Source organism: Cornus florida, unplaced genomic scaffold (assembly GCF_030987335.1).
Source record: "Cornus florida cultivar Cherokee Brave unplaced genomic scaffold, ASM3098733v1 CherokeeBrave_3.0.0_Hap2_Chr05, whole genome shotgun sequence".
Lineage (NCBI taxonomy): Eukaryota > Viridiplantae > Streptophyta > Magnoliopsida > Cornales > Cornaceae > Cornus > Cornus florida.
In genome coordinates, this window is record NW_026775575.1 from 66,911,935 (window position 1) to 66,984,023 (window position 72,089).

Consider the following 72,089-nt stretch of genomic DNA (forward strand, 5'->3'; position numbering starts at 1 on the left):
AGGAAAGAAAATATTTTATATTTTTTCTACCAGTATTCCTTCGTTATATAAGGTAAATACAAAGTAATTTGGTAAATAATTGTAAAACAGTTTTTGTTTCTTTCCCTTATGAAGAAAAGAAAAAATGTGAATAGGAAGGATGCTTTATTCCTCTCTTTTCTTTCTTTTAATTAAATGATGTAATCTTTCTTCTTTTATTTATTTCTTTTATTTTTCTTTTCAACCAAACAAAACATAAATATACCATTCAAAAAAAAAAAACAAAAACAAAACATAAATATAAAATCTACCAATTTTTTATTATTTTTTTAAAAAATAATAATATCAAGCAATTTTTTCTCTTCAAATTTCGGCAATAGCCTAATCTTTTTGACATTTCACCACTTTATTTTAGTGCAAAAAAAGAAAAAAAAAATAAAAATAAAAACACAATTGATTTACCCTTTTTTATTCAGAGTGGCACAATTAGTAAATTGGTGCAAATGAGCGGTAAATTTCGAACTGCTCCAGTGATGCATCATCCTCATATATCATCTCCTCCGTCAATTTAGCAAAAGCTTTCCAACCAATCTCTCTCTCTACATTGCTCTCTCTCTACACTCTCTGTCTCACTGCTCTGCCAACACATCCACTAAATCAAACACATTTCATCCGAATTTTGCAACTCAATCTGCCAAATATATAGCAGATCTGATCCACACTCCTCCAGATCCAAACACGCGAACCCTAATTCAGCAATGGAGGAGGCATTGGAGATGGTTCGTGCCAAGGACACGAAGGAGAGAATGGCGGGAGTGGAACATCTCCACCAACTTCTAGAGGCTTCCAGGAAGAGCCTGTCGTCTTCGGAGGTCACTTCGCTGGTCGATTGTTGCTTGGATCTCCTCAAAGACAACAATTTTAGGGTTTCTCAGGGGGCACTGCAAGCTCTTGCCTCCGCTGCTGTTCTCTCTGGTGAGCACTTGAAGCTTCACTTCAATGCCCTAGTTCCAGCAGTTGTTGAGCGCTTGGGTGATGCCAAACAGCCTGTTCGTGACGCTGCGAGGCGCCTTTTGCTCACTCTCATGGAGGTAAACACTCCCCTCTTTTCGCGTCTATGTAACATGTATATATATATCCAAAATGTTGATTGTTTGTGATCCAATTATGGCTGTGTTGATTAAATTGGTATGATGTGTGGTCGGGGTGCGTTGAAGTTGATCATAGACGGATTAGTTTCCTTCGAATTTGCGTTAGTTTTTGTCTAATATAACATTTTTGTCTCTCAATTCATGTCATTGAATGTTTCTGTTATATAATTGATACATGCCTGTTGATTAAGTTCGTAATATTTGGGGTTTGAGTAGTATTAGTTCTATATTGATTCATATTTTCTGGGCTGTGGTTGGTTGAATAAATATGGATTATTGATTCCGTAGTATCAGAAAAAGTTTCCCTGGCTGTAAAATTGTGTTTTTCCTCTATTTTCGTGTTAATGAAATAGATTTTAGTTTAAACTCCTATGATTGTTTTGAAGAGCAACACTTTTAGATTTGAATGAGTGTACTCAAATTTTAAATTCATTTTCTTGCATATATGGGCTTTTAGTTTCCTTTTATTTACTTATTCACATTAATGGATGTTGACTGTGTTTCATGTACTCATTTTTGTTTAATTGCATTTATGGTCCAAAATATTTATAGTTAGTAAATATATATTTTTTATACAAATAAAAATTCAAGAGAATGCAACTTTTCTTGCCTATAGATAAGGCATGGCATATGCTCATGGAAATTGAAAGATTCTAAAAGTTAGGATACTGATGTTCTGTTTGTTTATCACGATACATACGTACGTACATACATACATACATATATATACATATTTGATAAGTAAGCAACACACACACTGACTTTGCCCACTTGGGCTTGAACTCTTGACCTCTCTTTCGGGGAGTTGAAGGTCATACCACCTAGGCCGAGGGTCCGATGGTGATATATACTCATTGCATTCGTTCTAAAGAGTTTGATATTCTGAATCCACAAGAAAATATGCTACATGCAGCTCAACTCTGCTATTGTCCCTATTACATCACATTTACTAGTATCAGGCGCTAGGCAATATGAAATGAGAGCACTTGTTATGCATATTTAAAGATTGAGAAACTTTTATTCCTCCTTCTTAACAATAAATTTGATAATGGCTACCTTTAATACTTAGGGTTTGATACACAATAAATTGCCATTTTCTACACACATATAGGTGGATTCGGTAATCAATATTCTCTTTTCATCAAGTGATTGACAAGGGTGAGCAATTCACTTACAATATTTACTTGACATTAATAAAAAAGTATATAATGAATTATGAGTTGCTCATCCACATCTACTTCAGCAAAATCAGGTGACAAGAGGATTGGTAATGGTGTTCTCATTGGGCCAAACTGGGGGAACATTCTTGGTCACCGCCTAGGTTGTGCCTTTTTCCCACTTGGAAAGGAAAATGGAGTGGTGACTCATCTTCTCTTTCTGAGGCCATGCACGAAACCTATGTCGCATGGATTTGGTTGTGTTTATCGATCGTGGATATGTGCTAAAAAGTCAGATTCATCAAACCGCCTAGGATGTGCTAAATATTCATATTAATTAATAATTTACTTTTATTTCTTTAGGTATTATTATTATTATTATTTTTATGTAAAACATAGGTACTTATTGAATTTTGAAGTAATAATGTAGCACTGGAACATAATATCAGAAATTCACATACAAATATGTATAGGAAACCTGAATTATAGGATAAGATTGTTTTCTGCATGTCTAACTAGACATGTGGGATAAGTTATACACAATTATACCCAGGGCGGTGCGTCTGGTACAAGTACTTCATTTTAGAAGAGTCCACATATGTTGATACACCACCTATGGCTTCCAACAATTGTATAAATATGGTTAATCCTAGAAGGAGCGAGGGATGGTGGTTGGCTTTTGGCCACCAATTTAGTGAACCTGGCTGCTTGATGAGTTGATGTTGATGTTGATGATGAAGGGGGACGCCTAGAGCAGTGTGGCAGTCAAAGAAGATAGAGACAGTGAGAGGGACAACACCACCATTGCAAACATTACTCTATTATGCTATTCCCATCAAATCTTCTCTCTTCAATTCTTTGAACACCAACTACGTAATTTATAACATATAACATTGGAAGTCATATGAGAAACCAAGGGCTATGTCTCATTAAAACACTCTTCGTTACGTCAAAGGGAACTCAAATAAGTTTAACTTAAAAGTCTCACAATGGAATAAAATTCAACACTGATTTACCCTCATTATATCCTAATTCTAATTTTCAAAGAAATAGTAGTAGTATTTGGAATCTTTTATATGCTTGACCTTACAAATTATATTCTAACGGTATACTAGAGATGTTGTACCTGAATGTTCAAGATATGTCGAGCATGTGTCTTGAGGTAACCAAGATGCATAGGACGTATGTTCAAAACAGAAGGAAGTCATTTTTAACTTATGAATACATTTAGGAAGTATATGGACATGTCCTTGTAGGTTTTTAAGGAGTATCAGTAATTGTTTATAGAATTATCCATGGTTACACATTCATGCCTTAAATAGGAAAATGTCTTACATAATAAATGTGCTACGTTGCACTTTGACAGCACATGTAATCAGGCATGACGACTTCCAGTAAGAATATGAGGATTTTGTGCTTGATGTGTTTGAAGTTAAACAAGTTTATTGTACTTGGAGTTCTTGATGAAGAGCATTTTATCACTCAGTTTCTTACATTACCTCACCTCTCAAAGGTGCATCTCCATAAGCTAATGCTTGAGGTTGTCTTGTGTGGATACTTGAGGATATAGTTGTGGCTCTCTCAGTTGTATATGGGACCCGTTCCTCTTTTTGAGCCTTTTTCTTATTTATAAAATCAATCTTATAAAAAAATAAATAAGAAATCATACACCCCCCCCCAACCCCCCCCAACCCCCCCCCCCCCTGAGGGAGCCAAAATGCAAGTGCTATTCATTCCCTAATGTTCTTGGAGGCTGGATGATCTCATAATGTTTAAGTTGATTGGAACTAAATTCATGAACCTTAGTGGAATATAATCAAACAATGTTCACTGACATTCCAAAGTTTGTAACCAATTGTGGATCTTTGTGGAACATGATACCATAATCTGGGGCTTCCTTTGGGGCGGAACTACATGGAGACATTGCGCTCACAAAATTTTGGAGAGCTTTAAACTGGTAAAAGGATTTAACATGTGGCTCCCACAAAACTTATAAAGTAACCTTAATTTTGAGTCATTTTAGGTCTTGTTGATGGAAGTCCACTTTTTTAAGGAAAAGTAAAAAATTCCACATATAACCCCTATCTTCTCATTTTATGCACTTAATGGGTTGGTTTTTACTCAATAAATAATCTACTTAGATCCATTGTCTAACAATTCTATTTTAAAGAAAAATATTATAGTTTGTACTACCACATTGGCTCCTTCAAGTAAAAGTTCCTGGGTCTGTTGCTGGGCTTGCTGAATCTGGTGCATCTATATAATCATATTTCATCGGTCTATTGCCATATGACCAATTAGTGAATTTCTGCGCATAATGTTAACCAAAGTGCTTAGAAAGCATCTGAATCCTATCTGGTTTTCCAAATATGATTAATGCAAATATAAAATTTGAGATTCTCACCAACTGATAGAGGTCAAATGGTACTAAAAGCGTTAAAAATGGTAGCTTGATATGGTGGCTGGGTCACCATCTAAAAGTGGGTGTTTGTCAATTTGAAAACTTCTTCTGATTTTTCTGATTACGCTTGATTTATCCTCCATCCCAGCCGACGAATCCCCATCCCTGCACAAAAGTAGCTGGGAAATAGAAAAAAGAAATAAAAAATAAAGGGGAAAATCTCCACTTGCACTAGAACTGCTGGTTAATTAGATTTCTAGACTGATGGTGTGGGCTTTGGACTTCTTGTTTGTTTCTAATGTCCATAGATGAAAAAATGCCTATTTGTGTTAATGTGGATAACAGAAGTTTGTTTTGCCTTTATGTAGGTTGTACCGCCCTTGTGCTCAATCAATCTTCTTTCTTTTCAGGATCAACATGTTCTAGATTTTGTGTTAGATTGTACTTGTATCGAGATCTTGCTTCAGTTTATTTATTTATTTATTTTTGGTGGATGATTATCTGGAAGAAATAAGGGAAAGAAATATGCTTACACTATAGTCATATGTGTACAGGTTTCTTCTCCAACGCTCATTGTTGAAAGAGCAGGGTCTAATGGTTGGACACACAAAAGTTGGAGAGTTCGTGAAGAGTTTGCACGGACTGTTACATCAGCGATTAATCTTTTTTCAGCTACGGAGCTCCCTCTTCAACGTGCTATTCTTCCTCCTGTATGTTCATTGCTTATATTGTAATTATAGAAGAGGCATCTTTATTAGATAATTACTTCTCTTATTTTTTCAGGGAAAGAGTTTATAAATTACTATTTGTTTCTTGGATTAACAGATTTTGCAGATGTTGAATGATTCAAATCATGGTGTTAGGGAAGCTGCTATCTCGTGTATTGAGGTTAGTAAAATGCGTGGTATAATTGATCTTATAATATTTCACCTAAAGCTTAACTACATTCTCCATTTGGTGATTACTAAATTGTGAGCTGGTTTCAGCATATTCTATACACAATCACAGTTGGTACTACTTCTTTGTCATTTTACTGAATATTACATTGCTTGAGCCTTCTGTTTGGGTTTTTGAGAAAAGAAGAAAGAAAGGAATGCCGCTAGAGTGTTTTGTAGATATGTGTTCTCATATTTAACTTGAACGAGCAAAATAGGTCAAAATGCTAATATGAAAGCTCATAATGAGGGTGTGCTTCTCATCCTCAGAAATTATACCAATTTCTGAGAGGTCAATTTCGGTTCACAGGCTGGCAGCTTCTCACCTCTGAAGCCTGTGCGGAGAGCTCAAAAGGAGTACATAAGACTAGTCCCAAGTAAATGGTTTGTAGTTGATCTTACTTGCCAAGGAAAAAAAAATGTAAATGGTTTTTAGAGAAACTAAACTGCAACTCAAATCTAAGGTTGAAGCTGCCTCTTATATTACGTTTTTCCCACACCAAGAAGGTGGCTCAAGAAAATTCTGTCTGAACCTTGCTTATCCCCCTCCCCCAGCAGCGCACACACAAAAATAAAGAAGTTATTAATCCATCCCAAATCTCTATGAAACCACTATAATCTTCTTTGAACTATTAAAGCTGAGAAAAAACTATACTCAAAATCAATGCATGCATCTTAAATGGTGGATGAGGTCTTTTTACACAAGTTACTTAGCACACCTAGCTCCTTATGCCTTCCTAAGGCTACAGTGGAAACTCTGGCAGGAGGATAGATACAAAAATATTTAATGTTCATCTGGAACGATTCTGTTAGTCTGATAGGGTAAGTGGCTTGTATATTAGGATGCTGATGAATAATCTTCTTTTAGAAATTGTTTTTTATAATGAAGGATAAGATAATATTAGGATGCTGATGAATAATCTTCTATTAGATAACACATCTTCTAGTTTGTGGTAGATTGATATTGTAGAGAGTGAGAAAGGAAGAAGAAATGGTATAGGACGGCACGTGCTGTTGGGAGATGGTACAGGATAGGGTGGACAAGCAGTTGTGATACTGATTGGATAGAGGAATTATAATGTGGGAACTATTGTAGAAGTAAAAAAGTAAGGCGAGTTTCAGGATCGCCCAGTTTCATAATAACAAAGAAGTTAAGAGCTCTCAAATTCGCTCTTAAACAGTGGAACAAGGATGTTTTCGGGAATCTGGAATGGAGGAAGAACAGAGTCCTTGCTGATTTTTTCGAGATTGATCGTCTTGAGGAGGCGGGTGGGGATGTGGAGTCTCTACGTTCTAGGAGAGTCTCCTGTCAAGCGGTTCTTGCTGAGATTGCTTGTATGGAGGAGATCTCGTGGAGACAAAAATCTCGAGCTCTTTGGCTAAAAGAAGGGGATAGGAACACAAAATTCTTCCACAGATTAGCTAACGCTCATAGGAGGAGTAATCAAATTGGAAGAATTCGGGTGGAAGGTGTGGAGTTGTGGAGAGAAGAGGAGGTGCGTAACGAGATTGCTTCTTTTTATCAGAAGCTTTACACCGAGCCTTTAGCTTGGAGACCTAAACTTGATGGTCTCCATTTTGAGGCTATATCTGAGCTGGATAGAGATAGGATTGAGAATCCTTTTACTGAAGAAGAAGTTCTAAAGGCTTTATCAAGTTGTAATGGGGACAAAGCTCCGGGGCTTGATGGTTTTACTATGCGTTTTTTGTTGGCAAGTTGGGCAATGGTAAAACATGAGGTAATGGGTACTTTTCAGGAATTTCATTCTTCTGGCGTCTTTGAGAAGCCGCTTAATGCTTCATTTATTGCCCTTTTCCCCAAGAAGGGAGGCGCTTTTGACATAAAGGATTTCCGTCCAATTAGTTTGGTGGGTTGTATTTACAAACTTATTGATAAGGTGCTTGCTCTAAGGATGAGGGAAGTAATGGATGGGATTATTTTGGACTCCCAGAACGCTTTTGTTGGAGGACGACAAATTCTTGATTCAGTTCTTATTGCTGGTGAATGTGTGGATTCCAGATTGCGAAGCGGTATTCCTAGAGTTTTATGCAAACTTGATATTGAGAAAGCATACGATCATGTGAATTGGAATTTCCTACTCTATTTGTTACAAAGAATGAGGTTTGGAAACAAATGGAGGAAGTGGATCGAGACTTGTCTTTCATCTGTCAGGTTTTCTATTATTGTGAATGGCTCTCCTGCTGGTTTCTTTGGTTGCACCCGGGGCATAAGACAAGGTGATCCTTTGTCATCTTTCCTCTTTCTTGTTGTTATGGAGGGATTAAGTAGACTTATGCGCAGGGCAGAGGACCTTGGCTTTATTAAGGGTTTCAGAGTGGGTAGAGATTTAGCCCATCAGATGGAGATTTCTCATTTACTTTTTGCAGACGATACCCTGGTTTTCTGTGATGTTGATGTGTCTCAACTTCGTTATTTGAGGTGCATCTTAACTTGTTTTCAGGCGGTCTCCGGGCTAAAGTTCAATGTGGCTAAGAGTGTGCTTGTCCTAGTAGGGAATGTTCAGGATATCTCCTCCTTAGCTACAGTTCTTGGATGCAGAGTGGGTTCTTTTCCTATTCTTTATTTGGGGTTGCCCTTAGGGGTCTCTTCAAGGATGGTGGGGAGTTGGGATTCAGTGATTGACATGTATGCGAAGAGATTAGCAGGATAGAAAAAGCAATATTTGTCCAAGGGGGGTAAAGTTACTCTTATTAAGAGTACGTTATCGAGCCTTCCTACTTATTTTCTTTCTATGTTCCAAATCCCTTGTTCAGTTGCGGATAGGATTGAAAAAATTCAAAGGGATTTCCTATGGGGAGGAAAGGGAGATGAGTTCAAGTATCACCTTGTCAAATGGGAGCAAGTTTGCAAGCCTGTGAAATTGGGTGGACTTGGCATAAGATGAATAGTTCCTTTCAATCAAGCCCTCCTGGGTAAATGGTTATGGAGATATGGAAGGGAAAGACACCGTCCTTGGCGTAGGTTAGTTTCCTGTCGGTTTAGGGAAGAAGATGGAGGCTGGTCTACACGTCCGGTTATTCTCGTGGGCGGAGTAGGGATGTGGAAGTCTATTCGGAAGGGTTGGGACGCCTTTTCTGCTCATATCAGATTCAAAGTTCGTGATAGACGTCGCGTTCTGTTTTGGGAAGATCTTTGGTGTGGTGATCAGCCACTATCTCGTTCATTTCCTAGATTATTTAGTATTGCAGTTGATAAACATGCCTTTGTAGCTGATTGTTATCGTCTTGATAGCAGTGGGATTACGTGGGATGTGCACTTTCGACGCTCTTTTCAGGATTGGGAGATAGATGAGGTATGTGTTTTTTTGGATCTTCTGTATCGGCAAGAGGGTGTTGGCAAAGGAAATGATGATTTGATTTGGGTTCCTTCTTCCCACAGTCGTTTCGAAGTAAGATCCCTGTTCTTATGTCTATCTCATTTTGTTAAATATGTTTTCCCGTGGAAAACTATTTGGCGATCCATGGCTCCAACTAGGGTGGCTTTCTTTGTTTGGATTGTTGTTTGGGGAAAGATTTTGACAATTGATAATTTAAGGAAAAGGGGCAATTGTATTGTTAATCGGTGTTGTCTATGCAAGAAAAATGGGGAGTCTGTTGATTACCTCCTTATGCATTGCCCTGTGGCGAATGACTGTTGGAATCTTATTTTCGGGTTGTTTGGCATGTGTTGGGTAATGCAACGATCTACTAAGGAATTGATTCATGTATGGAGATGATGTCGCGTGAGAAGGGATGTACGCGATTTCTGGAGAGTCATCCCACATTGTGTTTTGTGGTGTATTTGGAAGGAGAGAAATAGTAGAATGTTTGAAGATAAAGAGTCGTCTACGGCAATGGTGAAACATCACATTCTTCGTTCTCTTTTCAATAATGTGAAGAGGAGTTCTTGCTCTTTTTCTGATGATTTAATTATTTTTTTGGATTCTTTGGGGCCTTAGCTCCGGTTCCATTTTTGTATAAGGGACACGTTCCCCTTTTGAACGCCTTTTTATGTTATTATTACTTATCAAAAAAGAAAAAGAAAAAAAGTAAGGCGATCTGAAGTATCAAATTTATTGTTTTATTTATAGTTTGACACTTCCACAATGTGGAGTGGAGTGCTGACTTGCTAGTTTAATATAGAGATTGTTAAGTTACGGAGCCAATATTTTTGACATGCTTTACATGGAGTTATAAGCTGTAACTTTTAGCCAACATGATTTGAAATTGTTAAACTATATTCAAGGTTTATTATAAATTTGTTTTTGACTTTTTTGATGGCCATACTTTTAGCAACCGAGAGCAACTTGTTATAGGAAGTGTGTTTAGAGAGCATGGACAGAATTTTAATTTAGCGTCCTTCAATGATATCTGCCCTCTTGAAAGGTCCCCAGGTCATTGTTGTACCATCTAACCTGAGCACACACACAATGGAGTCATAGACAGTCAAGTGAAATTAAGGCAGACAACTCCATTGACCGAGAGCAACTTGTTATAGGAAGTGTGTTTAGAGATCATGGACAGAATTTTAATTTAGCGTCCTTCAATGATATCTGCCCTCTTGAAAGGTCCCCAGGTCATTGTTGTACCATCTAACCTGAGCGCACACACAATGGAGTCATAGACAGTCAAGTGAAATTAACGCAGACAACTCCATTTGTTCAAACCACTTCCATTGAGTCTAAGCAGGTTAGCATGGTTTATCGTATCAGGCCAAATATAAAGTACACATCCAATTGGCAGGCAATAGTCATGCTTCTAATCCTCCAAGCTTCCAACAAGTGACGTAATTTCCTCTTCTGCCTCTCTTAGGGGTCCGGCGGAGTTTCAGACCCACTGTGGCTGATCAAGTGAAGAGGTCTTGTCAATAAATTTTTTTCTTTTATTACCACTTAAAAACTTCAGCACTTAAAATTCAGCTCTTAAAATTTTCAGTACTTAATTTTTTCATTTTTATCAAACAGCACTGAAGTCCAGCTTCGTAGAGTTATGGCCATCTTCTAAGAAAAGTTTAGGATTTGTCTTCGGTTTCGATGTCTAGTTTTGCTGGGCTTAGAGTTATGGCAACAACCAGCCATATGTCCACAGAAATGTAGTTCCCTTGTTTTGCCGGGCTTAGAGTCATTGCCTTTGCATCCTCAAGATGGCCTTGAAGAGTTTCTAGCTAGTTATAGAACTTATTGATATGTCCACAGAAATGTAGTTCCCCTGTTTAGATTTGTAGGTCATGGATGTTAAAGCAGATTATTTAGTTAAAAAGGAAATTCCAGATTGAATGACTTTTTTCGAAATTCAATTTTTCTTTAGTCTTAGAGCGCATTGTATGCATGACGAAAGGATCATGCAAAATGTCATCCAAAATGAGCGATGAATTATGGAAAAAATGAAGTGAGGACAAATGTGCAAATAAAGGTTATAAAGTATTAGACCTTTTTGGTTATGTTCTTTGAAACTAATATTAAAAAATAGTACAAAGCGAAAATAGTTTTCAAGAATAGGAAAAGTGTTCTCTGAAATTGAATATTTTCTTATCTCTGTTTACAAAGACTAATTTTGAAAAAAATTTTATCAAACAATTTTTTTTTTTTGATCGTTCAAAAGGGGAACTCATCCCAAGAGATATACAAGATATGGTCCTAAAGAACCCAAAAAGTCCACAATCTCATCAAAAGATATACAATTTCTCCCCATCACTCAACTAAAAAGAGAACTAATAATAGAAAATTTCAGCGCCCCAATGGAGGTTTCCTCCCCATCAAAAGATCTTTTATTTTGTTCTTTCCAAATGCTCCACCAAATACAAAGCGGGGTCACCCTTCAACAGACAAGAGCATGGCCCCCCACCCTCTGGCCCCTCCAAACGTCAATCAACTCACTTGAAGACCAAGGCATAACCCAATGGATGCCAAAAAGACCAGAAATAAGACTCCAGCAATCATAAGCCATAGGACAATGCAAAAGAAGGTGATCCACAAACTCTCCATCATTTTTACGCATACAATACCAGTTGACTGTGGTCTGTATTCTCTTTCTCAAATTGTCTAGAGTCAGAATCTTGCCCCAAGCCTTGGTCCAAACAAAAAAGGCCACTGAGAGGGGCCTTCGAACGCCAGACCGTCTTCCACGGGAAATTTGAACCATGAAAGTGAGCAAGGCAAAGGAACAAATAACGAACATCAAACCTCCCCTGTGGAGAAGGCATCCAAACCAAGGAATCAGACCCTTTCCAAATCCTGTCTGTACAAAAGATCCAACATGCCAAAGACATCATCAAGTTCCCAATTCTGAAAAGAATGCCGAAAACGCACATCCCACGTAAGCCTTCCGCTATCAGTCGATAGCAGTCCGCTACCATAGCATGTCTATCCGCAACAATCCTAAAAAGTCTTGGAAACAAACAAGACAACAGGCAATCACCACACCAATAATCCTCCACACCAATAATCCTCCACACCAATAATCCTCCCAGAACTGGACATCCTTGCCCTTCCGAACTTTGAATCTAATATGCTTAGAAAACTCATCCTATCCCTTTCGAATAAACTTTTTCACTCCCACGCCAACAACAGATCTAACCGGCTTGGAAGACCATCCCCCTCTCTCCTCCCCAAAACGACACACTATAACCCTCCTCCATAAACAATGTCTCTCACTACCAAATCTCCATAACCACTTCCCTAGGAGCGCCCTATTAAAGGGAATCATCCTCCTAATACCAAGACCGCCTATCTGAAGAGGTTGGCAAACATGTTCCCACCTGACAAGATGATACTTGAACTCCTCACCCCGACCACCCCAGAGAAAATTCCGTTGGAGATTTTTGAGTCTTTCAGCAATAGTGCGCGGGATCTGAAAGAGGGATAGGAAGTATGTTGGGAGACTAGACAAGGTGCTCTTCATAAGAGTGACTTTCCCACCCTCCGAGAGATATTGCTTCTTCCATCCAACCAATCTATTCTTGAACCGCTGAATCACTGGATCCCAAACATCCACCCATAGGGACAAGCACACTTTTACCCACGTTAACTTTCAACCCTGACACTGCCTGAAAACAAACCAACACACACCTTAAATATCTGAGTTGGGACACGTCCACATCACAGAAAACCATAGTATCGTCTGCAAAAAGTAAATGAGAGATATCCATCTACTCCCCTGAGTTCGGACCCATCCTGAATCCCTGATAAAAGCCCAACTCCACTGCCCTCCTCATCAATCTGCTAAGGGCCTCCATAACAATAATAAATAGAAAGGGAGAAAGGGGATCCCCTTGTCTCAAACCTTGAGAGCTTCCAAAAAAGCCGGATGGGGACCCATTCACCATAACAGAGAATCTAACAGAAGAAATACAAGTTTCAATCTATTTCCTCCATCTCTCCCCAAAACCCATCCTCCCCAGAAGATATAACAGGAAATTCCAACTAACATGATCATATGCTTTCTCAATATCAAGCTTGCACAGAACTCCTGGAACATCGCTCCTCAACCTAAAATCTACACATTCGCTGGCAATGAGAGCGGAATCCAGAATCTGCATGCCCCCAATAAATGCATTTTGAGACTCTAAGATGATACCGTCCAGAACCTCCCTCAATCTCAAGGCGGAACTTTAGCAATAAGCTTTTACATGCAACCCAACAGACTTATTGGTCTAAAGTCCTTAACATCTGACACAACTCCTTTCTTAGGAATGAGAGCAATGAAAGATGCATTCAGCGACTTTTCGAACCTGATTGCACATAAAACTGTCTTGGTATGTTACTTTTGTTATTTTATTACTTTAAAACGAGTGAAGTGCCTATATCGAAAACTTTATTTTTTGTAATATATGTATATTTTTAAATTCTAAAAAGTAAAAGAATACTGAATAGTCTGAATAGTTAGCCATGTTTCCATGTCTTTTGATATGGGGATTTGATAAATCTGATGCTTAGACACATAAGTATCTGTACCCATCACTTGTGGGAATTTTGCTCACCTTTTTATATGATCCGTTTAGTGATTGAGAAGGATTAAATTTCAGCATGAGGTTGTTGGGTGACTTATCTCTCTGATTGGTTCCTTTTCTGTATTTTATGTCCTCCTTTGGTTTGTCTGTTTTGGTTCCTTTTCTGTATTTTTTGTCCTCCTTTGGTTTGTCTGTTTAGATAAGTTTTACCTCTATAAATATAATATCTGTAGTTTGTACTACTAATAAATCATAGTGAATGATATACATGACAATGGGATATCAGGTTGATGTGTCTTATAGGTTGATGGAAGAAAATAAACTACATGTTCGGGTTTCACCTAAATGGTAAAATATGAAAACCGCTGAACGCAGGTGTTTGCTGATCCTTAATGTGATATTTCACCAGTAACTTAAATTTGAGTTATTGGTGAATTTTCTTATATTCTTTATGGTTCTCTAGATTTCCTTGGTAAACATAGTATTTATGGAGTAGATCTATCCATTGATTTATTTTATTGAGTGAGTGGTATTACTATTTTGGAAGGATTGATGAATGCTCGTGTTATATTAATCAAAGCAGCATCAGCAACTGTGCACTGTATTTTTTTTTCCCCTCTCAATTTCCAACATGCATAAGAGCTTTCTGGTTTCTTCTGCTTAATTATTAAAAGTTGCCCTATTGAACGCCTTTTTAATTTATTATTACTTATCAAAAAAAAAAAATTATTAAAAGTTGTTTGTAAGGGGGACATTGACTTCTGCTCATGTTAATCCAAATCTTTTTTCCCTTTCCAGGAGATGTATGCTCAGGCTGGGCCTCAATTCAGAGATGAACTTCAGCGTCATAATCTTCCTGCATCAATGGTGATTTTATCACTTTGGATTTTAATCTGCCATTTCTATCCTTATACTTCCTAGTTCCTCTATCTTAAGCATATTAAGTTATATTTATGAATGTTTTCGTATCCGGTGATGTTACAGATATATATTATCTCTCAGACTTTTTGAGTTGATGTTATTGCAATATATTACTCAAATTTGTTTTCATATATGATATTGAACTGCAGGTAAGAGATATAAATGCCAAGTTAGAGAGGATTGAACCAAAAAATCATTCTTCTGATGGACTTGCAAGTAACTATGCTGTTGTTGAGAGTAAGCCTGCCAGCCTTAATCCCAAAAGAAGCAGTCCGAAGGCCAAGAGTTCCACAAGAGAGGTTTCTCTCTTTGGAGGTTAATATATTTCAACCTTAACTTCTGGATATTTTGACATTTCTTAATATATGCTTATATTCATGTGAAGTTTTCTTTCACAGCTTCATGTCATTGTCCGGTTCCTAATTGCATAAATACCTGATCCAGTGCCTTGTATCTATGTGTTGTTAGCTTCTTATTTTTGGGTCATTTGTCAGTTGATCTAATCTGCTTTAGGCTTTAAGCTTCTTATATTCATATGTTCTTTCACAACTGAAGATTGGAGCAGGATGCTGTTTGATGTGGGGACTTTTTTCTGCATTTTAAAATCTATTTGGAAGGAACATGGATGGTTTTTGAGGGGGGAGTAAACTGTGTTTGAAGTGGTGATTACTTGTATTGTTGACCTTATTATTATTATTATTATTTTCTCCTTGGTTAGTTATTGTTCTTATTCGCTAAGAGGGAAATGTTTGATCCATTAAATTTTATCAGATGATTTGATATTTTTAGGACTTTTAGCTGATTTGGTCTCTGCTCTAGACAATAAATCTGCCACAAAGTCTGTGACGCGGATAAAATTCCAGTAAATGCTGTTGTGACTTGGCCTTTAAGTAGTAAGGTTTCCACTATTTCTTTTGTTTACCTTGCTTTTTTAATTAAATGATTCACTACATCTCTATAATTGTACATGCATAAATTGAAATATTTGTTACTGTAGTCACGAAATAAGTAAGATAAACTTTTAAGTTTGTGATGTTTTGAGATACCTGCGAGGTGTTGTATTCTTATAGTCTTTTCCTTTATTTTGTTTTAACATGACAATCTTTTCGTTGTTGGTGGAGGATATAAAGAATATTAGTGGAGAGTTGCCGAAACCTTTGTGATTGTGATAATATGTTTTTATATATATGCATGTATATACAATGGTTGGAATTATTGAATGGATTTAGATGGTGATTAAGAATATGCGTGAAATATACCAAATGTTATTATGTCGACATAGAGTCTGTCCTTTTGCTGTTGAATGATGTGTCAAATTAAGTACAAATTACTTCTGGAAATGATGATAATTATTTTTTTTTCCTGGAAATTGAAATGATAATTGATGACATTGCAACAGTTGTCATTATTGGTGCATGCTTTTTCTTTGTGCTGTGCAGGAGATAGTGATGTCGCTGAGAAACTAGTTGAACCAATCAAAGTGTACTCAGAAAAGGAGTTAACAAGGGAGTTTGAAAAAGTTGCTTTAACTCTTGCACCAGAAAAAGATTGGTCCATCCGTATTGGAGCCATGAAAAGAGTTGAAGCTCTTGTTATTGGAGGTTTGTTTGCCTCTATCCTCCTCTTTAATTTATAATATTATAAGGGTCACAGTTTTATCTTTTATTGTGTGAGTGGATTGTGATCTTCTAATAAAAGATACTTGATCATTGTGCGCTGAAAGAAAACTGTTTTAGAACAAAGAGATTGTGAATTAAAATAGCTGGAAAAATGTGAATGAGGTGTTAAAGAGATGACTATTGCTTTTATTGCAAAATGCATTCAGAAAATGATGACAAGTATGTTTTTTGTCCAACATGCTTTTAGTTTAAAGGTATGGGTGATTAGTTGGTTTTGTACTTCTGCATTAAGTTTATTGAATAATTCGGAAATGTTGGATCACATGGATGGACTAAAGTAGAATCTTTTTGCCAGTTCACTGGTCATTTCACACGCCAGGCTTTTTGGCAATTCTACATTATAGAGAAGCCTCTGTAGATTGTTAGCAATGTTTTATATTTTATGCGTACATAGTGCTGTACTTATGTATGTGATTCACTGCCTAGTCTTCTGGATGCAACTTTGCCTATTTGTTGATTTGGACAAGCTTCCAAGTCTCTGGAATTTTTTCCAGATTTTGTTTCCTGAAGTTAATGTTACCACCAGCGCCCATCTTCAGCTCCGTGTATTCACGAGTCCATGAATTTTTGAAATTGATTGAGGAGAATTGAAGACACGTATCTCTGCTATCCCCACCAAAATTACTCATTCCATGCTACATTTTGATCATTAATCCCCATTGCTACCTGTTTTGTTTACTGATTGACAACATGCTCATGACTGAAATAAACATCATACCTAAACTGCTGTGGTCTTTTCCTTGCATCACATGGTCTCTCATTGCTAGGTTGCAACCAAATTGGTTGTCTGGTGTACTCCATAAGCAAGTCTTAGAAGCTTCAATCTATTCACTATCGAGCTAGGATAGAAAATAAAGACAACTGGTAATGAGGAAGCTGGAGAGGATTCCTCTATTGGTCCCTTTTGGATGAAAGACAAACCCAGAGGCATCCCTGCATTGACCAAAAGTGGTATCAAAATTTTATTTTATTTTTTTCCTTTTACCACAATTCTATCTAGTAGCCAATTTTGGCATGATATTGAGAAGCATCACAAGTAAACTTGTCATTTGTAAATTGGACATTATTCATGTCAGAGAAACATCCTTCCTTGATTTTCAGTACATGCCGAGAATTTCAACCACAATTATAGTAAAAAAATATTGTTTTTTGTGTTCTTTAATCTCTGGAAACCCCAAGGAGCTTTCTATTTACCACTCTGGTGAAGAAAGATAGTGTGATACACTTAATTAATTAAGCCTGCCATTTCTGTCTCACTTAACTTGTATTGAAGAATTGCAATGTCAAATGGTTGCTGTTTCGCTGTTCGTGTCTTGCCCATTTTGAAGGACATTTGTTGGATCTTGGAGGACATTTGTTTAGATCTTGAACCTAATTTTTTTACTTATATCCTTGTGAGGCATCAAATTGACTATTATATGTCAATTTGTACTCAGTCAGACAGCAGCTAGTACACACACCTTATCTACTCTGCACCATTTTCCGATATCAGTCCCCGCTTTGTGAACAATATAATACGTTTTTGTCTTGCCTACTCATTAATATATATATATATATATATATTTTTTTTTTCTGAATGGGTTTTGTATTATAAACCCTACTCATTAATTTATTTAATCGATTGTTTACACACGTCCTTTTGAGGTATCAAGTTGACTGTTATATGTCCTTTTGATGTACTCAGTCAGACAGTAACTAATGCACACACCTTAGCTTCTTTGCACAGTGTTGACTCTGAAGTTTGAACCAAAAAAAAAGGAAGAATAAGACGCGACAGAATAATTGCATTTCTGTTTCTGATCTGTGAATGATTCTTCTTATTATTATTTTTACCTGGCAATGGTCTGTAAGTTAGGAGTTAGTGTGGGTTAGGGGAAAAAGGGGATTCAAACCTAGGAACATAGCGTGGGGGGCACTTAAGGCCTGACCCTTTACCACTCGATCAACACTGCCACACCTGATCTGTGAATGATTCTCACATATTCCAACGATTGCACAGCTTTGTCTGTGTGCATCTTTTTCTTAAGGAAAAAAATAATCATTTTGGAACTTTTATCGTTGATTAATGAGGAGATGCTGGGTTCTTTTTATTTTGTAGAATATGGCACGGGGCTTGTAAACATGCTTTCTATTGTGAATGTGAATCTATCTATCATAATCTTTTTAATCCTTTCAGGTGCAACTGATTACCCATGTTTTCGCGGACTTCTAAAGCAACTTGTTGGCCCTTTAAGCACACAATTGTCTGATCGAAGATCTAGCATAGTGAAGCAGGTGTGGTAGCAGTTTCTTGTATATTTAAATGTCAGTTCGAAAGTCCTTCTCTGGGTTGTGGGGTTCGAGTGAAGTAAGATAAGCTATTGATAGACTGCAGCTGCTTCTTTTTTCTTTTGTTTGTTTGTTTGTGTAAATCTGAGGAATTTTTTGTGATGCCTTAAACTGGCTAGGACCTTTTTTGGTTTACTAAAATGTTTTCTTGAACTGTTTACTTTGTTTTTCAAACTGTGACAATGATATTTTGATCAATCATTTCCATCTTTGTTTTCCTAATTTTATTTTACTTATTTCTTGTTTTGGGTTGGGATTGTTCTTGAATTAGCACACAAAATTTTATGAACCAAATATTAGTATACACTCAAAACTGCATTGGCAGGAATTATCATAGATGCAGTTTTCTGTCATCCAATATGTGATGTGCATGTGCACATCTGGTTCTATATATGATGATGTTTATGTGTGTGAGCATACGTGTGCAAATGCCATTGAGATACTTCAAACCCTTGAACCTCCTGTGGGTGCTCGTCTGTGGATGGACGATAATGTTCTAAAGGCTTGATTGTATTATTGGATACACAAGTAGATTCAATGACTAGTTTCACGTCTTTTTGTCGCTTGGTCTGAATCCCAATGAAAGGGATAATCTTGGAGTTTTTAAACTGACTCATCGAAGTCAACTGTTGAGAACTCACGGGCATTTTTGTATTTTGGTGTACTGTCTTCAGCTGTACATGTTGTTGAGTTGTTTTTATTATTTATTATATTTATTTATTTATTTGTTTTTTTCTGCTAGGCTTGCCATCTATTGAGCTTTTTATCTAAAGAGCTTCTGGGAGATTTTGAGGCGTGTGCTGAGATGTTCATTCCCGTAAGTACAAGTTCTTCCTGACTATTGTTCGCTTAACATGCTCAAACATCCTTCTGACTATGGTCTAACCTTTAGGTTCTTTTCAAGCTCGTTGTGATAACTGTACTTGTAATTGCAGAGTCTTCAGATAACTGCATAAAAACGGTAATGTCTAAAGGTGCTATTTTATAGTATTATTTCTTCTTTACACATATACTTCCTTCTTTTGTAATTTATTAGACTTTTCAGATGTTGCGTAACTGCAAAGTTTCCCGTGTACTTCCCCGTATAGCTGATTGTGCAAAGAATGATCGTAATGCAATACTTCGTGCAAGGTATCATTATGTTTCTTCTGTAGGGAAAAAGTCAAGTTTGTGTCATTGTTTCAGAGTCGCTATAATCTTTTTTTCCCCTATCTCTTTTGCAGATGTTGTGAGTATGCACTTTTGATACTAGAATTTTGGGCTGATGCACCTGAAATACAACGTTCAGCCGATGTCTACGAGGACTTTATAAAATGTTGTGTAGGAGATGCAATGAGTGAGGTATGAATGTTGGAGATTTTTCTTCTTTTCATATGTCTGAGCATCTGGTAGCCCAGTCTTTAAAATAGCCTGGGTGCTGAGGGATAATTTTGATCAGAGGGCCAGCATGCAAATAAATTTCACGCATTTACTAATTATGGGAATACTTTGGTTAATTAATGTTTATGTTTGTCTTATTTGTGAAATGCTTATAAACTGTCATTGTCTTAAGGTATTGCTAAATCTGTTGCGAAGAACTATGTCCTTTGTTGTTTGTTAACTGTCAGTTTTATTTCATGTTTCTTATGTGTTCTTAATAACCATGGTCTTTTAAATTTAACAGGTAAGATCAACTGCAAGAACTTGTTACAGAATGTTTGCAAAAACTTGGCCAGAGCGTTCCCGTCGATTGTTTTCATCCTTTGATCCTGTCATTCAAAGGGTAAATGTTTCGCTTTAACTTTTTATTTACTAATGCTCCACCCTTCCCCCAAAAAGAATCTGTTGGAAATCATTGTTATAATTATAAATTAATGTCATCATATTTGCATAGATAATAAACGATGAGGATGGTGGCATGCATAGACGATATGCTTCTCCTTCCCTTCGCGAGAGAAGTTCACAAATGTCATTTACCCCTCAAACATCTGCTGCGTCAAATTTACCTGGATATGGAACTTCAGCTATAGTTGCAATGGATAGAAGTGGAAGTTTACCCTCTGGGACGTCTCTCTCTTCTGGGCTACTTCTATCACAGGCAAAGTCAGTTGGTAAAGCTGCAGAGCGTAGCCTGGAAAGCGTGCTGCATGCAAGCAAACAGAAGGTTACAGCTATTGAAAGCATGCTTAGAGGTTTGGATATATCTGAGAAACACAATACTTCAACCCTCCGATCATCTAGTTTGGATCTAGGTATTTAATTTCTTTCCAATTGAATAGGTTTTTCCATTACAAATTCAGTTAGATTATCAGTTTTTAGGGTCATCCATTGATGCAATGGTGAAGTATTCTCTAAATGAATAATGATATAAAATTGAACTGTATTTATTGTTTGAATATCTTGGGAACCGCTTAATTTTTCTCTTATTGCCCCTAGTGCAGGAGTCGACCCTCCATCATCTCGTGATCCACCATTTCCTCTTGCTGTTCCTGCTTCGAATAATCTTTCAAACTCTTTAGTGGTAGATACAACTACATCTGGTATGTCTAAAGGTAATAACCGTAATGGTGGCTTGATGTTGTCTGACATCGTCACTCAGATTCAGAATTACAAAGATCCCAGTAAATCATCGTACCACAGTACTGTGGGAACTGAGTCTTTTACAACACTTCCATCGTACTCAGCTAAGAGAACTTATGAAAAACTACAAGAAAGAGGTTCCTTAGAAGAGAATACTGATGCTAGGGAGGCCAGGCGATCCACGAACTGGCAAATTGACCGGCAATACTTGGATGCACCCTTTAAGGATGCGAATTTCAGGGATTCACAGAGTAGTCACATTCCCAATTTTCAGAGGCCACTTTTGAGAAAGAATGTTACTGGACGCATGTCTGCAAGCAGGAGGAGGAGTTTTGATGACAGCCAGCTGTCATTGGGGGAGATGTCAAGCTATGTGGAAGGTCCAGCTTCTCTTAATGATGCTTTGAGTGAGGGACTCAGTCAAAATTCAGACTGGAATGCTAGGGTTGCTGCATTTAATTATCTCCACTCTTTGCTGCAGCAAGGTCCAAAAGGTATTCAAGAAGTTACCCAAAGTTTTGAGAAGGTAATGAAGTTGTTTTTCCTGCACTTGGATGATCCCCACCACAAAGTTGCACAGGCAGCTCTTTCAACGCTTGCAGATATTATTTCAGCTTGCCGGAAGCCCTTTGAAAGTTACATGGAGAGGATCTTACCCCATGTTTTTTCACGGTTGATAGATCCAAAGGAATTAGTAAGGCAACCTTGCTCAACAACTTTGGAAATTGTTGGAAAAACTTATGGTATAGATTCCCTTTTACCGGCTTTGCTCCGGTCACTAGATGAACAACGGTCGCCGAAGGCAAAATTGGCTGTTATTGAGTTTGCTATTAGTTCCTTCAACAAGCATGCCATGAATTCCGAGGGCTCTGCTAATATTGGCATCCTAAAGTTATGGCTTGCTAAACTGACGCCATTGGTTCATGATAAGAATACAAAACTGAAGGAAGCAGCTATTAGGTGCATAATATCAGTTTACTCCTACTTTGATTCGGTAGCAGTTTTAAATTTTATTCTTAGTTTATCAGTTGAAGAACAAAATTCCCTGAGACGAGCCCTTAAGCAGTACACACCTCGTATAGAAGTGGACTTGATGAACTTTTTGCAGAACAAAAGAGAGAGACAGCGCCTCAAGTCCTCTTACGATCCATCTGATGTTGTTGGGACATCTTCTGAAGAAGGATATATTGGGGTGTCAAAGAAGAGTCACTTCTTTGGTAGGTATTCTGCTGGTTCGATTGATAGTGACGGTGGTAGGAAGTGGAGTTCTGCACAAGAGTCAACCCAGATCACCGGCTCTATTGACCAAACATCATCTCATGAAACTAATGACCACTTGTATCAGAGTCTTGGCACTGGTTCTAACAGTGAGATTCATAGTTCCAAAAACAATGACCTGAAATACATGGCTGATGCCACAAGTGAAAATATGGGATCCTGGACTGGCCGGCTAGAAAGTATGGGCAACAGTGTAAACAAGGAGGCTTCTTCCACACCACATTTGAATATCAATGGTCTGATGAGCTCTGACCATGGAGGGGTCACTGCAGGCTTTAGGCTTGATAATGAGACTGACCTGGAAATTAATCACTCAAAACAAACAGCTTTAGGAATCAACTCTGCTGCAGACACAGGAACTAGCATCCCTCAAATTCTTCATCTTGTAAGTTCTGTATGGCCAATATTTCTTTTTTAGGTTGTCAAATTTCTATAAAGTGTTATGCGCTGGATTGGTTTTTATTCACTTGTACAAGAAAAATAGAATATCATTGCAAGTCATGGGGGTTCTTGATCCTATTTTCTTTTACTTTTTTGGTAGATTTGCAATGGGAATGATGAAAGCCCAACTGCAAGCAAGCGTAGTGCACTTCAGCAGTTAGTTGAAGCTTCTGTGGCAAATGATCAATGCATTTGGACCAAGGTATGATAAGTTTCTATATTTCACTCTCCTCTCTCTCTCTCTGCAATGTGTATGTATGCCTCTAGGTCGGAAAAAAATAATAATTGAATTTTGACCTCAAGTGTTCAGCTAATGTCTCAGAGTGCTCTGTTGTTCAAAATCTGCTGAAGACAACCTCACTGGGAGTTGATTTTGGTTTTTTTTGCAATCACATCAACCTTGTTAACGTATTTATAGATTTGATAGGGCAATCTCCTTCCAACCTCTCTATCACCTACTATTCTGCTAACTATTGCTATTCAAGGGAGATGTAGTTGTCCACCATAGTTGTGTGCTAACAAGTTCATAATCCGTTGCATCTCTTAAATCGAGTTTTTTAGCATCTAAAATTTCCGTATGGTGTTTTTAAATCCATAACTGAGGGAGGATAACTTCTAGTGGTGGTTAGGGTTCCTGAAACAACTGTTTATGGTGAACTTAAAGTTCACATTTAACTTGTGTAATATTTTGCCAAAACCTGACATGTTGTGTCGAATAGATCGTTTTATGTCTAATAGACATCTTTTCTGCTTTGAAAGTCTTATCCCAGGACACAATCTAGGCCGTAATTAGAGTTGTGCTATTTTTGTTATAAAACCCTAACTTTTTGTCATTACAACTTTTTAAAATACAAAGCTACTGTATCTGAAAACACCATTATACTTAAATTAAGCTTTCAACAGGAAAAGGGTTTGGGTTTTGTTGATGCTCAAAAAGACTGACTATAGTTACTCCAGTTTTTGTTACACCAATGTCTCTCTAGTAATTTTTGTTTTGTTGGATTTATTATGCTTGCAAACTGTAGATTTATAAATTACGTACGCATTGATATTATTTTTTTGTATCATCTGATCTCACCCATCACTTTGGATGACTCATTGTCCCAGATTTGAGCAATGGGGTGTTGTGTTGTAATTTGAAATGATTTTTATTCATTATTTGCATTTAAATGGTTTCAAAAATATTTTGCAATATTAAATACTTAAACATAAGATATATTTTTGGTGTATTTGCAGTACTTCAATCAGATTTTGACAGTTGTACTTGAGGTTTTGGATGATTCTGAGTCAACTATCAGAGAACTTGCTCTTACATTGGTAGTAGAAATGCTAAGGAATCAGGTATGGTGTGTGTGTATATATATATATATATATATATAAAATATCGTTTTTTCTAGTTCTTCATCAGATGCTTTTCCAGCTTGTTTACATCTTGAGATTTTGATTTTGTTGTTTGGCCAAAAGGAGAGGGAAAAAAGAAAAAGAATTGGGTGTATATATCAGCATTGTACAGTTTTTAAAATTTTATTTTTTCAAAGTATCATTTTTATTCCTGCTTTATGTTCTACATGATTTTTATGTGTTTTGTCTCCAGAAAGATGCTATGGAAGATTCTGTTGAGCTTGTAATCGAAAAACTGCTTCATGCTACAAAGGATACTGTTCCTAAAGTAACTTTATTCACCTGAGCTACTTTATGTATAATTTTCATCTTTCACTGTCTCATGTAATGATTCCACAACTCAGGTTGCGAACGAAGCAGAACACTGTTTGACTGTTGTGCTGGCTAAATATGATCCATTCAGATGTCTAAGTGTCAGTAATTCTGAAATTCTATTTTGCTTATCTAGATCCCAGGAATGGCTATGTTTGGCTTTAGTTCCCTTGTATTTATGTGTCTTGATTTTTCCATTTACTGGCATTGCAGGTTATTGTCCCTTTATTGGTTACCGAAGATGATAAAACTCTTGTTACGTGTGTAAACTGCTTAACAAAGGTACATCTAAAAACCTAGTGATTAGAATGGACATGCTGTTTCTAGAGATCCTTCTCTCTCTCTCTCTCGCTCCCCTGGTAGATGTCCATATTTGGTATAGTTTGTGCAGTACCTAAGCAACTAATTATTTTTATACAACCCTTGTGATGTGGCGGTATTTGACAATATTTAATCGTAAAAAATTGCAGTAACAAATACTCACATAGTGGTTATTTTGTCAAATTTCATAAACTAGAAGTGAACAACCACAACATAGCTCGACTTGGAAAAAAAGGTTGACGTTAGTTGACAGCTATAGTAATGCACACATATGCTAATGCAATGGAGTTAATAGTAAAACCCAGCAGAAATTATAAAGAATAATAATAATGGAATTATAGCTATGAGCTGTCTTCTCTGAAGTTCCTGTCATTTGTCGTCTGATTTAAGTTAATCAACTAGAGCTAGGTTAAATTAAGGGTTGTTTTCTTTGTTTATGTAGACTTATCCTCCATTCAGCCGTTGTATTATTATTATTTTTTTCTTGCTTCCATCTTAATATGAATTTTCAGCGTGTGGGGGAGAATATCTCAATAGTATGATAATAAGAAAGGGGTAAAAAATTGGATTTTTTGGGAATATACTTACTAGTTGATGTGTATAATTTATGTTGGGTATTTTTTTTATAAATATTAGGGATTTGGATTGTTTGGCATCTAGGTTAGTAGTTGTTTGGTTTTAGGTTTGTTGATTCTAATTCTTCACGTTTATTGACATTTTTTCTATTTAAAGTTTAGAAATTCCTTTTTGCTAGAAATTAATTCTAAGTTTTTTTTTATCCGTCAGAACTTTCCATTTTAAAAGTTTTTATAGTATCAAATTCTTATTCGGAGTACAGTTACAAGCATGTCTGGCTGGTTATTTACTTTAGAGAATTGGGGTAGGTTCAAATTACAACTCGTGTAAGAATAAATGTTTTTCTACGGATTGAAATTTAGTAAAAAGTGCCAAAGAGGCATGGATAACTTTGTACGCCCCTCAAATTTTGTTATATGGACTTGAATCGTGTCCAGTATATGTCTAAGCTTGGATTTTATCAAAAAATTTCCAAACTTAAGGATACAGAGACGTGTCTAAATATTCACATTATTTTATATTTTTCAATTATTTTCTAGACTAAACTAACATTTTAAAAGTGTTTCTAGTTTCACTTATCAAAAAAAAAAAAAAAAAAAGTGTTTCTAGTTTCAAATTCTTATTCGGAGTACAGTTACAAGCATGTCTGGCTGGTTATTTACTTTAGAGAATTGGGGTAGGTTCAAATTACAACTCGTGTAAGAAAAAATGCTTTTCTACGGATTGAAATTTAGTAAAAAGTGCCAACGAGGCATGGATAACTTTGTACACACCTCAAATTTTGTTATATGGACTTGAATTGTGTCCAGTATATGTCTAAGCTCGGATTTTATCAAAAATTTCCAAACTTAAGGATACAGAGACACGTTTAAATAGTCACATTATTTTATATTTTCAATTATTTTCTAGACTAAACTAACATTTCAACTCGTTCTAAAGCGACGATCTAGCAAAAGGAACACGATAAGGTAGTGTTAAATACTGTAGAATCATATATGTCAAACACATATCCTGCACCCATGTCTAAATACCGTGGGTCGAACATGGGTACAACACACATCATGAATTTTTAAAGAGTCCATGTAACATAGCCCTCAACAACTTATTTCTAGGATCCATGTTTTATGAGTCTAACCATTGGATTGAATGTCCCTCTCATGCTTGTCAAGCATGTTAAAGATCAGCTTAATTACTACTGAGCCTTAGCTCAAGTGGTATCTCATACTCACATACCCAATTTGTGCACACAACCACCATATTGATTCTATTAGGCTTGAACCCTCGACGAAACAAGGTGTTGGGATATTTTGGGCTCAACTATCTTACCTCCTTCAAAAATAAAATCTAGTCATTAAGAAATTCATAGTCGTCTCATCCAAATCATGATCTAAATCGAAGGTCTGTTTTGATAATTTATTAAGAGGTATATGTGTTTGTGGATCAGATAGGACAATTATATCCGATTAACTTGGTATTTGGTGTGCATGTCAAGCATGATCAGGGGCGGAAATAGGTTCCCTATAAATAATGAGTCACAAAATAGTAAAAAGATGGGTAAAGTGCAATAAACCCCCCCTCAACTTGCCCCAAGTGCAACTAACCCCCCTCAACTACAAATAACCCCCTCCAACTATAAGATTGGTTAGTTTTTAGTACAGAGAAGGTTATTCCGGTTCACTTTCATCACTGGTAATTGGTAAAGACGTTTTTACCCTTTACATAAAAGGTTGTTACTCCGTATTTAATATTGAGGTATTGTTATAGAATTGATTAAATAACGTGGGACCAGTGTAATAAGAACCACTAAAATTTTGACACCTATACAACCTTATCACAATAAAGCAATGAGACTGAGAATTTGACAACATAGGGCAATTATCACCTCCACCACTCATCAATTTCTTGGTGTCAAGGAAAAAAAAATCTCGGCATCAACAGATACCCATGGCAATTGCACGCCTTTCCTGACAACTCCATACCCTAATCTGTACATTCTCATCCTCCGGCAACACAACCTTCTATGCCTCTTCCTTCATCATCTTCTTAAAAGCCCCTCTCTTATCATCTTCTTCACCATCTACACCACCTGGATCAAATATCTGATACCTTTGAACAGAGTTTTTGCCCTTTCAAACAGATTAATGTGATTCGATTTTGGTTCTGATTTGGATTCCAATTTGGTCCACTCTAAATGTTGCTGAATCCATCCCTGTCATCTGCGAACTACTTCGCTCAAGCCCTAATTCAGAATTACAAACTAGCCACAACTCCCACAAAACTTCCAATTACCGATACCATGATCTCCAACACTAAATCAGTACCCCATCCGAACCCAACCAGGCTTTGCACCATTCACCGGAGTCATTGTGTCCAGCTGCCGACCACTTCCCAATCGCACACCTTAAATTTCCAACCCATCTCACCACCGACACAGCAAACCACCAGCCTCGTCGTAGCATCAGCGCCTTTGTCGGAATTGCATCATCATTCCAAATCTTGGCCAAGCATTGCATCCTCATCGCCTGGATCTTCCATCGTCCTCGCCAGAATTGCACAAGAACACTAACATATAGACGGAGGTAGAGAAAGGTTCAATTTATATATATATATATATATATATATATATATATATATATATATATATATATATATATATAGATAGATAGATAGAGTTAGAGAGAGAAAGAGGAGGAGAGGGATGGAGTTTAGGATTAAATAAACAGAGGTGGGGTTTGTGCTCATTTGGGTATAGTTGAGGGGGGTTTATTGCACTTTACCCTAAAAAGATTTAATATGCGGCCCACCGAAACTTATAAAAACCTCAATGTGAGTCTTTTTTAGAAAATCAAAATTTGAAGGAAGAGGACAAAAACTTCAAATATTGTTCCTACACTTATTATTCTTGTTGTGCACTCGTTCTGTTTTGAAATGCTTTTGCTTTATAAGTTATAACAAATCTTTTTAGATCCACCCTCTGGAAACACAATACATTTTATAATCAATGCTTTTGTGCTGCAAGGAAGGCATTCTCCCCTCCTATTTTTTAGTTATTTATTGTGCTTTGCCCATATTTTAAAAAAAAAATTATTATTATTAGAAAAGAAATTTAATAATTGGGCTTGAATGATCTATGAATATCACAATTCCAATTCACTTGTGGTTTTCTGCATGGCTGGTTTTCTAACGTTAATACTTTTATAACAAAATAAGCAAATTAATTATCTTGCTAGACATTTTCCTGACCTGCAGTAGTTCGTCATTTTTGTGTTATTATTATTATTAGATTTTTGGTATCATTAATTTTAAGATGGTGTTTTTTGCTTTCAGCTTGTGGGCAGGCTGTCTCAAGAGGAACTAATGGCTCAGCTACCATCATTCTTGCCTGCTCTTTTTGATGCATTTGGCAACCAGAGTGCTGATGTTCGCAAGGTAAAACTTATGTTTTGTCTTGGCATGTTAATTTTTTTTTGCTGGAAAAAATGTGATAATTCTTGTGAATGGGGATGAGTGATCAACTCTGAAAATTCTGTTTGCCTAATTTTGTATACCCAATTAACTTAATTTAGTCCATCTTCATATTAATAAAAATGCTGTTCATATTATGATTAATATCATGATTCAAGTAGGTGGATAAGACTTATTCTTTATTATTATTATTTTGACTTGGTTTTTTAGTGGCCTCTTCGAAGATTGCATATAAGTAGATGGTGGTGGCCTGAGTCATGTTCCAAATATGTTCATTAATGTCTTGTTGCTGTTTGGCTTTAATGTCAATGGTGTTGGACAGAAATAAATCCATAGATCTTGGTTCCTTTTGTTCCTTTCAAGCAGAAGAATAATATACATAAATTTCCAATACTTCGGACTACAACAATAATACGTAGAATTTACCAGATGAAAATTTCAAGGAAGCTTGAAGTTGAATACTTGAAAACGTAGACTGTCAATGAGTAGGCAAGGGTGAGACATATTAACATTCATGTAGACAATTATTGCCTCAACTACTACTTAATCTATTTTTTTTCTTTATTTTTATTCTTGTCAACCACTTATTTATCTATTGTTTTCGTTTATAGTTGGGGTATTTTCAAGAGGTTTTTTTTCCTCCTTTGGAGGAATAATACTAGCATGGTTACTTGTTATGCATATTCAGCATTATATTAGTTTTAAGATACTTGATGTGAGTATAATAGTGAATGGAAGTCCCTTGAAGCAGAAAATTTTCCACTTCTCTTTTTCTTCTTCCAGAAGGTTTTGATCAGCAGAATGTGAGTAATAGTATAATGGCGATGCAGTAAAATAAGTGCTAAGAGACACTCTCTTGCAGGCTATGATATCAATTTTTTTTTTTTTTTTTGATAAGCGGCTATGATACCAAATTTGATGTAGACCAGAGCTTGAAAAAGTTTTGACAGTTTTACTTATGTTTGATTATTTGGTGGGCTTAGAGCACTTTGTACTTGGAGATTTGATGCACGCTTCCTCTATTAAGTTTTTAGATTTACAGTTTTAGTAACTGGTAGAAAAGTTGTAAGCCTTTATGGGTTGGAACTTGGAGGGGTTGAAATTCGCTAGCTTTTGAAGGGGTTCGGGTGCAAGAACTTGAGGAAAGATGCTGTGAGTATTTCTGGACAGCCTTTTTTTTGGAGAATTAATGGTCCGTTTGGTTGGAGGGAAGAGTAAGGAAGGAGAGAAGGGGAAAGGAAAGGGGAAGGAATGGATAGATTTTCCATGGTTTTATAGGAGAATGGAAAGGAAGAAAGACTAGTGCGTCTTCCTCTCCAGGTCCACTAAAATCTGTCTCCAAAAGTGGGACGAAATGAGGATGAGAAGGGCTTTCCTCCTATTTTAGTTTTTTACCTTATTGTAAATACTGTATCTACTTTATACTATGAATATAGTGGCGGCGCTCTAGTGATGTTCTAAATTTAAGGAAATTTCTAAGTTGAAGCTATCACAGTCTAACTCTTGCCATTGGTCCCATGTTCAAATGTGGCATAAACCGTATTGAGGACTTCACCTTATTCCCACTTACTAGTGTAGTCCGTCTGAAATATAGATGATGGGTGATAGTATTGCATTATGAAGTGGCTAATGTTTTATGCTAAGTCACTCTTAAATCACCTCTGCAGTTCTTAAGCTTCATCTTCTTTGTGCCACATTAAGGAATCAATGCGAAACAAAAAGATGACACAACAAATTTTTGATGGGGTGATAGTATTGCATTATGAAGTGGCTAATGTTTTTATGCCAAGTCACTCCTAAATCACCTCTTAAGTTCTTAAGCTTCATCTATGTGCCACATTAAGGACTCAATGCGACACAAAAAAATTGACAACAAATTTTTGAGGAGGTAGAAATAGAATAGTAACATGGATATATATATTTTCTGTTTTATTGTTAATGTTTTTTCTTTATTCAGAGATATGGATATATTTTTGATTGATTTATTCAAGTTTCTTTGTTAATTATTGCATAAGTCAGAAGAATGAAGTTTTAAGTGTCCAACAAAATGTATAATATTTCAATATATGCTATTACTGCTGGTCTATTATGTGAAATCGGATTGATCGAGGACGTGTGATTGAAAAGAATGGGATACTGTTTATAAGGTTTGCAAAAATAAATATAATCAATGACTGACATGGGATAATCTTTTACACTATGTTTGGATGGAAGTGGAATGAAATGAGAAAGGGAAGATCATCTTCTCTGAATTTGGAAGGGAGAGAAAAGAAATGGAAGGATGATGATCATCCCTTGACCCCACTTGATTCTTTCCCCTAAAATGGGGAAAAATTAATGGAAGACGAAAATGAATTCGTGATTACCCATTTGCCTTAATTTTCACAAGTGTTCACTGTTTTAGCCTTCATATTAACCAATAAAACATTCGCAAATGAGTTCAGTTTCCCTTCCTTTCTCTTCTCAAGGGAGAGACACTAAGCTTTATTTATACTCTCTCTAGAACTCCAAAACAAAGCATTGCAGGGTTAGGTTGTTACTGAGCTGGTTTTTTAAGATTAGGTTATGAAAAGGTTGTATCTGGGAGAGGTATATTAAAAATATCATTGTGTCGCCTTTTAAGGTTCTCATTTATTTTTAAGTTGAACAAGGAGAAAAACCGATTGTAGGAACTTCTTTCAACGACGCTGTCAAACTAACCCTGAAAAATAGATTGGAAATGTGTGATATATTGTTCTTGTATATTTATGTAGTCTTTTACTAATATTGACCTTTTTTAGTGACTTTATTATTAATATTATTTGTTTTGGTGGCAGACGGTGGTCTTCTGTCTAGTGGACATCTATATCATGCTCGGGAAAGAATTCTTACCATACTTGGAAGGGCTTAACAGTACACAATTGCGATTGGTGACTATTTATGCTAATCGTATCTCGCAGGCCAGGACAGGTACTGCAATAGACGCGTAGCTGATTTGTTCAAGGTGAAAGATTGGGTCAGAGTTGGTGCCTCACCACCAACGGTTAGCTAATTTGTTTGGGATGGAAATTTTTTGGGTACAGTGAGTCAGTTTGGTCATTCGCTGTTGTGTATTTTGTATATTGTGTGAAATTTGTGTCTTGAAGGTGGGTTGGGTTTGTATTTTATTTTTTTAATTATTTTTATATTCATTTTCCCCTTTTTTGGTTTGAAGTCAGAGGTAGAGTGTTGTTTGTGGTGGGAAACAAATTCGGGATTGGACTCTTGGTGCCCATAATGAAATTTACATATTCTGAAATATTTTCATCTCTTGTATTTACAAGAGAAAGCTGGTCTTGTTATGATGCTTTGTGTATTTGGTGAAAAGGATGTCATATTTACATTTCAGCATTTTTTTAAAAAAAGAAAAAAAAAAATTAGCAGTTGGAATTTTTTAATTTTGATCTTTTTCTTCAATTTATTTATTTATTTTTATTTTTTAACACCAACCAAAGAAAACTATTATATATTAAAAGAAGAATTACAATCAAGAGCTAAGGCATCACGAAGCCACGAAGGCCGGACACCCCATTCAGCCACCAAGGCTTTGTTGTTCAATGTGCATAGCCCTTTTGTTAGTACACTCTCCAAGGTCCTTTTAGCTATATATATTTAGAGAGAGAGAGAGAGAGAGAGAGAGACATTTAACACCTCTTTTCTTTTCTTTATTCCTCATTAATTGCATATATTTCATGACGCTTTCTCAATATATCCGCTCAGGTAACTTATGCCCATAAAAGAAATAGTTAAATCAAACTTAGCCCTCCACGTGACATTATATATCATCTTCATTATTTTTGTTATCACATAATTAAATTGAAAATCTCATGTGTTACCTACAAAAAGTGGAAAAAAAAAATCTGCTCATAAGATTACACAGGATTGTGCAAATTCTCCAATCCCGGCTTGCAGATTTTTGCATATCTCCATCTCCACCCACTGGAATTTGTGGCGGAAAAAAAACAAAGAAAAAACAAACAAACAAACAAACAGCAGGGCTACAATGCATATATAAACCCTTTGTAGAGAAACATGCAGAGGCATCAGCATTGAAGACCTAGAGTTAATTTGTTGGTAAGTTTCTATATTAATTGTTCTTTAGCATTGCCTCTCTCAATAGCCTTATGTTATTTTTATTTTTGGTATTATGTAGTAATAGTGCTTTTTTGGGATGCACATTTCTCCATTACTTCTTGTAGTTCTTGTAAATTATTTTATGAAGCTAGGCATGCCTTTTTTTTAATTTTTTTTTTTTTTATTATTATTTTTTAAGGTGAATACCGGCACACATTTTACAAATTGCCATATTTTGTTGTTCATCAGGATCATCAAATCCTGAAAGAAAAGGATGACAGCAAATTTACCAAACTTTACTAATATGGTCACACCGTGCTTTAATTTATCACATTTAGGTCATGTTTGGTGTGGTTGAATGGAATTAAATAAGAGGGAATGGAATGCTTTTCTTTTCATTTTTGTGTTTGGTTTGGGCTATTAAAGGTGAAATCATCATTCTCCATCATTCTCGAAGAATGGTTATTTCACTAAAATCATTCCATCTTTCTACCAATGGAATGGGCATTCCATTCCCACTAGGATTAAAAAAATTATGCCTAAAATAAAAAAACATATTATCATTTCTTTCATAAACATCGACGTCTTCCCACCCAACATCATCTTCCAACCCATCATCCTCCTTTCTCAACTGTGGAACATAAACACAACTCAGCCGCCGCCATCATCATCACAACCCAGTCGCCGCCATTATCACAACCCTTGCTCTGACCGCCATCGCCATCATCACAACCCTTGCTCTGCTGCCATCATCATCTCCTTGCTCCGGCTGCCATCATCATCATCACAAACCCAGCTGCCGCCATCATCATCACAACCCTTGCTTCGCCGACATCATCATCTTCTTTCTCAATGGTGGAACATAAACACAACTCAGCCGCCGCCATCATCATCACAACCCTTGCTCCGCCGCCATCATCATCTCCTTGCTCGTTGCCATCATCATCATCACAACCCAGTCACCGTTAATTTTTTTGTTAAATTTATTTATTTATTTATTTTTTAAGTTAAATTTCTTTATTTCCATTCCATGCTTCTTCTCAACATGGCGTCTTTTGCCCTAATCTTGCTTGCCCCAATTTCATTTCTTACCATTCATTTTTTTGTTAAATTTCTTTTCTTTTCTTTTTTAAGTTAAATTTCTTTGTTCGTGATAAAGGGTAATTTGGAGAAATGAATGTAAATTAATTCCATTCCAACTTTTAAATTGGTTCAACCAAACACGTGAATAAGAATCATCATTCCATATTTACAGCATTCCATGTTTGCACCCAAACACCAGAATGGAATGGTCATTCCCATTCCATTCTCAGCTTCATTCCATTCCTACTCTATTTCATTCCACCACACCAAACTAACTCTTAATTCGTGTGAGTAAGGGATGACGTCATGATGATATCATCATATTTAATGAGGTAATGGTGACGTCATCCCTACTCACATGAAACAGCTGGGATGCATCCGATTTTTAGACTACCTACCATTATTTTTTCTGATTTTGTGACCGGCCACGAGGCGGATTAGCGCCATGGGTGTGCGTTGGAAGATGGTAGGCATTGTCGCCTATGGTTATGAAGGAGAGGGAAGGGCATTCATGGATGTCGGTGTAGATGAGTTTTATGAGAAGCCGATGCCACCAGATCAATTGGTCCGAATCCCAATAGAGATTGACGACAGTTAAAGGTTGAAAATGCTAGTCTATGAATCAAATCAAGGGCTGTTATGCAATTGTTTATGAACTTATCTCATTTTCATTTTGGTCCTCTTGTTATACATCTGTGTTGCGAGCTCATGTACTCAACTATGTTACTGGGCTTCTGTTGATTTTCTAGTAGTAATCGTAGCTGTTGCATGAACCATACTTGGTCTTTTCACTTTTGCGGGGTTTGCTTAATTTGTCACTTAAAAAATAATTTTCAATTTCTATATAATTAAAAGGGTTTACTTGGCTTATAACTCTGAAAATAGTTCTCAAGAATTTAGAGAACAGAAAACAGTTTTCAGATAACAATAAACAATAAAAGACAATTTTTTGAAAACAGACATTTTTATAAATGAGTTTTCAAAAAACTGAATCAAGTAGTGTTTTTTGTACAGTTTTATATTTTTAGTTTTCTGAAAATAGAAAATTGTTCTCAAAGTTACAAAACAAACAAAGCCTTATTTCTGGTTTAATTGAGTTGATGAATTGGGTAATTTTATGACAGTATGAAAACTTGAGCTAGTTTTGAGATTTCATATGTAGTGTATTTGAGTTTATTGTTAAATGTGTAAATGGTTGAGGCCACCAAAAAAGGCTATTTGAGTAAGATTATTTATTAATTGTGTGGCCCATATGATTTAGACATGTAATATATTTTATTAATTAGTGGTTAAGTAAATAGATATCAGATTAATATTATATTATTTGGTCAACTTCTTACCTTTTTGGTAATTAATTATTAGAGAAGTGTTTTCTTATTTATTCCTTACTTTGATGGAAAGTGAAATTAAAGTTACTAAAAGAAAAACTGGTCTTCTCCCTGCCTTTATAAAAGTGCATATTCTTATCAATTATGTACATTAATGAAAGAACACGTATAATGTTTATGGGTGCAAAAGGCCAAGAGAGAGAAACCAGTTTCCACCATTTGCCTATTGTTCAGAGTTGCGACTTAATTCGTTATTAAAGGATCTCGACATTGGACTTGATCTTGACCGGGTCCTCTTTTACAAGGGTCGCGATACCAAGTCAAGCTTGAAGAGTTGTGTGTGTTTAGGAGGTGGCCAAGTTTTACATTTATAAAAAGCCACTACTACCTTTCTCTATATAAAATATAGATAGGGTGAGTAAGGATCGTCCCAAGGGATTTGATGGTGTATCGAATTGTGAATTATGGTAATTAGGGTTAGTAGGTCAAGTGATCACACAATTGGTTGGTTGGTTGATTAAGCTAAATTGAATTCAACTAAATAAAATAATATGAGGTAAACAAGAGAGAGAGGTCTTGGGGTGTAGAGATCACCACCAAGCAATACTTTTCTATACTACTAACAAGTGATCAATTGAGGGTAATGGGTGAGTTGCAATATGATAAGGGTGTGTGTGCATTAGGTTGATTCAATAGGCAAGGATGACAAATCAAGCAAGTATTGTCTAAACATCATGTGAAGAGCACAATATATCTAAGCAATAGAGCATATATTGTCTAGACAACATGGGGATAGCACAATAGATCAAAACAAGTCATTAATCCTTCATTAAGCTCACAATCCACATGCAACACAATATTAGAGGAATATGCCATTTGGACTCACAAGCATGGAACATCAAACATCAAGAGTAGATTGTCCTCCCATCTAACATTATACTACCACTACACTAAATCTACACTACTAGCATGAAAATAAAGCTATCTAGACTAGGGAAGAGGCACAAACCATCAAGAATAGGCATAAACCATCAAATGAACCAAAATAACATTCATTAAGCATATCATCTTGATAATCTCTAGATCTATAGCATCAATACACATAGACATGCATCAAAAACACTAAATCTAGAGATAAACACATGAATATCCTACTCTAGCATACATAGACATATGGGTAGAATAGAATAGTCAATTGGAAGCATTAAACCATACAAACCATGAAATAATCAAGATTTATATATACATGAATATCAAGATGTATCATACAACACTAATCCCTCAATAATACACAAGATTAGAGTATAAAAAGCATGCTTGGGGCTAACTCTAGCCCCAAGAAGATGTCTAGCCACTCATGGTAGTGATGATCCAACCCTCAAGGGCTAACTCCATGGCTGCTCCTTGTAGATGAAGATCTCCTCCAATGGTTGCTCTAGCTTCCTCCCTTCTTCCTCTCCAAGAATAGCCTCCAAGATGATTTTCAATGTGTGACAAGAGACTCTAGACTCCTCACTAAAAAGTGTATCATATTCCTTATATAGGTAGGTCAAATACACCCTATGATGAGCTGTGGTTGTGCAAGGCATATTCTCCAATGATTTGGTGAATGACGGAATAAATGAGCTGGACTTTAACTTTTTCTCGCTGGAGGAAGTTCGATCGATCGAACCTTAACTTGGATCGATCGAAGATGGGTTCGATCGATCGAACTGCATCTTGGATCGATCGAAGTGGTCCGACTCCTCCGGATAAGAACAAGGCTGAGATATTTCAAAGATATTTATGGGGAAAAGGACAAAAGTGGTTGGTAGGCGTACAGCTGTGGATAAGATCAATCATTTGAATAGGACAAAATAGGGTTCGATCGATCGAAGGTGATGTTGGATCGATCGAACTTGAAATTTCAGCAAAGGTCAAGGTTGGATCTATCGAGAAGTACTGTGATCGATCATAGATGTTCGATCGATCGAACTCTAAGTTGGATCGATCGAACTTTTCAGCTGCACAACTTCGATTCCTTTTTGCTCCTTGCTTTCTCCACTTTGCTCCCTCCTTTGGTTTATCTCAGGATTGCTTCAATTAAGCTCTTATTTGGCTGAGTTAGCTCAATTTTGGGATTAGTGCCTGAAAATATAAATAACACGTAATAAGTCTAAAACGGCAAAGTAAGATAGATAAAGGTACTAGAATGCTTAAGCTTAACGGGTTTAAATGCACACTTTTCAGTGCTCATCACACCCCCAAACTTAAATATTGCTAGTCCCTAGCAATGAACTAAGAAGTAAAGGAATGAAATGAACAACTAAACAAGTATAAACTGGAAAGCAAGTAAAATGATAGCGCCACTTTCGTAGGGAATACGATTGCATTTAGCATATGCAACAAGCCTTTTAAACCCCTAGGTTACCCCTAGTGGACGAGTAAAGTCTCGTAAGGGTTTCTAGAAATGGCACCCACAAACATTAAGCTCATTCTTTCAAAAGAGGCACCAATATTGCAAACAAGCATTGGGAGAAAACTACCTCAAGTATGCAATTTTTCAACCGTTTCTAAGCAATCTCTCAAAATTTCAATATCAAGCAAGCAAGCATGGTCCTCCACACATCAAGAAAATGATCATGAAAATCAAAACAAATCTAGAATCCATGTGAGAGGTCCGGCATCAAGTGTGTTGCTATCTTAGCTAACTAGAGAAGTAATCACATCCTTACCCTCAAACTAGCACACAAATCTAGTACCGATCATCAAGATAAGAGAGTGAACCTTTTATTAAAGCTTTATTGTTCTAGGTGCGCTTATTCTTTTCACTCTATTTCTCTTTTTTTATTTTTTATTTTTTTTTATTGAGGATCAAAGATGGAAGTATTGTGCAATGTGTTGATCTCTTAAGCTTTCTAGAAGATTCATGTAGCGAGCTTTAGGTCAATGACTCCCAAACCAGATGGCTTTAGGGCATTAGGTGTTAAGACACCCCTACGGACTTACAAACTCAAATCAACTAGGCTACAAATCAAGACGACAACCATCTAATCATTTCCTACTTCTCACCTTTTGGGAGAAGTCCTCACTTTTATTGCTTTTTGCAACTTCTTCTTCTTTTTTTTTTCTTTTTTTTTTTCTTTTCTTCTTCTTCTTCTTCTTCTTTTTTTTTTTTTTCAATTCAATTATTAACCTAGAGTTTGGGCCCTCCACCTTTCGGCGCGAGAAGTTCACTGCTTAATGAGGCAAGAATCCCGGCTACTCAATGAAAAGGGGTTGTTATCCACCTTTATCAAGAATGAAAGCTTTCAATGCACTACTAGCCCAATTGGGATATAACCAATTCAATAATCAACAAAGCATGTACCCCACAATTGAATGCTAGCGTGCACCGGTGCTAGTGTATAATCCTAGAATGAATCTCAAAACAATCACAAAATCAGGATGATGTGGACCACAAATGCAAGCAAGATATCAATCTTTTAAAAAATTTACTCCTAAATGGCATCCTCAAGGCATACAAGGAGTATTGGACTCTCAAGTCAAGCAATTTTTTAAATTTTAAGCAATATAATCCTCAAAAGATCAAAATCATAGCTAGAAATGAATCAAGTATAGAAATATCCCTCAAATACACAAGACATGCTCAAAATTTGAATTTTAAAGTAACACTGAAACATACACCAATACCCCCAAACTTAAAGTGCACATTGTCCTCAATGTGTGAAGAGAACAAAGGAAAGAGTATACCAGTGCTTTAGACATGAATGATCGGGATAGAAGTATCCAAAGTGGGTGGCATGGCCCCCCCAAACTTGGGACAAACTGTGGTCCTGAAAAGTTTGCACTCGGATAAACTCATTAGATAACAAGATAGGATAATCAGTGCACAGTGGACATGCAAGTGTAAGATGGGATAAATAGAGAATAGAAAGAGAGGTGTAAGAGTGGTCCTGAAAAATTAGGCAGCACTCTCTCACTGAAGTCACTGTGGTGTACCTGATGGAGTCAAACATACAAATATGAGATACTAAGAGACATCCATAATCAAAAAGCAATATATAGAGAATATAAAGTGCAGGTACATCAATAAAATAATAAAGCCGATAGACCGGCCGCAAAGTATAATACAGTAACAGTGACAATATAATACAGATCCAGAATAAAGGAAATGAAAGCATAAAACAACTGGAAGTGGAGTCTCAGGAGGCCTGATCGTGAAGATCTGCAGTGGCTGGAGGTGCAGGTGCGGGTGCAGGTACAGGTGCAGGGAGTCGGCTGGAAAGATCGGCAAAGCAAGCCATGACATCCGCCCTGAAAGAGGTGAACTCAGCTCGGTGGGCAGTGATGTCGGCTCGCATGGCTGCTACGTCCTCCTCCAGTGTCTGCAAGCGTGCTCCGAATCCGGGAGTGGGAACTGGAGACTCAGGCAGAGATGCCTCTGAAGAAGACTCCCGAACTCGCTCCTGAGCAGCGGCTCGATCACTGGTATCATTGGCATCAGCATCAACTGCAGCATCGGCATACTCCTCCGCAGGTCGTTCCAGGTCAATGTCCATGCGATCGGTAGCCGGACCGACTGGTGCGTCGTTCACTGCTATATCTGCTGCTGCTGGAGGTGCCGGCTGTGCCTGGGCTGCCTCCTCCTCCTCTAGGTCAGCTGCTGCCTCTACAGCTGGCTCCTGAAGACTCTGAATAAGAGCATTGTAGCTCTTATTCCAGTCGCTCCTCCTATAGAAGCTGGACCGTGCAAGGGGCTCCTCATCTGGGGGCACTCTGTAGCGCTGGTCAAGAAGGATTTGCGTGATGAGGTGTCCGAAGGGCAGGACCTTGGACCGCTTAGGGTCCTTCCCAGAAATGAAAGAATCATACAGCAACCTCATCACGCTCCAGATGAGGGCTGGGATAGATACCCAGCAGCCCGTGTAAAAAGCATAAAGAGCTGTCAAATAGTCATGACGCCTCTGGATCTTGTGGCCCGCCATGTAAATGTTCTGGAAAAGAACTGTGTCAATGAACCAGAGGTCGTCAGGCAAGAAGGTCCTGGTGGCGAATGTCTGACCTCCGGCATGATGGTCTGTCAAGGAGACAGCCATGTCAGAAAATGAAGGCCTATGCAGCCTCGGGTATGTCTCTGCAAGCTCAGGTGGACACCGGTGTGGGCACCGGCAAGCACGGGCCAGAGTGTCAATTGTGATGATAATCTCGTGGCCGTCCAGTGTAGTGATCATCTCTGCGGTAGATCGTGGCGAGGGCCGGAGATGCTGAAAGAATAACCGCACCAATCGCGGGTATACAAGGCCGGTGACTGGGGCAAAGATGGCTGAGAGGCCCCGCTGCATGATATCCTGATAGCCAGACCGGGTCAGGATAGACTCGGAGAAGTACGCAGTATCGAAGTACGACTCCTGAGCCATGGTCATGGCTGCGTATCTCAGCAGCAACTGGTCACGGCGCTGAGCCGGTAGAGGTGGCTGCGGTGATGGCATGTGGTCAGCATCTGCCTGATGGCGCACAGGAGAAGGTGATGGTGTGAAGGCTGGAGGAGCCTGGGATGTAGATGGCATGTGGTCAGCTCCCTCCTCAGCCTCGTGGGATGGGGACTGAGGGGGAGTAGCTTGTGTGGGCTCCGCCTGAGCATGAGATGGCTCTGCAACCATCTCTATACTGGGCAGCATATGTCTGCGGGGTCGCTGTGGCCCCGAAGATCTCCTGGCTGTACTCTTGTACCGCGGAGGCATGATCTGCAAAAAGACAAGAAAATTTCAATATAAGTCAGTGCCAGATATAAGAATTTAAGTGCATAATAGAAACATGTATGTCAAATAAGATAGACAAAATACGGATGACATGAATCTATGATGATGATGAAATGTGAATCATGCTAAGCAATGTAGGTATAAAATGCATCCAATGTGGAATATCACAGGCATTGTGCATATAAAGATAGCATGAAGACAACATAAGATGAATGGAGTGTGTATGTATGATCTGTGAAAGTTCGATCGATCGAACTTTAAGTTTGATCGATCACAGAAATTTTCGATCGATCGAAGTGAAAAATGTCCAAAAGTTGGATCGATCGAAGTGAATTGGATCAATCCAACACTTGGATCGATCGAAGCATGAAAGTGCACAAGATTGGATCGATCGAAGGTAGTGAAATGAAGTTCACTACTTCGATCGATCGAAGAACGAGTTCGATCGATCGAACTGTGCGAATGCCGAATTTGAAAAGTCACAGATCTGTGAGATCTAGAGCACGGGGCCCACACAAACGTGTTTGTGGGCCCATCTACACACCAAACATCCCATCCTCAACATCCAAACACCCCCCAAATGCCAAATCAAATAAAAAATCCCCAATTTGGTTCGACCGAATGCATGTGTGAATATGTATACCATAATCATGAAATTGATGCTTCAAAATGGATGATTAATATACATACAACATAAATCAATATAGAAAATCATGAATCATGCATTGATTAAACTTTTAAATCAAGAAGTGGCTTGCGATTTACCTCAAAACCGAGAGGGATGAGATGAGAGAGAGGGTGCGAAGCCGCGGTGAAAACAAGGCTCTACCTTGCCGGAATTGGCTCGCCGGAGGTGGGGAAGCTGATTGGAATGGAGGTTGGCCGGATTGAGAGAAGAGGGAGACTAGGTTGTGGTTTCCTTTTGAAGTTGGATCGATCCAAAGTGATCGATCCAACTCGGTTATATTTTTAAAAAGACGATATGCAGAGTTCGATCGATCGAACTTAGGTCTCCACTCTTAATGGCATTTTTTTTTTTTTTTTTTTTAAATGAGATGCAAATTTCGATCGATCGAAGAAAGATTTCGATCGATTGAAGAGGATAAAGAATGTACAAGTTTAAGGGTTCAAGAGTTGATATGTGCTGGAACCTTGGATCGATCGAACTTGGAATTCGATCGATCGAACATGAAAAATTTTGAAAAGTCCCGAGAGTATGCATTTTGGAGTTTGGATGCAGGTCCAAAATTTTTCTAAGTGTTGGGACTCATGATCGATCGAACCACATGTTGGATTGATCGAAAGGTAGTTCGATCGATCGAAATGGTTTACGATCGATCGAACTTTTGAGAATTTGGAGATCCCGAGAGCATGCATTTTGGAATTTGGATGCAGGTCCAAAATTTTTCTAAGTGTTGGGTGCAAAATGAGAGCTGGATCGATCGAGTCCATAGTTGGATCGATCGAACCAAGACTTGGATCGATCGAAATTATGCCTAAATGCTCAAAATGACTTGAATGCTCATGCAATCCCTTACTCAGTTCCTTTCAATTTATATGAACCACAAAAATAGTATCTAGACTTCGCAAGAATCAAAATGCAAGATAGAAATGAGGGAGGAATAGGGTTTTGACATCCTACGAATTTCGGTGCTAGTCTTTAACGTCTCTAGCAAGACTTTGGGCTCTTTTAGCCCGGATCAAAGATCTTGCAATGCATCCCCTCCTTTTTGGGATGAGAGATGTTTCGAGTCACTCCCAACAAATGGTTCTTAGAAGAACTTGTTGGGGTAAACTCAAAAGACGTCTTGAGTTCTTTGTCAAAACCTTCCTTGGGCTTCTACGCCCTTTCACAACAAGAGTTCGAAATCACTTTACTGGCATGCAATGCTGAAGATGAAGATGAAGGCTTTGAAACATTGTTCATGCACAAAAGCTCATTTCTTTCACAAGCAAGATCATGATATTCCTCTACCACATTAACCTCTTCTTCATATTTGTCAAATGGATTGGGTGTGGGGTTAAAGATGTTCAACTTCACTCTCATGTGCCCAAAAGAAATCTTCATTATCCCCGTCCTACAATTTATGTTGGCATTTGAGGTTGCCAAGAAAGGACGGCCAAGGATAACCGGAATTTGGTTCTTTGGATTGGGCACCGGTTCCGTGTCAATGACGACAAAGTCAACCGGGAAGAAGAACTTATCAATCTTAATCAACACATCCTTAATTATCCCCCTAGGGTTCTTAATGGATCGGTCGGCAAGTTGTAAAACCACCGACGTTGGTTTTAATTCACTTAGGCTCAATTTGACATAAACCGAATAGGGAAGAAGGTTAACATTAGCCCCTAAGTCAAGAAGTGCCCGGTTGATGACATGTTCACCAATGACACAAGATGTTGTAGGTGCACCGGGGTCCTTAAACTTTGGCAAAGTGTTGTGTTGTAGAATGGAACTCACTTGTTCGGTTAAGACCACCTTTTTTGATGTTTGGCTCTTGTTCTTCCGCTTTTGGGTGCATAAGTCCTTTAAGAATTTGGCATAAGCCGGAATTTGCTTAATTGCATCCAAAAGTGGAAGATTAACTGTGACTTGCCTAAACATATCCATTATCTCATTGTTCTTGGTCTTTTGCCTTTCTTTTGAAATGGACCCTTTCAAGGCGTCCGGAAATGGAGCTTTTTCAAAAACTCTTTCAGCATTTTCTTTCAAAGAATTTTCAGCATTGGACTTGTTCGATTCATTGGATTTCAAATCACTTTTCAAAGAAGAATCATGAATAACATTTTTCAAAGAACTTTTCTCAAACACATTTTTCAACACTGTTTTCAATGAATCTCTTTGGAAATCATCTTTCAACTCACAATTTGAGGGCTTCTCATTCTCAAGATCATGCACATGCAATGAAGGAGGAATAGTGTGTGGAACGGGACGGGTGACAACTTGAGGTTGTACCGGTTCACTCTCTTCATTAGGCATTCTAACTTGATTGTCTACTACCCTACCACTTCTCAAGGTTGTTACCGCATTGACATGCTCAACATTATGCCCTTCCAATGAGGATTTGGTTTCTACAACACATTGTTGTTTGATTGGGGCATTCACGTGCATCTTTCCCTTCTCTCTAGCATTAAGTGTTTCAACTATTTGCCCTACTTGGGTTTCTAGCTTGGCAATCGACTGAGAATGAGAATGCAACAATTGAGTATTTGCTTCTAGAGTGCCCAAAGCAATTAAAACCTTTTCCTCAAAAGCGGAACCTCTAGAATTTCCTTGAGAATATGATTGGTTAGGAAAATGAGAATTAGCAAATTGATTTCCTTGTGAGTTATATGGTCTTGAACCTTGGGATCCTTGGTTTTGAAGTGGAGGTGGAATGTATTTCCCTTGAAAACCGCCTTGGGAAGAGTTTGAGCCCTCCCCTTGGTTTTTCCAAGAAAAATTAGGATGATTCCTCTAACCGGGATTGTAATGATTACCATAAGGATTGTTCCCTTGGTTCACAAATGTTGCATTAACTTGCTCAATGGGTTCATTTTGAATTTGTCCATGAGGACAATTAGGAGTAGAATGAAGAACACTAGAACAAGTCATACATGATTCATTTTGAGCTCTAGGAGAATGATTTGGAAAGGAAGACATTTGATTCGCCGAGTTTTGATTGATCAATTGATCAAATTTTTGAGATAAAGACTTCATCTCGGCGCTTATATCATTTGAGTGGTCAACTTGATGTAAGCCAACACTCTTCCTACCTTGAGAATTTCTACCATTCCTAGATGACAATGTTCTATGCAAAGAGTTTTCACTCATACTCTCATAAAGACGCCACACGTCTTCCTCTTGCCGGTCTATATAAGAACCTCCCATTGAAGCATCAACCATGCCTTTATAATTGTCCGATAAGCTTTCAAAGAAGAATTGGACCAATTGCCATTTAGGCATGTCATGGTGAGGACACTTCCTAAGCAATTCATTGAAGCGTTCCCATGCCTCGTGGAAAGTTTCTCTCTCCTCATGTGTGAATTCCCTAATGGCAGTTTTCATAGCATTGGTCTTCGAAACCGGATAGTACTTTTTCAAAAATTCTTGTTGCATTTCTGCCCAAGAAGTTATAGAAAAAGGCCTAAGGTTGTTGAACCAATACTTCGCCTTATCTTTAAGGGTGAATGGAAAAAGTTTCAGCCTTAAAACTTCTTCTGGCATGTCCATGTATCGAACGGTAGAACAAACTTCAAGAAACTCATCCAAATGCTTGTAAGGTTCTTCACTAGGAAGTCCATGAAAGTTAGGTAGCATTTGGATAGTTTGTGCTTTAATCTCATAATGGCGTGCTCTAAATGGTGGCAATTGAATGCATGTGGGTGCATTATACTTATTAGGCACATAGTGATCTCTCAATGCGAGTGGTGGATTAGCAACTTGAGGTGCAACATGGACACCTTGGTTATATTGAGCTTGATTAATGATGGGGGGTTGTGGTGCATACATTGGCCTTGGAATTCCCATTGGAATTTGGCCTTGTTGTTGAGGAGGTTGATGAATGTATGGCCTAAGCATGCCTAATGGAACTTGCATATTATCATTTTGCACATTAGGGTGAAGGATGCCTTGTTGGTCTATGTGACCAAGGTCTTCAACATGATCATCATTGAGAGCATCCATTGGTATATTGGTTCTATGTGAACTTCCTCTTCCCCTTGGATTCCTAATAGTGGATTCTAAATGCAAATCAAGAGGGACAAGAGTAGGTCTCAATGAACGACGACCATGCATGCGCAATGCAACACGAATAAGCAACTTTCTCAACAATGCAATTAAACTTCACAACTACAATTTTCAAATGCAATATATGTCAAATAAATGCCTCCACGTGGGCCCCCGATTTAACTAAGGAGGTTGAGTAAGAAGGTCTCACAATAGTCCTTTAGCACTTCAACTCCAAATTTAAAAGCTTAGCTTAGCAAAAAATTTTTAGCAACTCTTCATTTTAAGCATTTTTCCTTTGCTTTGCTTTGCTCCTTAGCTTGGAAGTTCTTTGCTAGCTCCTTGCTCAATGGACCTTGTTAATGAAGAACAAACTTAATAAGTAATCAAAAACATAAAATAAAAAGAAAGTAAAGACACGATCAAAAGAGTACTAATCCTAATTGAATTTCACAATTCGACGTTGCCAATTTAAAAATCCCCGGCAGCGGCGCCAAAAACTGACCGGGTCCTCTTTTACAAGGGTCGCGATACCAAGTCAAGCTTGAAGAGTTGTGTGTGTTTAGGAGGTGGCCAAGTTTTACATTTATAAAAAGCCACTACTACCTTTCTCTATATAAAATATAGATAGGGTGAGTAGGGATCGTCCCAAGGGATTTGATGGTGTATCGAATTGTGAATTATGGTAATTAGGGTTAGTAGGTCAAGTGATCACACAATTGGTTGGTTGGTTGATTAAGCTAAATTGAATTCAACTAAATAAAATAATATGAGGTAAACAAGAGAGAGAGGTCTTGGGGTGTAGAGATCACCACCAAGCAATACTTTTCTATACTACTAACAAGTGATCAATTGAGGGTAATGGGTGAGTTGCAATATGATAAGGGTGTGTGTGCATTAGGTTGATTCAATAGGCAAGGATGACAAATCAAGCAAGTATTGTCTAAACATCATGTGAAGAGCACAATATATCTAAGCAATAGAGCATATATTGTCTAGACAACATGGGGATAGCACAATAGATCAAAACAAGTCATTAATCCTTCATTAAGCTCACAATCCACATGCAACACAATATTAGAGGAATATGCCATTTGGACTCACAAGCATGGAACATCAAACATCAAGAGTAGATTGTCCTCCCATCTAACATTATACTACCACTACACTAAATCTACACTACTAGCATGAAAATAAAGCTATCTAGACTAGGGAAGAGGCACAAACTATCAAGAATAGGCATAAACCATCAAATGAACCAAAATAACATTCATTAAGCATATCATCTTGATAATCTCTAGATCTATAGCATCAATACACATAGACATGCATCAAAAACACTAAATCTAGAGATAAACACATGAATATCCTACTCTAGCATACATAGACATATGGGTAGAATAGAATAGTCAATTGGAAGCATTAAACCATACAAACCATGAAATAATCAAGATTTATATATACATGAATATCAAGATGTATCATACAACACTAATCCCTCAATAATACACAAGATTAGAGTATAGAAAGCATGCTTGGGGCTAACTCTAGCCCCAAGAAGATGTCTAGCCACTCATGGTAGTGATGATCTAACCCTCAAGGGCTAACTCCATGGTTGCTCCTTGTAGATGAAGATCTCCTCCAATGGTTGCTCTAGCTTCCTCCCTTCTTCCTCTCCAAGAATAGCCTCCAAGATGATTTTCAATGTGTGACAAGAGACTCTAGACTCCTCATTAAAAAGTGTATCATATTCCTTATATAGGTAGGTCAAATACACCTTATGATGAGCTGTGGTCGTGCAAGGCATATTCTCCAATGATTGGGTGAAGGACGGAATAAATGAGCTGGACTTTAACTTTTTCTCGCTGGAGGAAGTTCGATCGATCGAACCTTAACTTGGATCGATCGAAGATGGGTTCGATCGATCGAACTGCATCTTAGATCGATCGAAGTGGTCCGACTCCTCCGGATAAGAACAAGGCTGAGATATTTCGAAGATATTTATGGGAAAAAGGACAAAAGTGGTTGGTAGGCGTACAGCTGTGGATAAGATCAATCATTTGAATAGGACAAAATAGGGTTCGATCGATCGAAGGTGATGTTGGATCGATCGAACTTGGAATTTCAGCAAAGGCCAAGGTTGGATCTATCGAGAAGTACTGTGATCGATCATAGATGTTCGATCGATCGAACTCTAAGTTGGATCGATCGAACTTTTCAGCTGCACAACTTCGATTCCTTTTTGCTCCTTGCTTTCTCCACATTGCTCCCTCCTTTGGTTTATCTCAGGATTGCTTCAATTAAGCTCTTATTTGGCTGAGTTAGCTCAATTTTGGGATTAATGCCTGAAAATATAAATAACACGTAATAAGTCTAAAACGGCAAAGTAAGATAGATAAAGGTACTAGAATGCTTAAGCTTAATGGGTTTAAATGCACACTTTTCAGTGCTCATCAGATCTCAACAAAGTTTGCTATCATGGATCGAGGTATTTATATCTAAGTATATTTATTTATGCATTATAGGTATGTAAGAATAATGAAGTCTTAAGATTTGGGATTCATGTTTATTTGTGATTAATGGCTTAACATGAATAATTAAAGTTTACATGTGGTATCAAAGCTACACTTAAGGTATAGAGACTCATTATTTTTCTTTAACGTTGCATAAATAATATTTAATATATAATGACGATTGCATGATTGAATAATGTGTTGTTTTGAAACTGCACTGTGGATATGCTTTGATTAGTATTTTCCGTCGGTTTGTTTAAATCAAGTTTTGTGTGCTAATTTTGGTTTCGATACATAGATTTTTGAATTTTATGTAATTGCATGAAAGTCATTTACTTAATGATACATGTATGCACATGTATAATAAGATGAAGACGTTTCCTTTTCATACATAATTTTGAAAAGGAATATGTGTATTATTATATACTAATTTTAATATCATTATGGATGAATTTTGTCAACACCAAACTAACTTGGGTATCTTGATTTCCGAGCTTGATTTAATTGCTGAAAGTTTTAATGGCAACTTGTTGCTATTAAGAAGCTCACTGTTTTATCAATTATTGTCCGATGATATGAATAATTTTATTTTTAATTATCTGAAAAATAATAAATAATTAAATACATAAAATTTATTTATTTTATTATAAATTAGAATTTCTAGAATAATATGTGAGTCTAGAAATTTAACTTTATTGGACATGCAAATAAATTATTGTTTAGTACCCAAACATGCATACATGATGGAGAATCAATTTTAAATTGATTCAATTATGACCTTCAAGTTTAGAAATAAAAAAAAAATAATGTTTTATTATGTATATAAAATAAAATCATATTTTTATTGTATTTTCGGACTATTAAGTTTTTTGGATCGAACTTACCTAAAGTTGGATCGATCAGTATGAGTATGTGTGCATAACATTAAATGGGTAAATTAAGGATTAATTAGTTACTAAATAATTTAATATTCATATTATGTGAGGGTTGGTAGCTACCAAAGTGGCCTAACCATGATAATTGATGAATATTAATTCTAGTAGTAAACATAATTAATAATGAATTAGTCACTACCTAATTTAATATTCATATTATGTAAAGGTTGGTAGCTGCCAAAGTGTCCTAATCATAATAGTTGATGAATATTAATTTTAGTAGTAAACATAATTGCAATATTTCATGAATTATTGATACTTATGATTTCTTGTAATATTCATGAATATTGATTTTAATTGACCATGAGAAATAATTCTCCAAAAGGAATTGATTTTCAAGTGATTAAATAAAAATTAAAGGGTTGTATGTATTTTTTTAATTAGGTAAATATAGGATATCCAAAGGTAATTTATCTGTTTGATTAAGTAATGCATTACCAATAAAGGTATACATATAAATACAAATAAGCATCATTATTAGTATTTTATAGTTGTCACCCAAAGGGATACTATAGTCATACATTGTATTTATATTTTAAATTATATATACGTGTTATTAACTCAAAACATTATTGTTGTTAGCATTTTATTTTATTATGTTTGTTTTATTACATTCCTTAATTCGTATGTTACATTTGTTCTGATTCTCAGTAGGACTAACTTCTCATAATGGAATGAGTAAGTTAAGTTCAAGATTTTGATGTGCTAAGCATTTTAAATTGAAAAATCTACTGTTATTATTGATAAGGACAGTGAAGAAAAAAAGATTCTCCATAAAGCTTGGGAGAGATCGAACAGATTAAGCATTATGGTTATGCGAATAAATATTCCCTATAGTGATAGTGTTAAGGAATATTTGACTAGAAGAATATTTTCGTATTGTAGATAAATATCTGAAACGAAAATTATTGATTTATATCACTACTATGCATTTTTGTTGGTACTCTTACCATGTAGGGTATGTTCTTAAGATGACTAATGTTGCTACAAAATTGAGAACCTTAGGGTTGATTGTGGATGAGAAATTTCTCATTAAATTTATTCTTAATTTCTTGTCCACTCAGTATGGGTCATTTCGAATTAAGACACGTGAAAGTGAATGAATTGACCATTATGTTAATTTAGGAGGAGACAAGACTTAAGCAGCATGTAATCATTATGTTTATCTCATGATTCAAGAAGTTAGAAAGAAATTTGAGAATAAGCCTAAAAGGGCATTAAGTGAGCAACCTCCAAAATTAAAAGATTTAGGTCAATCTACTAAAAGAAATGAATGTAATAATGTAAAAGTGTCATTTATGTATTGAACACTGTTAGAAATATTATATGAAACATAAAGAATGATTCGAAAAGAAAGATAAGTCTTTTAATTTTTGTATATTTCGAATCACTTATTGATATTCTTTCTAATACATAATGGGTTGACTTAAGTACTAATGTTTATGTTTCTAATAGATGCAATGATTTCTTATGGTCTAAACTATAAATTCAAATGAGAATTTCTTATATATGAGAATTGGAAAAAAGTTTTGTTGAAACAATTTTGAAACTATTGAGACATTTTGTTTAGTCTTAGACAATAGATTTTATTTAAATTGTTTTAAATTCTTTATATTTCTTCAATTTCTCTCAATTTGATTTTATTTCAAAACTTTATGTTAATGATTTTCCCTTTAAGTTTGATAATGATGTTCATTTAAGAAATTCTAATTTGTGAGTTATGGTATTATTATTGATGATTTCTGTAAATTCAAGCTTGATAGTTTATTTATTAAAACTCTTTTGACCTTGCATCATAATGTTAGAATTAAGCGTACCTCAATTAATGAAAATTTATTTATCTTGTGCCATAAAAGACTGGATAATATTCAATGAAAGGTTAGGAAAATTAATAAATGATGTGATTATTTTATATCTAAACTTTACTGATTTTGGTGTGTGTGTAGATTGTATCAAGGGTAAACAAACCAAACACACAAAGAAATAAGTCATAAGAAGTACAGAGTTTCTTGAAATTATTCATACAGACATTTGTAGACCTTCTAATATTTCATCTTTTGGTAGAGAAAAGTATTTTATCGCCTTTATAGTTGATTTTTTTACGTTATGGATATATCTATTTGTTGCATGAAAAATCTCAAGCAGTGGGTACTCTTGAAGTATACATAAATGAGGTTGAAAAGTAACTAAATAGAAAAGTGAAAATCATAAGGTCATATAGAGGTGATGAATATTATAGAAATATGATGAAACGGGTTAATACTCTAACCATTTGCTAAACTCCTTAAAGTGTATGACATTTGTGCTCAATAAACTTTGCTATACATGCCACAACATAAGCATGTAGCTGAAAGGTATAATCATATTCTTATGGATGTGGTTAAGAGTATGTTGAGTAATTTCTTGTTACCCATAATCTAAAGGATACAAGTTTTACTATCCTAAACATAGTACGAGAATTGTTGAAACCGGAAATGTCAGATTCATTGAGAATGGTGAAGTCAGTGAGAGTGATAAAAATAAGAATGTGATCATTCAAGAAGTTAGGGTATAAATTTCTTTACCCATAACTTATAAGGAAATAATTGTTCCTTCAGTTTTTGAACCGTATAACAACGAAAAACAATTGAATGATCAACAATTCCATAATGAGATTGCCACCAATGAATAAATTATAGAAGAATCATAAAGAATAATATTACAACGATCTCAAAGAGGAAGGAGATCTACTATTTCAGATGACTATGTGATATATCTGCAGGAATCTGATTTTGATATATAGTGAGATATATACGGATCCGGTTACATATTCACAAGCCATTAACAGTAATGATTTTACTAAATGGATTAGCGCCATGAATGAAGAGATTATAAAGAAACCTTCTCTCCATTATCTAAGAAGGATTCTTTTAAAATATCATGGTATTAGTAGCTTATTATGATTTAGAGTTACATCAAATGGATGTGAATACAATTTTTATGAATGAGAGTTTAGAAAGAGGAAGTCTATATAGAACAACCTCAAGGCTTTACATTAAAGAGTAAAGAATACATGGTCTGTAAACTTAAGATGTCAATATATGAATTTAAACAAGCTTCCTAAGAATGGTATATTAAGTTCAATGATACCATTATTTCTTTTGGTTTTAAGTAAAATACTGATGATCAGTGTATATACTAGAAGGTTAGTGGGAGTAAATTTATATTTCTGATTATATATATATTGATGATATTTTGTTTGGTAGTAGTGATCTTAGTTTATTATATAAAATTAGAAGTTATCTCTAAAAACTTTGAAATGAAATATATGGATGAGGTATCTAACGTGATAGGAATAGATCACGTGAATTTTTAGGATTATCTCAGAAAACATATATTGAAATAGTTTTAGAAAGATATATTTGGTATGGAACATTGTTCAACTAGTATTACTCCATAAATAAAAGGAGATAATTCAGCCTAATGTAATCCCAAAGAATGAGTTAACTAGAAGGTAAAGAAACGAAAAATATTCCTTATGCATATATTGTGGAGTTTGATGTATATATAAGTTGGTAGGGGATAAAAGATTATATGCTTACACTTAGGAAGACATTTTTATGAATATGTAGATGATAATTAATTCACAATTAGTTATTTGTTCCTTTTGACTGGAAGAATAATATTATGAAAAATGCAAAGTAATTTATTATTACTTTGTCTATTATAAATTTTTAATTTGTAACATGCTTTGAGGCTACAATTTATGATTGCAGAATTTATTTTAGGACTTGGAGTTATGGGTACCATTTTCTGATTGCTAAAAATTTATTCTGTAATTATTGATCTTCTTGTATGAAAAATGATAGGTATTCTAAAGTTGAAATATTTTATCATTAAAGAAGATGTTTAGAAACAATGAATGTCTATCGAACATATAATTAAGTACACAACTTATGATTGCAATCCATTAACGGATGGATTACCACCCAAGACATTTATGGAACATGTTGAAAGAATGGGTCTTGAATGTAGTCAATGTTGATTATTTTTTAATTGTGGATTGCTTAACAGTGGTTATATATATTTGACATTTTGAGCTCAATACATGTGTTTCTGATATTTCCTATTAATTAATATATATGTACGTATTGCTTAAATAAGTGGTAATATGAATAGTCTTGGAAAAGACATTATTGTTAGATCATTATTGATACTTCTCATTTATAGACTATGTTGAATATGTTATTAGTGTTGTGGTACATGGAAGGGACTGTGTCATTTAGTGATATATAACCGCCATGACTTGCATTGGTAATTTATTTATTATGGTATTTGTGATGACCAACTTAAGGATTCAATTTGATTTATGGTGTAAACTAATGACTATTTTACTAAACCACGACAAAATTTATCATATGGGCCAAGTGGGAGAATATAAGATTATTGATTAATTGTGTGGCTCACATGATTTGGACATGTGATATATTTTATTAAGGGTCAAGTGCAAAAAACACCCTTCAAGTATGCATATAGTGCATATCACACCCCTCCCGTGCAAAAAACACCTCTCAAATTTCAATTTGGTACAATTAGGTTCCCCTCACACATTTAAAACTTAAATTAACCAAAATAACCTTACTAAAGCATTTTATTAAATATATAAAAATAAATTTTTTTTTTTTGTAAAAAGACCAAAAAGGACACACTAAGCAGTGACGTCGTTTTGCAAGCACCACACTTATTTTCATTAAAACTTTATATCGAATCATTTTCCATTCATTTACATCATCACTGCCTTGCGTTCTTGCGAGAGCGACCACAAACCCTAGCCGGTTATAATCGAAACCTCACACTCTTGATACCAGAAACCCTAGATCCATATTCTCATCATCACAAGGAGGGGTCACGTTTTATAGAGAGAAACCAGAACCCTAACTTTAGGTTACGATCGTGATTACGATTTTCCATTGCAAACCAAAAACCCTAACTTTAAGTTCCATTAACGTTAAAGCATAAATCGTTTAAAGATCGAAGGTTGGTTCATGTCCATCTGCGAAACCTGAATGTAAGTTCTTGGTAACCCTTATTTATCTTTCTATTTTATTTATGTCGATGTGATTTTTCTCTCGGTAAGGATTTTAATTTCCTTTTTTGTTAGGGTTTCTTTTGTTCTTTGTTAGGGTTTTATTTCCTTCTCTGTTAGGGGTTTTTTTTCCTTCTTTGGGATGGCTTTTTTTCCCCTCTCTATTAGAGTTTTAATATATGTGATTTATTGATGGGTATTTTTTTCGTTCTCTGTTAAATCACTGCACTACATTTCCTTCTTTATTAAGGTTTTTTTCCTTCTCTATTAGGGTAATTTTCCTTCTTTGTTAAGTTTTTTTTTTTTTTCCTTCTTTCTCTATTACAGTTTTAATATATGTAAATTATTGATCGGTATTTTTTTCTCTCTGTGTTAAATCACTGCATTACAATTCCTTCTCTATTAGGGTTTTTTTCTTCTCTATTAGGGTTTTTTCCCTTCTCTGTTATGGTAATTTTCCTTCTTTGTTAAGGTTTTTTTTCCCTTCTTTGTTATGTCTTTTTTTTTTTTTTTTTTCTCTATTAGAGTTTTAATATATGTAATTTATTGATGGATATTTTTTTCTCTCTCTGTTAAATCACTGCACTACATTTCCTTCTCTATTAAGGTTTTTTTTTTCTTTTTTTTTTTCTTTGTTAAGGTTTTTTTTCCCCTTCTTTGTGATATATGTTAGGATTTCTATATATCTATTTCTCTCTCTCCAGTATGTCTATAAAGTTAAGCTTTTATTTTTTTATTTTGAAACTGACAACATGCTACGACTCTGTTTTTTTTTTCCTTTTGATTTTGTGACAAATGATTGATTTTGTGATCCATATTACAGTCGTTTGTCCAAAAGGCTAAATTTGTATTCATTTGATACAAATGATTGATTTTGTGATCCATATCATAGTGGTTTTTTTTTTCCTTCTTTGTTAGGGTTTTAGTTTCAAATTTTTTTCTGATTGCTTTTGTGGTCCATAACATAACAGATTTTTATATATATATATATATATTTTTACTATAAGTTGTCAAATTGGCTATTTCTATCTTCATTCAATACATTTTTGCCATTTTATATGTTTGTGTTGTTTGTTTATGTGATTAAGAGTTGCTAGTTCTCATAATGGTGGACCACATAGCCTAAAAAGTTAGGTTTTTTTTTTTTTTTTTATTCTTGTCTTTGAATAATTATTCCAAACACACTGCAACTTTATTGTTTATTGCTACACATTATTATTTATTGTACATGTATACTGACTTTAATATTGCATGTCTATAATAACTTTATTATTTTTTAATTTCCACATTGTTCTTTATTGTACATGTATACTAACTATGTTTTTTAGTGTCTATGCCATGCATATTGTATGACGGATCTATAGATCTCGCTCTGATATGCATGGATAGTTTCAGAGTTTTACTTATTGTTAGTGGTGTTGTGTACTTTGTAACTATTTAGAAGATGGAGACAAGTCATTTAATTCATCTGCATCATTCGGGCAATTTCGACAAGCGTAACAAGTATGTTGGAGGTGACTTGGAGCTGTTTGATAATGTGGACAGTGATACAATGTCATACATTGAACTTCAAGGCATGCTCAAAAGCCTTTATTTGAATGCACACAGCAAGATTTTCTACATGGATCCTATCCATGGGCATTTATTACAAGTTTTTAATGACCTAAGTGTGATGGCTATGTTTGAGACATACAAAAATATTCCACTAATCCACATTTATGTCAGCAAGCCAAAATGAGGAGGATAATGAAGCTGTTAGATCAGTGGAAGAAGAAGTTGACACTGATAATGACTGTGTTTTTAGTGTTGAAAATCAGAATGTTGGCAATGATGGCAATGCTGAAAATAAAAATGCTGAGAATGAGAATGCTGATAGTGATGGCAATGCTGAAAATCAGAATGATGAGAATGATGAGTTTGGTAATATTGAAGTGGATGATGAGGAATTGGATGACAATCTCCAGCACTTTTAGTCTTCAGAATTAGATGTTTATACACATTGAATTGCATTGAATTGACATTTATATAAACTGGTGGCATTTATTTGCATTTATGTTTAGGACAATTTGCATTAAATTTTAGGACAGTTTGCATTGATCGGGTTCTTATTCTTGCTTTGTTTAATGTTCCAGGTCATTACTTGTTGGCTAGTTTGCAGGGACTATTAGTAGATTTTGGTATCTCAGCAACGTATGCAGAACTGTGTAGGGTATGACTTAAATCAGTACAATAATTACTTTTGTGTATGATGGTAAAAATAGTACTACTTTTGGAGTTGCTGAAACTAGTGCTGACTAGGATGACTTGTATAGGCCTGCTTACTTTTTGACTAGGATGACTTGATGAAAGTGGTTCTACATGTTTTTTTTTGTTTTTTTGTTTTTTTTTGTGTTGAAAGTGATACCTTTACTGAAAGTGAAACTGGGTTTGAAAGTGGTAAATTAATTATTCCAGTTCCTGCAAGTTTATGAAGGTGCATTATTATTTTTTTATTTTTTTATTTTTAATGGTTTGATGAATATGACATTGGTATAGTTGAATGGTTTGATATATATGGTTTGCACTAATTGAATGGTTATGACTAATGACATGTTAGATGAATGAATTGATATGGTTTAATGTTTAATGATGACAATTTTTCATTCGTATGGTTGAAGTATTAAAGTTGAATGCAATATTTCATGGACAAATTTACAACAGAAACTAAAATAAAAGCATGCAATATAGGAAGTTAAATAAGAAATTCACATCACTATTTTAAGAAATACAATACAGGTAAAAAAGCCAAAGAGAAAAATGTCAAACGAACCACAACATATTCCGCCAACAGCAGGTACCGAAGGCTAAACTTCAGCAGATTTTTTCACTTCTTTTCTCAAGTCTACTATCATATTTCTAGCTCCAATAACCTTTCATCCTTCACATTCATGGCTACCTCTGAAATTCTTGTTGATTGTAATACCCCCTGATTTTGAAACACGGGTTGATCAAGTCCGCGCACAAAATTAAGGGATATCAAAACAATTCAAGTATTTAACAAGCACAGATTACAAAAAAGAAAATAGAAATGAATAAATATCTCACGGAAGGAAAATCTATTAAATAATAAATCCATTAATAACTCTCGAATGGTTACAGCTCGGAAATTCTGTAACTCAAGGACCCTTTAACCAAAATCCACTATCTAGAAGTTCATTATTAAATATTCACATTAAATGAAAATAACAATAATATCCTACGAAAAAAAAAACGAAAGAATGGATAAGTTCTCTAACTGCGGATCATCAACCTTGAGATTTGAACTTCTAATAACCTGAAAAATAAATCGTGGGTTAAACCCTACGAGCAAGTTCACTCTAACAGGCCTCTGAAAACCAATAAACAGATCATCTCTGATTAAAACCAAACCTAATGAAGTTTTTAACTTTAATCTAGCATGATATATATATATATATATATATATATATATATATATATATATATATATATATATAAACAATTATATATATTACACTAATCACATCCATTAATAGATTTATTAAATTTTCAGAACTATTAAACAATGATTAAAATAATAATCATACCTATCCCAATCCACCATTTCTTTTAAAAAGAAATTCCTTTAACCTTAATTCCATTTTAGTGAGTTGTTTAATCATTTAAACAATAAATTATAATAAAAGGAAGATTATATTTAACCTAAAACCCGACAATGATTTTAATTATTTAAATCACATATCCAAAATCTAAGTTTTGACAAATCATCAGTGTTTCCACCAATATTATTTTATTAATATAAAATAATACACTAACCATTAAGTACTAGATTATTCTAATTTAAGAATATCTAATCATAATCCAATCTATACATACAATAACCATAGATGCTATTTTAATCATCTAACACGTAACAATTTATATACGCTTTGGCAAATCAACCATGCCATGATAAATATTTTCATTTATAAATTGACAACTCAACCATGCCTCTTTGAATATATTTATTTATATCTTGGCAAATCAACCATGCCTCCTTAAGTATATATTTATTTATACTTTAAATTAGCAACTCATCCATGCTTTCCAAGTATGTATTTTATTCATACAAATAAGGTAAAATATTTAAGTGTTTGGCAAGTCATCCATGCCTATAATTCAACCATGTACCAAATCTTAAAAGTTAATTTATCAACTAAACAATTCCTACATAGGAAAATTAACTTACAAACAAAACAACTCATGCGTAGACATTCCATGCATATCTCATGTATATAATTAATTTAATAACCGGCCTATCCATATATATCAAATATGAATAACAATACAAATAACCTTAATTCATATACATATATATATATATATGTATATATATATATATCCTTCCTTCCATACTAATCATAATTTAATCAAACCAATGTGTACACATATATATAATTATACACACACACACACACACACACACACACCTATATACACCTCCTTCCATAACAATATAATAATTTAATATATTTACACAATTTAAACGCCACTAAATCTCGTCATAAATAATTTTCATAAATCCTCCATCTCGATAAATAATTTTTCGATACCGTCTCACTAAAACGTAAATACCTCCTACTATGATGGGAATCTAATAATGAAATTGGTACCATTGGAAAGATCACGAAAAATCCTTGAATTTGAGCTCAAGAATGACCCAATTTCGATTTAAGATGACTAAGTTATGACTGTTTTAATTTTATGTCACAAATAGGCAAAAATAATTGGCTGAGCTCAAACACTACTGTGAGCGCGCCCACACTGGATTAGCTCACTTGAGCTCACACAAATGCACCCACACCAGATTAATCTTCTGTTGACCAAACCTAATCCATGGTCCGGATTCACATGCGCACCATACTTTAATGTACCGCGATACACTATATCAATCCACTTATATCAAACTTTTTCAATAGCCTAGATTAACATTCACACCATCATTCCATGCGCCATCCCACACTGGATCACAACCCTATACTTGCGCCAACTACAGACGTCGCCTCCAGTGTGTATATATGTCTAAATAATATATATATATATATACATATACATATATATATATATATATATATATTTCCAATAAATATATAAAGATAAATTCTAATAAATTACCAAAAATATCAGAAAATTCTAGAAAATTTAAGAAAAATTAGAGAAATTTTAAAACACTAATTAACCCCTCTTGGGTCCAAATCCAACCTATCTGTTGATGTAAACAAAATATACAACACATATATACAACAATAAAAATCTAAAATTCTAAAAAATAAAATATAATAATTCATATTTTAAATATTCCGTTCTAACCATCCTTTAATCAATAAATTTAACCTTAGATTTTGATACTCAAGGTGAAATCCTTATGAGTTCTAAGAGGAAAGTTAAAGAAGAACTTGCCTGAAGGTTTCAAAACGAAACCGAAGTTTCAAGTCTTGATTGCCTCTTCCAAATCCGACGTCCTCTTTCTCTAACCCGGCCTCCTCTTTGTTGGCCTTCTCCTTCTCTCTCTCTCTTATTTTTTTAACGTGTAAACTTTTAATCCTAAACCTTATGTGTATATTTATACATTAAAACCTAAATCTTATTCCAATTAGGACTACCTAATAAGATAATAACCTTTAAATAATATAATATATATAAACATATATTATATTACACCCATATATATATTTATCTTCCATAATTAACCATTAGTTAATTAAATCATATAAACCCATATATATCCATAAATATATATCTCTTTATATATCTTTCCCTAACAATTATTAATTAATTATTTATATATATATAATTTTATATATTTATAATTAATTCAAAAATGATCATTTAAATAATTAAATAATCATGGGCCTTTATTAATTAACCCAATAAGGCCTCTTTCAAGTCCAAGACCATATCTTTTGATCCAACTTCCCTTAAACCCAAATCCAATTAATTTAAATAAATTAAATTAATTAAATAAACGCTTAAATTAAAACTAATTACATGAAACAAATAAACAAAACAAGAAATTACAATTAAATCACACCATACCAATAAAATCAATACATCAATAATTCAATCAATAATTAAATACACACACAACAATCATCATATCAATCACGAAGTATAATTTAATTAAAATAAGACAATTAGTTTAAGCACTCAACTAGATAAAAACAAATCATATAAAATAATGTAACATAAAATTAATTAAACCCAATTAAATCAAATAAATCATTTTAAAAAAATAAAATTAATTAATTTCAATTAATAAATCTTTTAAAATATCGGGGTATTACTTTGATGCTTTAGCTTGTTGCAACTCTTGCACCTCTTTCATAAGATCCCAAACTAATTTACGGTAGTATTCTATAGTTTGCACAACCATAAAACCTTTTTACCCAGATTTCTCTCTGTATTTGAAATCTTCAAAGGACTTCTAACTTTACAATGGCAGTAACATTCTTTCGCCCTTCCATATGAGTAAGAACGACTTCTTGAGGTTGAAGATTCCATGTATATTATTGTATGTAAGTAGAAAGGAAAGATGAAGGGGATTTGAGAAGTGGGAAAGAGCCCAACTGACTGAATGAGGCTTTCGGATTAGAACTAGAAGAATACTCACAGACAAGCAAGCATACCAAGCATTCTCACCACCAGCAAAACAGCCAGACAAGAAGCTGACTCTAGCTGAAAAAAATAGAGAGAGAGAGAGAGAGAGAGAGAAAGAGAAATACAATGCTAGAGAGAAAGAAATGCTAGAGGAAGTATAGAGAGAGAAAACACTAAAGGGGTATATATAGAGAAAAAAAAAAAATAAAAAAATATATATATATATATATATATATATATACTCTATACTATGAGATTTGTAGCATATATACCCCCTTGGGCATTTTGGGAAGAGTAAAAGGGCAAAATAGGTATTACAGCAATAATTTATGTCAGATTGATGACGGAGGGGTAATTTTGTACAATTTCAAAAGATTAGGGGTGTTTATTGCACACTTTTTTAAATAGGGGTAAAAGTGCTAGGAAAAGTATACTTCAGGGGTGTTTTCTGCACTTCCCCTTTTTATTAATTAGTGGTTAAGTAAATAGATATCAGATTAATATTATATTATTTGGTCAACTTATAAATTACCTTTTTGGTAATTAATTATTAGAGAAGTGTTTTCCTATTTATTCCTTACTTTGATGAAAAGTGGAATTAAAGTTACTAAAAGGAAAACTGGTCCTCTCACTGCCTTTATAAAATTACATATTTCAATCAATTATGTACGCTAATGAAAGAACACGTATAATGTTTATGTGTGCAAAAGGTCAAGAGAGAAATCAGTTTCCACCCTTTGCATATTGTTCAGAGTTGCAGCTTAGTCCGTTGTTAAATGATCTCGACATTGAATTTGATCTCAACAAAGTTTGCTATCATAAATCGAGGTATTTATATCTAACTATATTATTTATGCATTATAGGTATATAAGAATAATGAGGTTCTAAAATATGAGATTCATGTTTATTTGTGATTAATGGCTTAACACGAATAATTAAAGTTTACAATTTGAACAAACTTAATCAGGAAAAGAAAATGTGTTACATATCAAGTCGAGGGCTTGAAGCATTTCACGTAGAAGTGGAATGGAGGAATAAGAAGTTTGAGGAAAATCAATTGGTCATGAAAAGGAGGAAATGATTAATGGTTGAAATATATATGCACAAATGGAGCCATGAAATTAATTCAAGGGACAAATTGACACGATATATAATGATCTTTATTCTCGTGTTGCTAATTTTTTTTAGACTAAGTAATTCAATATTCGTATGAGTGGAACATTCAATACCCTTGCTGGCTTCACAAGACAATGCAAACTTTTACTATCAACCACTTATGGGAACCTGGCAACTCATTACCCGAAACCGGAAGATCAACCTTTCTTTTAATTCGTGGTACGACACATCAATTTTATAGGCACTCACTTTATGCATATGCTCATAATTTTAAAAGTCTATTGAATAATAATAATAAAAAAAAAGTGTGTGAGAGAGAGATTGAAGACTTCACCTAACATATCTGCTAACATATACATGTTATATATATAGGCATTGGATGATTAGGAACCATTATTATGAACAATTAGGATTTAGTTTCAGAATCCTTCTAACGTATACATATTTACAAATTATCTATTATTCTAAAATCTTCTTCAATTTATCAAATCCTACAAACTCTTCAATAAACTAAAATCTTCCATGCTTCCTCTCCGTTGTGTGAGAGTTCTCTCTGTTTGTGAGAGTCTGTGAGCTTCCTATTGCAGTGGGGCGACAGGGTTTTGTTAGCCTCTTCGCGTTGGTGCTGCTGTGGTGTTGATTGTGCTGTTTGTGCGGTTGGTTGTTTGGGGTTTGTCAGCTGCGTCGTTGGGCTGTGTTGATTTGTGGCGTTCGTTCCATGCTTGGGGTTTGTCCGCCGAGCTCTTGGTCTGAGCTGATCTGTGGTCTGTTGGGTGTTTTGCGCTTTGATGTGTTGAGGCTGTGTATGTGTATGTTCCTTATTTTTTGGAGTTCTTGTCGAGGTCGATTGGTGTGGATTGTGCGGTGGTGTTGCTCGCCGGCGGTGCGGTTGGTCCATGTTGGGGATTTCCGACGGTTGATTTTGTGGTTGGGGTGTGTCCACGTGGTGTTTTGTGGATCTTCCCTTTTGGGCCGATCTTTGTGCCCTGGGCTGTTACTTTTGGGCCGCCCTTTGTGACCTGGGTTGCTACTTTTGGGCCGATTTTTGAGACCTGGACTGTGTTTTTGGGTCTGCTTGCTGGGTTTCTCCTCCTTTTTGTTTTCAATTGGTTGCGTCTTTTTCCTGTAATGGCTACCGGTCTTGTGAATGATCACCGAGCATCTTTTTCCTAGTTTCCTCTAGAGCGGTCCTCTAGCACGGTACATCACCTTCACTCTCATGCTTTGTCTTCTAATGCTCAACCTGTGTTTTTCTGATTCTCATACTATGCAACCCAATTTTATTGTTTGGAACTGCCGAGGTTTGGGGTTTGTTTCCACAATTCAACAACTTAAGCGTTTAAAATTTTAATATTGTCCAGATATTCTTGGTGTTCTTGAAACAAAATCTTTGTAGCGGACCTTGGCTGTGCAACGGGTGTTTGGTTTTCTCATAGGTGCTTGGTTCAACCGGATGGGATTGCTGATGGTCTTGCTCTATGGTGGACTGATAATGTTCACCTCCAGGTGGTGGGAAAAAATTCTTTTTCTATTACTGTTGCTATTCTGTCCTCCAATCAACTCCCATGGTATTTCTCTCTTCTCTATGCCAGTTCTGTTGACAGGGACTGCATAATGGGAGTATTTTATTCATCGTTCTAAATATTGGTCTTCTCAGTGGATTATTATTGGGGATTTTAATGATATCTTACATCCTTCTGAAAAGCATGGGGGCCGGGCTAGGCCTCAGTGGCAACTTCGGTCTTTTCGTACACTAATTGATCGTTGTGCTTTAGTGGATCTTGGGTATCAGGGTTTTCCTTTTACATGGTCTAACCAACGGGACGGGTCTGCTAATATTCAGGAACGGTTGGATTGCGCGTTGGTGACTAAGGAGTGGCTTTCTGCTTTTCCTCGAGCTACCTTATCCTATCTTTCTATCATTGGTTCTGATCACTATGCTTTACTTCTGACACTTGTCCCTGAGCGTTGGGCTCTCAAATGCCAATTTCACTTTGATGCTCGTTGGACTCTCTCGGATTACTGTCGACAGATAATTGATTCGGCTTGGTCTACTCCGATCTGTGGTTGGGTTCAATTTCAGTGGGCTCCGAAATTACGGCATTGTAAAGCTGATCTTATTCATTGGGCAAAGCTTCGTAATCTTAATTCCCGAGCTCAGATTGATTGTATGTTTGCTCGGCTTCGCGAGTTGTGAGCTCGAACTTCTACTTATTGTCATGCTGAAGTGGTTTAATTGGAAAATTCTTTAACGTCTTGCTGGTTGGACTAAGAATTGTATTGGAAACAGAAGTCTCGTCTCTTTTGGCTACAGGAGGGGGATCGTAATACTAAATTTTTTCATGTCACTGCTAAAAGGCGGAGAAGCCGCAATACCATTTCCGGGGTTTTTGATGCTGGGAATCACTGGGTGGTTGAGGAGAATGCGGTTCAGTCGGTCTTTCTGAGTTATTTTCAAGATTTGTTTCAGTCTTCCTTTCCTTCAACTATTGATCAATTTTTGCGGTATGTGCCGGTCCGGATCTTTAATGAGATGAATGCTGATTTGATGTTGGCTCCCACAGAGTTGGAGGTGAAGCATGCAGTGTTTTCTATGCAACCGTTGAAAGTTCCTGGGCCGGATGGGATGACCCCGTTATTCTATCAGAAATATTGGGAGGTTCTTAAACGGGACATTGTTGAGGCAGTCTCTAGTTTTTTTGCTACTGAGAATTTGCTGACCAGTTTTAATCATACCAATATTGTTTTAATTCCTAAAATTCCCTCTCCAACGCAGGTTAGTCATTACCTACCCATTTCGTTATGTAATGTGTCTTATCGCATTATTACGAAAATTCTTACTAACCGTTTGAAAGGGATCATTGGTTCCTTTATCGGTGCCTCCCAAAGTGCTTTTGTTGCCGGTCGTCATATTACTGATAATATTTTAATTACACATGAAATTTACACACTATTTGAAAAATAAGCGCAAGGGAAGTAAGGCATGGTTGGCGTTGAAACTAGATATAAGTAAAGCTTATGACCGGATTGAGTGGGATTTTTTACTTCGTATGCTGGCCTGGTTGGGATTAATTGCCCATTGGATTCAAATGATCTCAACCTACATTTCTACGGTCTCTTACTCTTTGAAAATTAATGGGAGCTCAGTGGGTTTTTTCCAACCGTCCAGGGGTTTGCGTCAAGGCGATCCTCTTTCCCCATATTTATTTATTATTTGCGCTGAAGCTCTTTCACTGGCTATTTTGCGGGCCCAGGAAGCTCGATTGTTATCTGGAGTTTGTATTTGTCAGGGAGCACCGTCTGTGTCTCATCTTTTTTTTGTGGATGATTCTATTGTGTTTTGTGCTGCTGATTCAGCTGAAGTTGGTGTGTTGAAACGCATTTTGGCTGATTATGAACGGGCCTCTGGGCAACAGGTGAATTTTAGTAAATCCTCCATTTTTTTCTCACGTAATGCTCCTATGCCATTGAGGCGATCTCTTAGTTGTGCTTTGGGCTTGCCGTTGTCGAGGTTTCATAGTCGATATCTTGGGGTGTCGGCCATTTTGGGCCGCTATAAGAGGGATGTGTTTTAATTCATTCTGACTAAAATCCAGGACCGGTTATCTTTTTGGAAAGCGAAAGCTATGTCTACGGGTGGGAAAGCGGTGTTAATTAAGGCAGTGTTAAGTGCGTTGCCTACATATGTTATGTCTTCCTTTAAGCTTCCCATTACGTTGTGTCACGATTTAATGAAGTATATTCGCTCTTTTTGGTGGTGTTCTAAAGATAAATTTCAGGCAATTCATTGGCTTCATTGGAAATTCTTGTGCCGGAGTAAATCTTCGGGAGGTCTGGGCTTTCGTGATTTGGAGGCTTTCAATTTGGTTCTTTTCTCTAAACATGCTTGGCATTTTCAGGTCCATAAGCAGGGACTGCTGTATCAGCTTTTCAAAGCAAAGTATTTTCTTTCTTCGTCATTCTTGGAGGCTCCTTTAGGTTATAATCCTTCTTGGGGATGGCATAGTATTTGGTCTACTCAGGCCTTGTTATGTCAGGGGGTCCGCTTGTTAATTGGGAATGGCCTTTCCACGGATATTTGGAATGATCATTGGGTCCTTACACTTCCCCACAAACTGCCACCACCCCAGGTTCCTACTCCCTTTTCTTCTGTGGCAGAGTTGATTGATCCTGTTATGTCTTTCTGGAAGTTGGATGTTTTGTCTTAAGTTTTCTCACCCACTACGGTGCAGGAAATTCTTAAAATTCACATTAGTCGTTGGGATAAACCGGATGAGATCATTTGGTCTCCTGAGCGGTTGGGTAAGTTTTCTGTACGATCAGCTTATCAGTTGGCTATGTCCGGGGCTTCTTTTTTGGGGGTTTCTTCTCCTACTGGTTCTTGGTCTTCTATTTGGAGTTGTCGGACACTGTCTAAGGTGCAACACTTCCTTTGGAGATGTTGCTTTCATGCTTTGCCGGTTCGTGTTGCTTTGCTGGTTCGCGGGTGTGCGGTGTCTCCTCTTTGCCCTCGCTGTGGGTTACATAAGGAGTTTGTGGTGCATCTTATCTTTTTTTGCGCTCATTCTCTTCAAGTGTGGAAGTTATCTCCATTACGCTTTGATTTTTCCGATTTGTCTTTTTCTTCGTTCCGCGTAGGCTGGCGTTTTCTGGTCCATAAGGCTATGGTCTCCTCGGATTTTGCAAATGTTATTAGCCTTATTTCCTTTTGTGTATGGGGTATTTGGAAGGCCCGGAATCGGTTGGTCTTTGAGGGGATTTTATGGTGGCCTGAGGTTGTGGTGCAAAAGGCTGTTGTTAGTTTTTGGGAGTTTCATGATGCTCGTTCCCTCTGCTCCTCAGTGCAACCACGACTGGCTGGTGAGTTGGTGGAGTCGTGGAGTCCCCCTCCATCGGGTGTTGTTAAGTGTAATTTTGATGCGGCTTTTTGTCAACAGTCTTCGCAAGGGGGTGGCGCTGCTGTTTTTCGGGATTCTCGGGGTGTAGTGCTTCGTGCGGTTATTTTTTGTCCCTTCTCAGCTGCTTCAGCTTTAGAGGCGGAAGCATTGGTCTGTCAGCGTGCGATTCTTTGCGCTATAGCTTTGCATTTCTCTTCCTTATGGTTTGAATCAGATGCTAAAGCTGTGGTGGACGGGTGTTATGTCAGATGTCTTGCACGTCCGAAATTGCTTCTATTTGTTTTGATATTGCTTGGGACTTGCGACGGTTTTCATCTACTCGGTTGACTCATGTGCGTCGTCAAGGTAATCTGGTGGCTCATGCTTTGGCTGCTCTTTCGTGGTCTGGGGTTGTGTCGGATATGTGGTTGTCTTCTGTTCCTCCTTTTGTCGTCCCTTTTGTGGTGGCAGAGGGGGGGTCTTAGTGGGTTATGGTTCATTTGGTTCTTGGGTTGTGGTTATTTTTGCCTTGGACCAAAAAAAAAAAACAAACTTCCATCAAACTCTTAAATAAACTAAAATATTTCATCTGTTTACAACACACCAACATTTCTTATTATTAATAATCTTTTAAATTATTAAAATGAAAATTTTGAATTTTTAAACAAATAAAAAAATACCCTTGGACTTGGTTTGACTGCAATGGGCTGCTAGCGCTGCGATCTTGTTTTAGAGGTCCGTATTCAGGGATTGCTGCAAAAGCAATAAATCATCTATATTAAAATGATAAGCTGTTGAAATGAATTATCAATAATTAATAGAAATAGATTAGGGCATTGTTTGTGTTGTGTTTAGAATTTAGAAGCAAATTCGCTAGAGAAAAAATGTAATGGGTGTTCTCTCTATTGACGAGAATCAAAGACATTAGAAATATTAAGAACTTATTTGTACAATAAGAAAAAAGTAGGGATTTGATTTTTAAAAAGCAGATCGGTCATTGTTCACTGGGCAACACCAATATCATAACTATGTTTGAAATTTATACTCGATCCATTAATCCTTTAATTTTATTGGTGAGTGTACAACCTTTAAATCTTGATTTTTTATTTTCAGTATGATAGAATATATTATAGGATTACATTGTTTCTATACGGAAAATATAAATTTGACATTTTATATAAAATTGTCATTGATGAAAAACTTTTTATTTATTTTTTATTTATTTTTGGTTAGAGGGTGGTTGGGGGAATGGTTAGTTATAATCGTCAAAGGCAAAAAAAAAAATGTACTATAAGGTTAATTGTATGCATGTGTCCCTTTTTTTTATTTTTCTTTTTCTTTTTTTTGTAACATATATTATTTGACAATAAAATTAACATCTTTGTGACACGTGAGCTCTGCCTACAAAGTTTTGAATGACTGAAAACCCTAAATCAAAATGTTGCAACTGATAGGAGAAAAATACCCTTTACAGTAACACACACCTGACAACAAGAGACAAATTATTTAAGAATTTAGAAATAAATTTTTTTTATTTTTATTTTTTTCAACTGTTATCTGAGCTACAACCCTGTCTATCTTATAATCATCTTAATTGTTTCCAAACTTTCGATTGATTGGTTCATTCATCGGAACAATAGTTGTAGCATAATCTTGGAACAAATATATACATAAACACCAACAGGCCAGTGGTATAACGGTATCAATCTCTTAATCAGGGGCTCAAGTCTTAAAAGAGACATGTGTGTGTGGGTACCGACTAGGGAAAAAAAAAAATATACACATAAACAAAGTGGCAACATTTTGGAAGATTCTATTACAACTATTGTTTAAATTAAACAAATCAAATGGGAGAAATTAGTTCAAGTATTCTTAAAAAATTATGTTTAATTTTTCATATCATCTCTAATTAATTCATCTCAAATTAGTTCAAACAAATTTACTTGAACTTATATCCGAATTCATTGGTGTCTAGGTAAACATTACGCCGTATATAATTTAAATATGACTCAAATAGTACAAAATATTCTTCATACAGATTAGATATTTGGTAAAATTCGATCTCAAATTTCATGATGAATTTTTCAGCGAAGATCTGTATCCAATTTGTTTTTGAATTCGGATTCAAAAGTAAAAAAAGGAACTTTACATCAAGTTAAGAGTACTCAATAGAGTAACTAAGTGGTCTATTTTAAAATTTTATTTTTCACTTTAGTTGAATTAGGCAAAATAATTGAATATTTGTTAAATTCTAAACTGCCCTTCAACCTCTTATTTCAAAACACTAAATTATTCATCTTAAATCAAATAGTATAAGTTGCACGTGCAGTAGAATATATTATCTAGAGTCGCATTGCATTTTGCATAGTCATAAGGAACACGGGAAGGGGAGGCTATCCAAGTCATTTTCTATTTGATTTTTTTGTGGTAGGTAGGCCTATGCATAATTTCTTATTCGATTGAAAAAGGATAATTTGATCTTTTAAAATAATGGTAAGACATTTTGAAAAGGAAAATGATTCTCGATTATTTATAAATTGTTTGACTTAGAAATTTTAATTGATCATGTATGCAAAATGTAAGAAAGTCGATCCAATACTTTCTTATATTTGATAAAGTTGACCAATCAAAACTTATAGGTAAAACAATTCATTTGAGAATTCAGCAAGTAACACTACTCTTTTAAAAAACTTTGATTCTCAATACATATATAATAATTTTAAAAAATAAATAAAATTTCAAAATAGACTAGTGTTTTATTAGCCTAGATAGCTTCACAACACCGTGGTGGACTCTACGAAAAAAAAAAAAAGGAAATTTTATTTTTTATTAAGAACTCCAAACTCAATGTAAATGCCATAATTTTCGTAAAATCGAAAGCTGTTAAAAAAAATTTCAGATCGAATTAATTACAAGAAATAAAATAAAAATCAGATTGAATCAGACTGCGGGTCAAACCTGATCCATTTCAGATCCTCCATTTCAGACCCAAAGTATCCGGGTCGTTCTGTTTTGTTCTGGGCTTTGACCTCAAAACCCTAAACCCTTTACACGTTCCTTCTAGACCCTTCTCTCTCCCTCCCTCTCTCTACAAAACCCCCATTTCTGTTCAGTCATCCCAAAAACCCCTCTCTCTCTCTCTCTCTCTTTCTCTATATTTTCTATAGCGTTCTTTCCCTGCAACTCTCGTAACATGTATCGATTCGCCGCCAATCTTGCTTCCAAAGCACGGTATGTTCTATAACAACAAATAAAAATCGCTTTTTTTTGAATCGATTATTTCTTCGTTCTCACTGATCTCTCTACCTTTGTTATGTAGGGTCGCTAGGAACAGTACTAAGCAGGTATTGATTGATTTAATTGTTTCAATCTTAGCAATATGATGTTAATGTTTGATATATATATATATATATATATATATATATATATATATATATATATATATATATTTGACAAATTGATCTTTTGTGTTTTTTGGGGTTCAGATTAGTACTAGGTTGGCTTGGAGTAGAAATTATGCAGCAAAAGACATTAAATTCGGGGTCGAAGCGCGGGCTTTGATGCTCAGGGGTGTCGAAGAGCTCGCTGATGCTGTTAAAGTAACAATGGGGCCAAAAGTGAGTTGGTATTAGAATTGGACTATGTTGTTGTTCCGTGTATTCTTTGAAATTGTCGCATTTCTGTGAGAGAGAAATGTAATTTCTGTTCTAACACAAGGCGTAACAGAAAACAAAGACCCACTTTTTTTTTTTTTTTTTGTATAACATGTGAATGTGTATTTTTCACCTTCTCAATTCAACCCAACAAAGCCAGCCCTTTGCCCACTATGTGTAGGCTACATGAATCCTGTTATTGAAGTCCATTGGAATGGACAATTATCAATCAATTCTAGTCAGTGATTTTGAATAATTAACTACAATGGTGAGTCTTATTTCATTAGGCCAAGTTGTGGATTTTAGTTGATCCTATGATTCTGATAATTATAATAATTTTTTATCCTTCTACTTTTAACTTTGGTCTTCCCCTTTCCCTAGCAGCAGTATCTCAAATTTTCACCTTGTATGAAATACGCAGCATAACACAATCATAGACATTCACATACTCTATTTCATTAAACATAATTTTTCTCTCTTTGTGTGATTTTCCCTCGGTAGTTCTTTGTTCAAAACTATACCGTGTAATCAATGTCCCATGAATGTTTCAGTTCCAATTTTTGAAGCACTGACATTGGTGTCTATCTAACTATGGCTTTTAGATTCTCTTCCTTTGCTCTTTTGTGGAGTCAATAATGTGAATTCATCCTTCAACAAATTTATGGGTGCTAGCTTTCATCGTACTTAATTTATTGTGCTTAAATTTTGGATCCTGCTGCTTCTATTTGTTATTAAACAATATTTGATCCGGAATTTGGGAGGAAAGAAATCTAATCAAAGGAAACAGGAGGGAAATAAAATAAAGTAAAATTTTGCCCTTAAATGTTTTAATGAAAAATAAAGCAAATGATAAATAACCTGCGATTTCAAGTGGTTCTCATTTGAATTGCTTAAAAGAGATAATTCTGATTGGTCAATAAGAATTTTTTCCCCTTCGTTTAACTTGACCAATAAATAAACAAATCTATTCAATGAGTAAAAGGAAAGAGAGGAATCTATTTCTTTGCCATCAACATTTGCCAGTTTGATCAAGTTAATGGAAATTTAAAGCCTAGTATATTTTATTTTATTCTTTACAATTATACTTTTTCCTTTTATTCAAAATTGTTGATTGCTTGTTTGACCTGTTTAATATGTGAACGATTTCAAATTTTGTTTTGAAATTCAATTCAAGTTTGAGGGTCATCAGGTGTCCAACATGTCTCCAGGCATGTTGCACAGAAGATTGTGTACAATATGGTTTTTGACATGGATTTGAATTTTTTAAAAAAGTGTCAGTGCTACATGGCTTGTAATTTGTAAAATAACTAAAAGTTATAAAAGAAGAATTATGTTTTGAGTGCAAAATCAAGATTTAAGTTTGAGAGTATCCTAATCACTGAAGTCCTGCAACCAAATCCCTAATGATCAGAATGATACTACTAATTATGTTTCCCCTTTTATTCTTGATCTAGGATAACATATTTGAGAATTCTTATCTTTTCCTTGAGGG

General features: G+C 35.7%; 2 protein-coding genes and 1 non-coding gene across 3 annotated transcripts in view; all 3 read left to right on the forward strand.

The window, feature by feature from the left end:
* The first annotated feature begins 254 nt into the window (after window positions 1-254).
* On the forward strand, window positions 255-32,131 carry LOC132306718 (CLIP-associated protein). The gene is made up of 21 exons (XM_059804242.1): window positions 255-1,070; window positions 5,243-5,398; window positions 5,514-5,576; window positions 14,370-14,438; window positions 14,642-14,807; window positions 15,932-16,093; window positions 18,348-18,445; window positions 19,242-19,316; window positions 19,392-19,460; window positions 19,545-19,630; window positions 19,723-19,840; window positions 20,163-20,261; window positions 20,373-20,730; window positions 20,920-22,721; window positions 22,878-22,979; window positions 24,014-24,118; window positions 24,372-24,446; window positions 24,523-24,591; window positions 24,704-24,772; window positions 28,715-28,816; window positions 31,669-32,131. Exons 1-21 carry the CDS (start codon window positions 738-740, stop codon window positions 31,819-31,821), a joined length of 4,329 nt encoding a protein of 1,442 aa, XP_059660225.1. The 5' UTR covers window positions 255-737; the 3' UTR covers window positions 31,822-32,131.
* A 12,909-nt stretch (window positions 32,132-45,040) lies between these two features.
* On the forward strand, window positions 45,041-45,149 carry LOC132310829 (small nucleolar RNA R71). Its single transcript, XR_009482716.1, has one exon. It is a non-coding gene; the product is annotated as a small nucleolar RNA R71 (small nucleolar RNA).
* A 24,848-nt stretch (window positions 45,150-69,997) lies between these two features.
* Window positions 69,998-72,089, forward strand: part of LOC132306719 (chaperonin CPN60-2, mitochondrial-like) — a 7,269-nt gene continuing 5,177 nt past the window's right edge. The window contains exons 1-3 of the mRNA XM_059804243.1: window positions 69,998-70,175; window positions 70,264-70,288; window positions 70,430-70,561. Coding sequence (XP_059660226.1) covers window positions 70,138-70,175; window positions 70,264-70,288; window positions 70,430-70,561 — 195 coding nt within the window. The 5' untranslated portion in view covers window positions 69,998-70,137. The remainder of the gene's footprint in view (window positions 70,176-70,263; window positions 70,289-70,429; window positions 70,562-72,089) is intronic.

Bases quoted from the DNA above. Each gene is read 5' to 3' on its own strand.
- LOC132306718 (XM_059804242.1), top strand. From the start codon at position 738: ATGGAGGAGGCATTGGAGATGGTTCGTGCCAAGGACACGAAGGAGAGA. The intron at 5,399-5,513 runs GTATGTTCATTG...TTGGATTAACAG, and splicing joins AACGTGCTATTCTTCCTCCT to ATTTTGCAGATGTTGAATGA. The intron at 22,980-24,013 runs GTATGATAAGTT...GTGTATTTGCAG, and splicing joins ATCAATGCATTTGGACCAAG to TACTTCAATCAGATTTTGAC.